Source organism: Mytilus galloprovincialis, chromosome 5 (assembly GCF_965363235.1).
Source record: "Mytilus galloprovincialis chromosome 5, xbMytGall1.hap1.1, whole genome shotgun sequence".
NCBI classification, from domain to species: Eukaryota; Metazoa; Mollusca; class Bivalvia; order Mytilida; family Mytilidae; genus Mytilus; species Mytilus galloprovincialis.
Genome location: NC_134842.1, coordinates 34069400 through 34132591, shown reverse-complemented (window position 1 = coordinate 34132591; position 63192 = coordinate 34069400). Strand labels below are relative to the sequence as shown.

The following is a 63192-nucleotide window of genomic DNA, read 5'->3' as shown; positions in this document are numbered from 1 at the left end:
GTAAATTGTTTTACATTTGTCATTTTGGGGCCTTTTATAGCTTATGCGGTATGGGCTTTGCTCATTGAAGAAGGCTGTACAGTGATCTATAGTTATTAATTTCTGTGTCATTTGGTCTCTTTATGAAAAATCATCTCATTGGCAAACACACCACATCTTTTTTATATGTATCAACCCTATAAACATACATCTGACAGACAAAGATTTGTATTAAGTGAAATATGCAATTGATGAAAGCAGTATACATGTTTTTAATTATTAAAAACAAATGTAAATTGTTATTTTTTTCTTGTTTAGGACGTCCACATCCAGATGGATGTACACTGGTTCATTCATAGTAAACAAACCATGCCCTGATATCGTCTGGTTCCTAAACGGAAGTCAGGGTTTAAGGATGCGCAAACACGTGAACAGCTAACCAGTCACGTTTCCGGTGCACTGGTTCACGATTTTTTAATGCAGTAATAGGAACCAGAATTACGAAACGTAAACACAAAAATACCGTTTAAAATTTTCTTAGTAAATCGATAAATATGAGGTCGGCGGAAATAATTTTTAAGGGCAAATGTGCGTTTATTTTTATTTGAATTAGCGAAAATTCGGGTCGGCGGATCCGTAAACCAACTTATTTAATAAAAACGGCCTTAGATCAAGTACTTCTGATTTGTAACAATTAGATTAATTAGATACAGATTAAATGAATTATAAGTCGTACATACTTTCTGAAAAACCAGGACTGACAAACCTGGATGGAAATACCCTTTTTTTAAAGGTAGTTACATGGTATACTGCCATCTTGGATTGTACAATCACAGTAAAAAACCGGTCAAGTTATTAGCCTATCAATCTTCAAATTTGGAGACAGATTTGCAATTTAAAGGATAGACTGTTAAATAATATTAAGAAAACTTGGTAATTTACTGTATAATACAAAATATTTAAACAAATATCATTTGTTTTGCTTTTAGAATATTTTTTTTCAAATGAGCCATTTAAGGGAAGATAACTCTTTTAGTAAAAAATTAATGTCTGTGTCATTTTGGTCTCTTGTGGACAGTTGTCTCATTGGCAATCATACCACGTCTTCTTTTTTATAAATTATGCAAATAAATGCAACACTCAAATACTAAGCAAAATTGACAACAACACTTAAAATTTCCTGCAAATGACCATCCTTAAATGTTGAATAATATGAATTATGATTGACAAACATACTTTAACCCATTTGTTTATTAATGTCAACAATCTGTATTTCTCTTGAAATCCATTGTAATCACCTTCTTGTCAATTTTTACTTTTATTTGTATAAAGATCTATAAAGTTGACAGCATACAGGAGTTTCTTAAGCAGCTTAAAATGGTAACATCAATTTCACAGCCTGCTATGAAGATGTCGTATCTTCACAAATACTTACAAAAAACAATTATGCCATCTCTACACAAACAGGAGGGTGCAATTAGGTGCTACAGAAAAGTGTTACAAATCCCTGCTCTGACTATGGAAGTTTTTAACAACCTTGACTGGGTATATTTATTGGCTACTGTGGATGTATTGTTAATCATGGGTAACCAAATTTTGTTGATTTCGTGGGTATAGGATAACCTCGAATTTAAATATTCAAATAAGAACATATGTTTTCTAGAGGATCGATCATTATTTGTAAAGAACAAAATCGTAGTTATCTGTCTGTTATTTTAATAAAAAAAAAGCTCTAAAAAGAAAAAAATCTGGAGATGTTGTATGTCGGCCAATGAGACAACTATACTCAAGAGACTTAATGATGTACATATAATCAACTATTCGTCTCCATTTGGCCTTCAACAATGAGCAAATTTCATACCACATAATAAACTTTGTTTGGTTTAATATTAATTTATAAGTACTGTCTTTTGGTATGTACTATTGTGCACATTTGTGTATAATGCACACCCCCCTTTATGGCTAAAGAATTAAGAGAAAAAAAGTCAATTTAGAACCAAAAGGAAAAGATATTTAATTATCTGTATTACTGTGGATTTCCCTTTATTTTTTTCAATGACAGTAAGATAATAGACATTCCGGAATAATATATTTGTTTAATCAAATTGTTATTCATAAGAACTTCAGGAAAACTGTTCAAGTTTAAAAGGTGGCCAGCTGAGCAGCAATCCTTAAAAAAAACTTCATAAAAAATCAAGTGATTGAGCAACAGTTACCCCACCAAACATTCCAGAGGGAGAACTCAGGTGATCCTGAATGTGAAACAGTTTCAGCTCTATACTGATGCACCTGTCTTTATACTAATCCCAATTAAATATTTGTTAATAATAATTAGTCATATTTGAGATAAGTATAAGACTTGAGATTAATTAAAATTTAACATTGAGAACCCTAATGATTGATGATTCCAAAGCTTCATTTAATGCATCAACCATCAATCAACTAGGAACCCCAAGCCCTCGAATATCAACACACCCATAGCCAGGGGGTTTGGATGACCCTCTAAAATACTATGACAGGCTATTCAAGATAGGACCAGGAACAACTTTGAACATCTGATCTTGAAGTCAATTATCTTAAAAAAATCCACGAAGAATAGTGTTACTTAGAGTTACATATCATTACTCAAATTATTCAACATAGAAATGGAAAATTCACAAAGGAAAATAATAGCTTTAACCCCATTCTTGTAAATTTTTGTTCTCAACTAACCATCTGTGTCAAGTAAATGGATAAAAGCACTGGCCATTTATATGTATTTGCTTAGCTAAAAACTAATAATTAAAGTTGTGAAAACTGTGCAATAAAATAAATCTGGGTTTAAAAAAGTATTTCAAGAAATCTGAAGTGAATTTTGTTTTTATCACTTATATAAACTTATATAATTTGTCTGATATACATTATCATATAAGCAGTGAATGCATGGAGCCTCTTGTTCTAATAAATTAAGAATACAAAGTTACTTAGAATCATCACCAATTTAAGACAATTTTATCAACCCCTACAAAATCTTAATTTTTAAACAAAATGTTTTAAAGAATTTAGTCCTGGATACTACTGAAATATTGTAAGTAAACTATAAATAGAATACATTTATTAACAGATGCATTCATGTGTAATATATTTGGGAATATGTTATGGCTTTAAATGTCATTATATAGGACATTGAAGGCAGATCTATGTTTGCTTCAGTTTGACATTAGATTGTGCTGCAGAAGTGTGAAAACAACATGACTATAGCTAACAGAAGAAAATTGCAGAATTGTGTATTATGATTTGCATTGATTATAGATATATATAGTTTAAAAGTACCATTAGTTTGCATGCAGGTATGTTACAATTACTGTGTTAATGAAAAACAATTCTACATAATACATTTATTTATTTCAGTCTTTGATAGTATTACATGTACAAGTTTCACAACATTTTTAACATATACTATTTACACTAAAAGGATAAAGGTTTAAATGTATTAGGTGTGAAAGCTGTCTTCAGAGAATAGAATGTAGTTGACAGTTCTTTTAATATTGTATTTTAGTATTACTCAAATGCATGAGGGTCTAGCTGTTTGGAGGTTATTCATTTTTTTTGCCATATATTTTCTATATTTTTTCTTTTATCTTCTTTAAGGTAAAACAATACAAAGATTTTGTCACTCCCAATCAGACAACTTTAAACTGATGTAATTCATTTCATCCTTCTTTATATTTCATAAATGAGGTACCAAAAGAAAGAAGAAAAATTAATCTTTCATATTGTGACAATTTCATTATGACATAATTATTACATAATTAATTATTATGTAATTAGTTGCTATATTGTGATGTCCACACTTGAATGAATTTATAGCTTCTTTGTTCTTCATAGCATCCCAAAATATTTTATATATTCTTGTACAACACAGCCTGACCTCCGAAACTGTGTCTCAGATTTCCAAAAACATCAATAGAACAAATTTTATACCCAATTGAATTAAGTGGTCTCTTATGAATTGATGTTGCAAACTTCATTGAAGATTTATGAGAGAATGAAATACAATAGGAAAAATCTGAGACACAGTTTTGGAGGTCAAACTGTGTTGTGCAAGAATCTATAAAATATTTTGGGATGCTATGAATAATAAAAGAAGCTAAATTCATTCAAGTATAGACATCACAATATGGCAACTAATTACATAACAATTAATGATGTAATAATTATGTCATAATGAAATTATCTCAATTTGAAAGATTAATCCTTCTTCTTTCTTTTGGTACCTCATTTATAAAATTTAAAGAAAGATGAGTGGAATTACATCAGTTTAAAGATGTCTGATTGGGGATGAAAAATCTTTGTATTGTGCTACCTTAATTATCTTTTATATATTTTTCAAGACATCATTGTAATTATTAACTTGTTATTTCTCATGATAATTAACATGCTTCATGTGCTTTAATCACAATTGTACTTCATAATTCTATTTCAAGAGACAACATTAAGTAAGAGCGATGGGTACTATAACGTGGACATTTGTAGTTGGTGCTGTTACCTTGGTGATGACATACATTGGAATAAGGCTGTACAGATATTTGAAATGGTTGAGATATGTCCATAAAACATTATCCAAATTACCAGGTCCAAAACCACACTGGTTATTTGGAAATATTTTCCAGGTAATTTATAAACAATTCAGCATATATATATCATACATATTGAAATTGCATCTCTTTAATTTGTCTTTTGTTATTAAAAAAAAGCGATAATAGCTATAAGTAGTAGCATGTTGCTTTGTAATCATGTAAGAAAATATACTTTTGTTAGCAGGCAGGAAACCAATATTGTTCATTATAGGGTTCATTATTGTAGGTATATGTCATTTAGGCAGCAAATCAGTCAGATAATTTAGAAAAAAGGGGGGGGGGTCATGGGTTTTAACCTTCTTTTAAAAACATTTGGATGTGCCCCTGCAATATAGTGTTACGAATTTACAGTTTAAGAAGGATAAAATATTTCTACAGTTGTATATTTTTCGAAACCTCTTTGAATTTTCCATTTGATCTCTTTATCATTGAAAACGGCATTAAAATCATCCCTTTATCCTTTGTTGCTATCAGACGCTTTACCTGTACAGTTGTTGCTAGGGTGCTCTCTTCGAGGTCCGCGTTCGAAGTATAAATAGTGGGTAGCTATTCAGTTCAAATCGTTTAGCCGACCGTGCAAGGGCTGTATAGCCAGTCAAGGTCGTTAAAAACTTCCATTTGTTGTTCAAATCGTCACTTGTACCAAAGACAGCAGACAGTGAACATCGGAAAGGTTGGAAAGGAAGTAGTTTATAGCAGGCAGTCGGTTAAGTTTAAGTGTAGTGTAGTGCTTGGAACCTGCGGACAGAATATAGAAAGGCTGAGACTGTTGGTTCGGTACAGATTGTCCAAACCGGGCTGGTGCTAAGGTTTTGCGTCTCACATCTTTCACTATTGCAGTGAGTGTTTGCTGACATACCATGCCTTAGTGCTGCCCTGTTGTTCAGACAGTTATAGACATGTTTATTTTATTAAGTTTCATAAGAAAGTTTTACAACAGTTTGAATAGTTTCCATACATTTGTTTTATTCAGGTTTCAGCCCGTTTGAGACATTTCGGTTCAGCCCGTTTTATACATTCAGGTTTCAGCCCGTTTGATAAATTTCGGTTCAGCCCCATTTTTAAACATTTAGGTTTCAGACAATAGTTCCAAACCGTCTGACACGTTTCAAACATTTAGGTTCCAGACCAGTTCCAAACATCTAGGTTTCAGACCAGTTCCAAACATTTAGGTTTCGGACAATAGTTCCAAATTGTCTGACCCGATCCAAACATTTAGGTTTCAGACCAGTTCCAAACATTTAGGTTTCAGACAATAGTTCCAAACTGTCTGACCAGTTTCATACATTTAGGTTTCAGACCCATTCCATACATTTAGGTTTCAAACCAGTTCCATACATTTAGGTTTCAGACTATAGTTTCAAACAGTTGGTTTAAACAGTATCGGACTGAAAGGGTTTTAAACAGTTTTAATTCAACAGGTTCGGGTTAGGTTGATAAGTGTTGAAATTTGTTTTATGTAGTATTTGTTTCATATTTGTTAGTGGTAGTGTAAACTTTTTATTGACTTTAGAACTTTTGAATTGCTTTTCAAATCCCAGGAAACTGGTACGAACCCGAGGATTAAAATATCTAAACGTCCCCGCCCGGTTACACGTTACAATAGTTATAATTAGAGTAAAATTTTGTTGGTCTCTTCTTGATTCCTTGCATTTTGGGTTGAGACACAATTCAATTTATAGAGTCAACTTTATTAATCATGTTTCATTTTTTGTGTTTTGCAGATAGGAAATTTTAGTGAATTCCATTATAAATGTCATGAAGAATTCATTGTGCAGAAAAAAGTGAAGATATATGTGTTTTGGTTGTCAACATTCTTTCCAACTGTGATGCTAGCACATCCAGATACAATCAAAGAAGTCATGAGGTCTAATTCACCAAAGCCTACTGTAGGACCAGGGTATCCATTCCTTGTACCATGGCTAGGTATAGATATTTCAGATCCTTTCAATAGTATTGTTTTTTCAAGTGTTCTGTACAGGTGGATTCATTATTATTCGTGGGTTACCATTTTTTGTGGATTTTATGGGTTTTGATAAACCACAAATTTACATGTTTTTAACAAATCACGAACTTTCTATAGGTTTAAATCCAGACTTTTACTTACCACTATATCAAATATGATTGTTACTAAAATACATTTTTTTTTTCAATCCAAGAAAATAAGTATCAGCTAAAATAAATAAATCTACAGTACCTTAAGGGGAAAAGGTGGTATGGGGTGACAAACTAATGAGATCGATATGAAAGAGGCTCTCGACAGGGAATTTTGAATATTTTTATTCTTTAATTTCTTTACATTTTTTGTTCTACTAAACATTCTTTCAAATATGTTTTGGTCTTTTCAATTGAATTTTCAATTTAGCATCTAATAATTTTTATTCAATATTTTCGGCCAAATTTTTCTCTATATCTTCAATTTTTCTCCCATTATTCTTGATTATAAAAACCACATATAGACCCTCATCTAACAATACAACGTTACATGTACAATTTTATGTAAAAATAATAAAGTTTGGTTATTATGAAATATGTTTAATGTGTTCAATTCAGGGGGAGATAATTTAAGGAAATATTAAAATAATGTGAATCAGTTTTATTTTTTAATAGTAATTTGCAATATATCAAGAAAACAAGAGCGTGGTAACCTCCATTTTCTAAAATAAATAAGTTTCATAAAATAATATTAATACCTTAGCTATATTAAATACATTTTTGTTTATGATTGTCTTGCATTAAAAACATATTTAATTATCTCCCCCTGAAATAAACATATTAGTTTTCTCCCCCTGCATTAAACATATTAATTATCTCCCCCTGAAATAAACATATTAGTTTTCTCCCCCTGCATTAAACATATTAATTATCTCCCCCTGCCTTAAACATATTAAATTAAATGATACATTCTTAGGTTAAATCAAAGATACTTGTGTCTATATAAATAAATCAATACATGTACTTGTTCATTCCTTAAGTTTAGCATAGAAATATTGAATTTCTAAGATAATATAATTGAATTCTTTGTAATTTCTTCACATCAAAATTTGACATCCTACGAAATGTAAAAGATATTGACAAATATACTTCAGATTTATATTATTTTGTAAAATGAAAGAATAGACTGGCATTGCAAATTTCAATAGAAATACTAAGGTGAAATTTTTACTAATAGTTTTGACATTGCAACAGGGAACAATGATTGTGTTGAGCAAAGACAATTTATGAAACTATCAGGACTTTCTTTATCTAATGTTCGTTTTAACAGAAGACTTAAGATTGACAGAATTCCTCAAGAAGCATTTATATCAGATATATAAAAATGAAATTGGAAATGGGGAATGTGTCAAAGAGACAACTACTGACCAAAAAGTAGAAAACAGCTCATAGCCATTAATGGATCTACAACAAAGTGAGAAAATCCAGCATGGGGAGACAAGCTTCAGCTTCAGAAAACATTCTTTTAAGAAAATGCATAAAGTATAAAGATAAATCTATTCTATTATCTTCATTGCTGTATTATTATCAGTGTAAAATGAAAAATTTGTACATTTCTTCTTTCATTAAGTCCTACAGATTGTTTTCATTTTTCATTCCTATTCCTTTTATAGGTCAAAGTCTTCTATTATCAAATGGAGCTAAATGGGAGAGAAATCGTCGATTGTTGACACCAGCATTCCACTTCAGTATATTGACGGGGTATTTCAAGATTTACAATGAAGTTACCGATGTATTAATGGTGAGTAAAACATTAATGCCTTTCTTCAATACTGTGGATTAATTATTCTTCGTTGGATACCACTTTTCGTTGGTTTCGTGGATACAGGTGAACCTAGAAATCAACTGTTAAATACATCTGTTTTAATAGGCTTTGTATACAGATATTGTCAAAACCACGAAATCAAGTTTTCAGCAATCCACGAAAATTGATACCCTAGAAAATAAATGAATCCACAGTATTCCATTATTAAATAGAAATAATGATTTAACCAATAAAAATAAAAAAGATGTGGTATAATTTTCCACATAGTCATCTATAAAAGGCCTTATTTAATGACAAATGTAAAACAATTCAAGTAAGATAACTAACAGCCTAATTGATGCAAATATATTGTCTAGTAAATGAATGATAAGCTTTTTATTAAAAGTAGTTTCAATTGAATCTCTGATACTTTATGGGAGTTTAAGTAAAGATTTGAGGAATTTTAGAAAATATTACTGTTGAGAAATAAACATAGGAGAAGCTGTTCCTATCTAGTTTTATCATGTTGATAAAGTACTACATTTGTAAATATAATAATATTTTCAAGGTACTATGATTATTCTTATTGAAATCAAACATGCTGAAGTATACAATCGAAAAACAAAAAGAAACAAATATAAAATCCTTACTGATTTGATCACATAGCTACCACACAATTCTTGTGAAAACATTTATTTTAGGATAAATTGGCAACTATGTGTGAAAAGAGAAAATACATAGATATATTCAAACCAGCTAGCATGGCTACATTAGACACTCTACTTCAGTGTGCCTTGGGATATAAGGGAGATGTACAACAAGTTGGGTATGTAAAATATTTTGTTAATAATTCTATAAAATTGTAGTACGTATATGATATTACTTTTCATCTTCAATTGATCAAAAATTGATAGAAAAAAAATATTCTTTTACAAAAGGTATAGGAAGATTGGTTATGAGTGCCAATGTGACAACTCTCCATCAAAGTCTCAATTTTTAAAAGTAAACTATATAGCTATTATATGTCAAAGTACGGTCTTCAACATGGAGCCTAGGCTCATACTGAACAACAAGCTATATAGTGCCCCAAAAATCATTTTAAACCATTCAAATAGGAAAACCAACAGTCTAAAAACGAGAAACAAGAAACACTTGTGTTTTTAACACACTAACAAACAACAATCACTGAACAACCACTGAACAACAGGCTTCTGACTTATGACAAGTGCATAAAAAGTTAGCAGGTTTAACGTAATAGTTGCTTCCTTATTTTCAGAGAACACCATCCATATGTAATAGCAGTGAATCGACTTGGTTTTCACATTCAGGAAAGATGTTTGTGAGTATTATCAATTAATATAACTATACAAAATTCTTTGGAAGATGTTGTCTTTTTTCTTTCTGAAAATATAGGGCAATATTTTATAATTTAATATTTCTATCAAGAAATTAAGAATGAAACAATAAAATAAAAAAAATTATTCCATATTGATAAAACTTTAGTAGGTTTTTCTATATGAATGGGATTTTGAATAAATAAGCATATTCACCTGCGGAAAAAGGATATTCACCGCGCATAACGTCGGGTGCTTTTACCTGCACTATTTTTGTAAAAAAAACGATTGATGTACAATTGGTTTTGATTCATAACTGCCATTACATACATTTCTCTCGGAATATGGAATAAAACAATTACTGTCTTTTGTTTCGGTAAATATGTGGTTTAATTGACTTTTGACCTTTGGCCTCAGTGAATATCAATTTTTCAAAAGTCAATAAAACTACACATTTACCTCATCAAAAGACAGTAATTGTATATTATTCAATGGAATCCAATTGTAATGAATATTTCATTGAGTATTTTTAAATTCTTTGATTTAATTACCATTAAAAACCTTGTATAAGACTTTGTGGTTTTGATTAACTGTTGTGAGTACAGATTGGGGAGGGAGTTCTTCACTCCTGTACTCCATCAACATAATAAATGAAAACAACGAATAAAAGAACTTTCATTGATAGAGACTTCGTTTTCTTTTAGGGCAAAGATATAATCAGTTTTTTGCATATTTTAAATGTACATATTTAACTTTATTGGATTTTTTTTCTGTAGATATATTCACCACTACCCAGAGTTCATATATAGATACCTGACAGCCAATGGCAGAGAATTCTTTAAACTTTGTGATTATGTTCATAAATTCTCAAAAGATATCATTTCTACAAGAAGAAAAGAACTGGTAGGTACTCTCATGGGGGATTTGGAGGATAAATATTAATGCAAATTTAAATTTTAACGAAGAATAAATGTTTTAAATTCTTGAATGTAGAATTTGGCAAAACCATGAAATTAAATATCCGCACAATACAAATTTCCCCAAATCCAAAAAATGATACCCAAGAAAATACACAAATCCACAGTATACTTTAAACTTATGTCTTTTATATTTCAAAATTACCACATCTAGGGTTGATTCAATTAATAGCATTTTCTGCAAATAAAAATTGATTTAAGTAAATCAATATTTATAAATTGTTCCTGGTCAATAAAAAAAATGTGTTCCACTTCTGGACAAAAATAAAATCATATATTTAAGGGGAGATAATTGATTTCACTCATAATTTTACACCAAACCCTGTCAGTCAACATATAACCAAAATATTATTATAAAAAATACATAAGAAATTTTGATTCTCAAAATTAGGTCATGAAAATTCTTAATAAAGTAAGTTGTGATATAATGAAACAATTTCTCTCAATTGTTGGTTCTTTAACTTGACAGTATTATAAATAAGCAAAGAAACTATTTTGACTATATTTTTTTTCTTTGATTATCAAGCAATGATAGAATTAAATTTAAATCTAATATATTTTATAAATGATCATCCAAGAATGAAAGTAAAGAAACAGAGAAGAAGAAACACTTGGATTTCCTTGATATATTAATAACAGCCAAAGATGACAATGGTGTCGGACTGACGGATGATGAAATCAGGGCAGAAGTCGATACCTTCCTTTTTGCTGGTAATTTTTTAACAAAAATGTTCTACCTAATACTGGATTCAGTATTGCCGGTAACCACCAATTGTTTGCCTATTAAACATATGTATATTAATATTCCCATATGCTGCCATCTTATCTATCTTAAGTTTTAAATTAAAGCAAACTTAACTTTTGATAGATTTGTGATTGTCATTTCTATTCTTCTCAAAGATTATTTCTGATTGAATATGATTACTAGTAGCTACGATATATCTTCCATTTCATGTTTAATCCTGTGCAAGGAATAGAGTTTGTCAGTATATATTATCTTATGTAATAAAATAAAACAAACAAGTAAAGAGAAACTGTTCACTTTGCCATTAACAAATATGATTTAAAGGAGAAGAGGGGTATACATTAATGATACAGAAACCCAACCAAAAAAATAACCGAAAGACATCTGAAGGGCAACAAAGTCTTCAACAACAAACAGATGTCTTAACAATATCATAGTCAACCTCAAAATCGTCCAGAGTCGATAAAACTTGTGATTTATTTTTAAGCATTTAATTATTTCTTTGTGTTTGATATCTAAATCCTTATAGAAGTAGAAGTTATAAAACTCAGATCTTAACTATATTTTGCATACCGCTTTATATGGAAGAGTTTATGTTCTAGGTCATGACACAACATCTTGTGTGCTTAGTTGGAGTATGTATTGTTTGGGTAAATTCAAAGCTATCCAGGACAAAGTTTATCAGGAAATTAAACAGGTCATTGGCAGCAAAAATACTGTTGACAGGTAAAATTGTATTTTATTTTTAGTTCTCTTTCTATAAAGTTGCATAAAAATACCTGTACCTTTGATTACAAAGCATGTCATTTTGTTCACAATTTGTAGCTTGAAAACAAGTTTTACATGGTGACTGAATTTATTTTTTTTATAATTTATTAGATATAGTATTAGAAAATTACATTTTTGCAAATGAATATAAAATTATGTCATTGTATAGTTATACACCTACTGTGGATTATTTATTTTTGAGCGTACCATTTTTCGTTGATTGAGGAAGACTTGTAATTTTGTGGATATTTGATTTCATGGTTTTACCAAAGTCTGAATATATTCTTATAGAAAAGTCATTTAAGGTACCTTCACTAAAATAAATTTGGCTCCTTTAATTTTCATAAAATTTTAACAAAGTATTTACTTTGACCCTCTAACAAAAATGTAAAAATTTCAAAAAATTTGAACCAACCGTTTTATCAGGAAAATTACACTGGTTATATAGCAGTTTGACCAACCCTTATTTTGATCATTGAGAAGCTTAATATTCCCTAAACAACACAAAGTAATTAAAACGTTTAGCTGATTTTACAGAGTTATTTCCCTGTAGTGTTAGGTACCACATTAATTCATCTTACAATGAAATATGGGATTTACAGGTTACCATGAAATCCACTAAAATTGGTATCAAATGAATAATAATGAATCCTCAGTATACAACTTATCAGTTAAAAAAAAATTTTTCATTGGAATTATTTTTGTAATAAAAGCTCTATTATCATAAACATTCTTTCTAAAATATTATTTTTAAGTCTACAGTTCTTTTATTTTATTTAGTGAAGATCTATCAAATTTGAGATACTTGACGTGTTTCTTAAAGGAAGTAATGAGATTACATTCGCCTGTATCCATAGTCAACAGAATGCTAGATCAACCTGTTGTTACCAATGGTGTAGAGATACCTGCTGGAATATTAATAGATCTGGGTATTTACCATGCTCAAAATCATCCTGATGTCTGGCAAAATCCTACAGTAGGTCTTACAATATACAGAACATATTTTTTTTAGCCTGCCCTGGTTTTCTTACTACCATGTAATCTCTTAGTTTGTAAAAACATCTTCCTTTTAATCTTTACATATAGTAGTGTAATTATTACAAATGTGTAAATTATAATTCCATGAGAGCATATCGTGAATTTTATATACATTTTTAAAAGAACATGTAAACTGCTTCATAATTTGAACATGATTTTTAGATGAGCAGAAATGATGTTCCTACATAAAGATTAAAATAAAAATGCTGGTGCAAATGTGAGAATAGCTGAGTCTTGTTTCTGTAAGGCTGTTCATTATATTTAATCACACTAATACAATTTGTTAATTTAAGTTGGTCCTTTTCTTATTGTTGTAATTAATGTGTATAAAAATTCAGATAATTTATTATGTGACAGTAATGATAGTAAATAATGAAAAACAAAAGGTTGTATTGTGATCACAGCTTTGTTTATTTTCATTTCTAGGAGTTTAGACCAGAGAGATTTGAGGGAGACAAACATCATGAAATGGATCCATATAGCTTTACTCCATTTTCAGCTGGACCAAGGTAAATATTTATCTGACCTTGATATGGGAGATAACTCATAACTGGTAATTACTTTATACCTTTTTCTTAAAACTTTTTTCTTTCGGGAACAAGTTAAATAAAAACTATTTCTGTAATAAACCATGAGATTTGAGGGAAAAACACTATTGGAAAGATCTGTATAATAAGACATGTTTTGAGAAAAGGTGCGGAGTTATAAATGAGTTGTCTCCTATATCAATGAGGATAATCTCCCATATTCACATCAGATCCTTGAACTTTTACTTTATTATTTGCTGGCTCCAGTAAGATATGTATCATCTCCAATATATACTGTGTAAACCCCTGACTTAGATCAAGTGAATCTAACCTTGATTTTAGCTCTTTCTTTCTCCAATATTAATCAGAGAAAGAAGAGCTTAAAACACAAGACTTACTTGCCATGAAATTCTAAACTAATAAAAAAATATTATAATTCCAATTTTTATCTTCAAAAACCATCATGAAAGTTTGCTAAAACTTCAGTTGATTCAAGTGAAATATGAGTTATCTCCCATGTAAAGCAGAGGTATTTGTGCAAAATACTCCTTATGTGACATCTCCTTATAGATGTGCTCCTATTTCTATGGTTAAAAGGTAAATATGAGTTAATTATTTAATAAACCAAAAAAGATATGAGGTATGCAGCTTTATGAGATGGATCCATATAGTTTGACCAAATATTTTTATTCAATAATGAGTTATCTCCCATATCAAGAATGGGATATATTGTGTTCTACACCAGGTTTTTTTTTTGTGACCAAGGTAAAATTCAATGCATTGGGATGTTGAGGAGAGAAATTTGAAAGCAATACCATGATGAAAATTTAAGAGCTTAGTCACACAATATAAAAAAAAAAAACAATCACACAAACTGTAGTCTGTACCCAAGTGAAATGTTCTTCCATTGGACTGAATATAAATTTCACATACTATAAATATTACATTTAATTGAGCACACACTTACCAGTACACCCTCATAAAGAATATACATGCAATATTTACCACTTATACTAAGCAAACATCAAATAAGCAATGCATTTCTCATCATTTCTTCTTGATTAATTTGGAAGATATAATTATATTTTATATATGACGATTTAATTAATATAATTTAACTTTTCAGAAACTGTATTGGAATGAATTTTGCACAGAATGAAGAAAAAGTGATGATTGCAAGAATAATCAAAAGGTATGATTAAATGTATTTTAACAGGTAGGCAAATAAAAACCTACCACTTTCAAAATTCAAACTTAGTTAAAATAGTTAGAAAACTGTATTTAAAGTATTTTAATGATTTTTGTTTGTTTGTTTCTGATATAGATAAGTGCTTAGTTATGCTTTGAGTCAAAATATAATATATACAAATAATTCATCATAGATACAAGAATTAAAGTTTTGTACGCCAATTCAAGTACGAAGTTGAAATAATTGATAGGTTACATTAATTTGTACCTTTTTTACATTACATAAAGTTTAATTGCCCAAAATAACGGATTAAGATAAATTCTGTAATGTGTAATTTTAGATCATGAATTATATAAGTATTTTTGTTTTTAACAGATTTGAAGTATCACTAGATCCAGATCATGTTGTTGAACCTTTCATGGAAGTTGTTTTGAGAGCAAAAACTGGTATCATGGTGAACTTCAAAGAAAGAGACTTGTGAAAGACTTTTCAAGATTTTTATTTCTGTAATGAGGGCTATTTTTCTAAAACAGAATTTATACAATATCTAATGAATATTATCATTTTTTGAAGCTATAGAATTACCACGACTTGAACATATTAATGCAAAAATCACATTATCAAGGATTAAAGAGAGATGTTTACCTAAAATTATTTCAAATAATGTTTTTAAAAAATCCATCAACAAGGGAGATAAGTCATGGAAAAAAGTGTTTTATAAATTAATATATAGATTTTAGAACAGAAGATACCATAAAAGAAGATTATTCATTCATTTTTAATGATATATACTATTTTTATGCGACCGCAAAAATTGAAAATGTTTTGGTCGTATATTGGAATTCATCAAAAAATGAATCATTGGGGTTCTTTGATATGCCGAATCTAACCGTGTATTTAGATTCCTAATATTTGGTCCTGTTTTCAAGTTAGTCTACATTAAGGTCCAAAGGGTCCAAAATTAAACTTAGTTTGATTTTAACAAAAATCAAATTCTTTGGGTTCTTTGATATGCTGAAATTAAACATGTACTTAGATTTTTGATTATGGGCCCAGTTTTCAAGTTGGTCCAAATCGGGGTCCCAAATTAAAATTTGTTAGATTTCAACAAAAATTGAATTCTAGGGATTCTTTGATATGTTGAATCTAACCATGTATTTAGATTTTTAATATTTGGGCCTGTTTATCAAATTGGTCCACATTGAGGTCTAAAGGGTCTAAAATTGAACATTATTTGATTTCATAAAAAATTGAATTCTTGGGCCTTCTTTTACTTTAGGAGTACCAAGCCATATAGAGCTATACTAAACTATCCCTAACCCCAAACCTTACCCTAACTGATTCCTAAACCTAGCACTAGCTCTAACCCTAAAACCTAACCCTAACCTAAAACATCTAACCTAACTATAACCATGAAAGAAGTCAATCTGTAAAGTTTAAGGACCCTTAAAGTAAAAGAAGGACAATTCTTGGGGTTCTATGATATGCTGAATCTAACCATGTATTTAGATTTTGGATATTGGACCATAATAGGTAAATGTCCAATTTAAAATTTTTAAGTTTTTGGGTTAAGTTTAAGCATGGAAGTATTATATTGACAGGAACTACTACGACCCGACTTCAAACGTTTCATCTGCGATGCCGCGCCCAATTTAATGACATGTTAATTAGCTTGAAACATGGCACGTTATTTACATACCAGCGTGTGGTGCCCTACAATATTGTCATTCTCGGTTGCTTTCGGGATAACGGAAATAAACGAAGAAATCAAAAGTTGTGATCAATTTTTAGGAAACAGCAATCGGCAAACCTCGGCAGATTCCGTTACCTAACTGTGCCGATTGAGTGATTGATGGATTAGTGCGAGTCATCATTAATTCTATAGAAAAACACATTGACAATGGAAATTTGTACCAAATTATTGAATAAATGCCTCATTTTTATTGATTTATTTTTTCGGTAGAAAGTGCACTATATGTAATATATATCGCAAGTTGTGATTATATAATAACTACTGTTTACTCCATTGAGTGGCACACATTTCCTGCATATTTAAGACGATTGTAAATGATCGTTCTGATAAAATCAAAACGGATCAAAGAGATTTTGAGTAAATGTAGGAATTATTAAGCTTCGTTCTAAATCCAGGGTAAGATCATTGGTTGGTATATATACGACTGTTCAGCTGAACCCCGATGCGTTGAAATACTTTTTAGTACTGCGACTCAAGGATTTGTATAGTGACATTATACATATACTTGTGCGACTGTTCAATAATATTTACCAGTATCATTTGGACGGTTTCATTTGGTCGGATAGTGCTAACATATTTTAGGGGACAGAAATGTATTATATAAATATCTATATAACGTAGTTAGATCTCTGTTTTCTTCTGCTGTATTTTGTTGATTGGTACTTGCTCGATTAATTTTCGTATTGTAAACTGGAAATTTCTACTTTCCAGGATTATCCAGTAACTTAACCATATATATTACTCTAAACTTCACAGTTTTAATATTTATCAAATATATTTAATGTTAACCGGCGGTAACCGGAACACACCTTAATCGCGATTTAAACTTCACCCACAAACTAATAAAATAATGTCACTCACTATTTCAAATCGTTGTAGAATAATTAATTCTGGGTCGATTTTCATTTTTTATGCATCAGTCGATTTGTTTAAATAAGTTGTTCACGAATAAAGGTCTACGGAGGCGATTGGAATAAGTAAAGGTGTTTTCCGACAGGTAATATTGTTAAGCTGTCTCGATTAAAACCACGTGATTGATAAGAAGTATCTCTGGTCAATTTATGACTGCGGCATCGCAGATAGTCACAAAAGAAATTAACGACAGCGTATTAATTAGACAGTTTCCATATCTTTTCTACAGGGCTACCCGGGTTATAAATAAATGCTAATTAATCGTTGTAGTTCCTGTCAATATAATACTTCCATGGTTTAAGTTTCTCAGACCACATTCATTCTGTGTCAGAAACCTATGTTGTGTCAACTATTTAATCACAATCCAAATTCAGAGCTGTATCAAGCTTAAATGTTGTGTCCATACTTGCCCAACTGTTCAGAGTTCGACCTCTGTGGTCGTATAAAGCTACGCCCTGCGGAGCATCTGGTTGTTTTTGTTGTGTGTATTCTCCAAGTTGTGTAGAAAGTTTCGAAATTGTTTTTATGATAGTTTGTTGCTTATCTGATACATGGATTATGCTGGTTATAATGTTTTACTCACATTCTACAATTAGAATGTGTTCTATTGGGAGGGATTTGATTTGTGCATGGAATTTGTTTGGTATAACATTTAAGGAGTTTTTTCTCCTGTTCAACAAACCTTGAAATTCTATGATTTTAACATAAATGTAAGTACATGTATCAACTCTAAATTTATGAAAAATCAACATATTTCATAAATATCTCAATTTATAGATATGTACAGCAGAATATATGAAAAATAATGGTTACTATATCTTAATATCTTCCAACACTTAACATGTTTTATATTACAGCAATAATAATTAATGTTTTTATTTTTCAATGCAAGTTTCCTGATTATTTTTTTTTTTAATTTGTTAATTTTATTAATTCACATTATCTAGTAAATGGACTTTTTATGTCACAGTCAATGCAAGTAATATTTATATCTTATTAATGCTATTTGAATATTAATGTTTATTGTTTATATTCATGTACATTTTTTTGTTTTTGAATGTTTTATTCTTATAATTGTTACTCACTCACTCAGCCCTTCCCTAGATCTTCCATCAATTTCTTCATTTTCCATCAACACTTGATGGACAATTGATGGAAATTTGATGGTACTTGATGGAATTCCATCCCAAACCAAAAATATCCATCAAAGGATGATGGAAATTAGAAATATTTTTTCCATCATCATTCTTTTGATGGAAAATTTGATGGAATCTTTAACCCCTGATGGAAAATTGGATGGCATTTTTACCCTTTGATGGAAAATTGGATGGCATTTTTACCCCTGATGGAAAATATGATGGCACTTATTCCATCTGATGGTAAATAGGATGGAAATAAAAGAATTTTGATGGAAATTGGACTTAAACATTTTCTTTGATGGAAAGAGGGATGGTATTTGGACTCTGTCATTTTTCTTGATGGAAAAAAACTTAGAAATTTTTCCATCACAGGTGTCAGGTGCCAATCTGTTTTCCTTTAACATTTGTGTACAGGATGTGACATCATAAATGAACACAGAGTTTGAGGCCCAATGAGGAGAGCACATGTTTTTATGCATTCTTCTCTAACTAAATATAACATAAAGATAAACTACAAACTATAAATACATATTTTTTATATAATTTATAGCAATTATTCAAGATTGAGATAATTAACAGTATTTATTAGGGGCACATTTCAAAGAAATCAAATTGTCACAAGACCCTACACAACCTCAACAAATCAACAAATTCAAATTTGAACATTCATGAACATGCAGACAAGAAGCAAAGATGTCTTCTGTCATTAACAAATTATGAATTTTACAATGGATTTAGATCAAAAGGTTCTTATTAATTCTATTGAATGGGATTGAATAGTGCAGATGTATTCTTCTGATGACATAATTGTCTCTTGGATTTAGGAAGATTAGTGTGTACACATGTTCTGGATTAAATCTTTTGGTAAGTACAATGTATTAGAATTTCCACCATTTTGAATATATGTGCATGCTCTTTTAGTTCAAAGTTAAGTGACATTTAAAATGTTTTATTAGCTTTTCAGAGTCAAGAGAAAAACACTAGACCATAGATTTATAGAAATTATTAATCAAGAAGATGTGGTATACATGGTATAATTGCCAGTGAGACAACTATCAACAAAAGACCAAATGACACAAAAAATGTGAATATACATATCATACAATTGTGTACGACAGGAATCATATTTTGTATCATTTTAAAACATTATTTTTTTTATAAAATTATTTAGTACTTAATTCCAATAAAATAATTTTGCTATAAAATTAGAGATCTGTGGTATGACTGACAATTATACATTTATATAATCCACAAATGACAAGTAACTAATAACTTTACTTTATGTCTTTACAATGTTAACTTATTCTAATTTAATCATGTTTATAATATGCTAGATTCTTTTATTTTTATTTTGCAGAATTTGCCATCAACTAATTCAACTTTAAGGACAGAGATTCCAATGGGACAGTACTGAACTAAAAGATACACACATGTAACTGGACTACCTATAGACGACAGAGAACAAATATTGTTTTATGACATCACAGAAAATGCCATATATGGAAAGATTTTCAAATTCCATCTGATGGTCAATTCTCCATCAAGTTTCCATGCATATTACATGTAATGGAAAATATTCCATCAGTTAAAATGTTCCATCAATTATCCATCAGATGGCAAAAATACCATCAATTATCCATCAGATGGAAATTATGCCATCAGTTTTCCACCATCATGAACACAAATTCCATCAAAAAATTTCCATCAACCATTTTCCATCATTGATGGAAAGTTGATGGAAAGCTGTTCCAATACTCCATCAAGATGATGGCATTTGTTCCATCACAAAATTCCATCATGTTTTGATGGAAAATCTAGGGAAGGGTGAGACTAGTTGTTGTGGTCTCAGTTTGGTGTAGTGTTTTATAAATTATATATTGTCAGTATGTTTGTCAGATTCTTTGTTGATTTATACATTCTGGTTAATGTTGTTGTGATACAGTCACATCGACCTAATTTAAAGTCGATTTATATTTTTTTTTAGGACATTTTTTGTGAAGTTACAGAATTATTACTCTTAAACTCTTTTTTATTAAACATTGAATGTACAAAATATATGAATCTCAATATCATAGTTAAATAAAAAAAGATCTGATAAACATACATGTGAAGTTCTTTTCATATGAAATTTCAATGTCATTAAAAAGGATACTTTTTTTACATATATATATATCTTATTTGCATAATTTAAGGAATGACTAATATTTATATGGAGTGACTATTTGTCAGGGCTATTTGTCCGGCCATTGTAATAAGCATGTCATATAATGTGCGTTTGGAAGTGCGTGTAATATTATCTTCAGTAGCACCAAGGGAGCACGTGTAATCTGATCACTGGTTTTCAATTTTAGGATCATGGCTGAAAACGGTGATATCAATATTTGTAATAAATTTTACAGTTTGCGGAATTTGACAATGGAACATGATATTATGAACTTCCAAGAATGATATAATCTTATAAAAGGACTCAAAAAAATTGAAATCACAAGGAAAATGGGAAATAAAAGATAACTGATCGGAGAACTAGTTTTACAAAATTATTCGACTCGCAACAGCTGTGTAAATGGTGGAAAAGATGTTAAAAGCAAGAGTAGTTGAGAAAGGTCTTTACAAGGGGGGGGATTGAGGCTACAAACTTGAAGTGGGGATGTTGGAAATAGGATTATAAAAAGTGGGGTAATGAATACACGGGACAACAAAGATGTGATCAGGAGAAAAAAAAAGAAGTGAAATTTGGGAAAAAGAGCACACCGTGTCACCCCGACCCCCCATGTGAATAGAATAAAAAAACAGTGTTTTTACTTTTTTTTTTTGGGGGGGGGGGGATTATAGAAAAATCTCTCACCTCTCACTCAAAATATGGATAACTTTATGTCAAGGGTTCTATAATTCTTTTTGACAGCTACAGACATAATAATTTTGTACCTTTTTCAGCTAGACAAAATCCTTTACGTTAACTTAAAATGCACGATTCAAGCACTACTAAGTTTGTTTTACAAGTAATTTCTACTCTCTTCTTATATAAAAAAAATGGGATATATATAATTTTTTTCTAATTATTCTTTATCCACATTGGATTATATACTAGTATGAAGAAAACAACAATTTCACTGATTACCAGTAACAAGATTAGGCCCTAACACTAAAGATTACAAACATGTGCTACCCATCTGGTGCTGCTGAAGATAATATTACACACACACACAAATAATATAGTGACATGCGCATTGTATTGGCCGGACAAATAGCAACTGCCTATTTTTTATGTTATTTCGAATAGACTGACAAAATATTACAGTTATTTCTTAATATAATTTAATTCTAAATTCCATTTTAAACCGGCGCAAATCATGAAAAAACGTTGATGACGTCATGGTCACACGACAAAATTGTGTCTATAATAAGATAAACAAAACGATGTCAGCCAATCAGAAGATGTGTTACATCCAAAATTATTAGTTTATAATGGTCAGAGAAAACTACTATTGTCAAAATTACTGAAATAATAAAATGCATGAAAATATTACAAGAGTAAAAATTCTTACTTAGTTGTGATTGTTTAAGTGATTTTTTCAATTTTGTTGAATATTGTAACATTATGTAAGTTTAAGAGAAAATAATAAAATTTGTAAAAAGTTATCATCATAAATTCTAAGCTAATATAATACCCTTAGATATCTAGTTTCTTGTGTCCATGATCATCTAGGAATTTGATGAAAGTCAGATCTCTGGTTCTCCCTGTGCAACTTTTCACATCTGCATGAATACATATATATAGATATAAGAAGATGTGGTATAAGTGCCAATGAGACGATTCACAATTTATAAAAGTAAACCATTATAGGTCAAAGTACGGTCGTCAACACAAAGCCTTGGCTAGCACTGAACAGCAAGCTATAAAGGGCCCCAAAAATGACTATTGTAAACCATTCAAACTTGAAAACCAACGGTCCAATCTTTATTAAAAAAAAATGAGAAACACTTATGAACCTTATAAAACAAATGACAACTGCTAAACATCCGATTCCTGATTGTTTACAAATTTTTGCCATTAAGTTTGTTCTAGTTTAATAGGTATGGTTTACAATTCTATGTTTTAATTGCTTCTTCTTGTGTTATTCCTCTTCTTATACAGTGTAATGGAAATAATAGTACTGTTGATCTTTAAAAGATTTATCTGGTACCAACGTTACAATGTCAATAAGAAATATCAAGAATAAAGTAATGAACAAGCAAAAGCCCAGAAAATTTAGACCTAAGGGAAAGACTTTCACTTTTGTCTCAGTCCTTGACAATGGTTGTTGGTGTCAGAGGATAATATTAACTTAAACCTTGTCTGTAATGTTCATATTTTGAATTTTTTTGCCCCATTTATGGGCATTATGTTTTCAGGTCTGTACGTCCGTTAGTTCGTCCCTCTGTCTGTTTGTCCGTTTGTCTGTCCCCCTTCAGGTTAAAGTTTTTGGTTGAGGTAGTTTTTGATGAAGTTGAAGTCCAATCAACTTGAAACTTAATACACATGTCCTTGATGATATGATCTTTATAATTTTGATGCCCAATTAGAGATTTTCCCCAATTTAGGGATGACATCAAAAGTTCAATGTAGGATAAAAAACCTAATTCACATAGTTTTTTCACTGACCCCCACCCCTCCTCTTAACTTAATTTGGGAAAAATTGATTTACCAATAGGGATATATGTAAAAATCGATTTTAGATATACAAAACTTGCAGAATTTTAACCCCACCCCCCATTCTATTTGATTTAAGTTTTTTATCCTACATCGATCTTTTGATGTAGTCCCTTACACAATCCACTGAACATAGAAAATGATAGTGTGGATGGGGCATCCGTGTACTGAGGACACATTTTTGTTTCCTGTGTTTTGATTCTTCATTTGTACCTGTTAATAGATCAAATGGATAAAAATCAGTTAAAAAGTCAGGAAAAATGTTTTTATGCTGTCTGTGCAGGGATTTGGTTTGTAGCAAACAACAATTTTTGTTCTATGGAAAACAAGCTCATCACAGCACTTCAATAAATTATATATACACCAAAAATCAAGACTAGCAAATCAAAACCAGCAGCTGTATTGTGTTCAATATTAACTAGAGGCTCTCAAGAGCCTGTGTTGCTCACCTGTGTTTACTGATGCTTTGTAAATCATGTGAAATCAAAACATAATTAACAGTATTAGATATTAAATATTATCAGATAATATAATGATATCTAAGGTAATAACCAAAAACTGCAAAATTTCCTTAAAATAACAAATTCAGGGACAGCAACCCAACAGCTGGATGTTGGATTTGTCTGAAAATTTGTTGGCAGATAGATCTTAATTTGATGAACATATAAACCCAATGTCAGATTTGCACTAAATGTATTAGTTTCAGAGATATAGCCAAAAACTGCATTTTACCCTATGTTCATTTTTTGGCCATGTCGGCCATCTTGGTTGACAGGCAGGATCATCAGAAAATTTTTTGTAAACTAGATACCCTAGTGATGATTGTGGCCAATATTGGTTAAATTTGGTTAAGGAGTTTCAGAGGAGAAGATTTGTGTAAAAGTTAACAGACGACAACGATCGTCGACGGACACCAAGTGCTTTGGGCCAGGTGAGCTAAAAATAAAAACTAATATTTGATCATTTTATTTATATGAAAAACATAAACATTAACCAAAAATATCACAAAGGATCACTCAATCTAAGTCAAACTTAACATAATTAAATTGCAACATATAAATTAAGTCATGTAGAGAAACTTTTAAAATCTTCGTTTTTTACTTGATGTAAATGTCATTCTGTTACCACTAGGTGGAGCAGTTACTCTTTCTTCAAGTTCTGATACTTGTTCTCGCAATAGACGAACCTCTCTTTCATACTCATTTTTCATGTGTTGTAATTTCATTCTGAATATTTCCTGATTTGTTGATAAACCATGTGCTGTTGTACTTGGTATTTTTTGCCGTAGTTTTGCCAATTTACTCTCATATTCCATTGATACTCTAACAATCTCAGCTTCAGATTCCCTATTTGATGCTTGTAATTTTTCTTTCAGTTCTTTTACCTCTAAATTCTTTTTTCTTAAGGTAATTTCATAACTCTCTTTCTCATTTTCTAATAAAATTTTCATTGAATTTCTAACTTCTTCTTTCTGTTTTTCATTGTCAATCTCTTTTTCCTCTAAAATTCTATTATGTTGTCTTTCTTTCTCATTCATTTTTAAATTTGAATCTTCAATATCAGTTTTTAGCCTTTCTAAATTTGTTTTAATTTTCCTGTTTTCTTCCTCGACGTCACAAATCCTATGTAAACTTTTATGTGTAGAATCCAGAACAGTTTGTAAATGGTCAATTTGATTCTCAAGCTCTTCATTTTTTGACGTAATTTTTTGTTTATCTTGAGAAAGTGCATTGACATCCTCCACTAGTTTTGATTTTTCCTTCATTAAACTTTCGGTAAAATTTTGCCAGTGATCAAAAGATTTCTGAAATTCGTCTAAATCATTACTACTGGCAATTTTTCTTTTCACGGGCGCTGTCCAAGATTCAGCTGATTGTATTTTTTCCATTCTATCTGAAAAAGAAAATTATGTAGAAATTTTAATTGCCAGCTCATATAAAAGAAAGGCTAAAGATACCATCTGTACATTCAAACTCATAAGTCATAAATACAAATAACTGACAATACTATGGCAATTAAAAAAGAAAAAGACCAAAAGACATTTCACAAAACACAACATAGAAATGTTAAGGGCATATGATACAGTTTTGATCCCGTATTTACAGTTTGATGAAAATTTCCATAAAGGCTATTTTTTGCCTGATTAAATCAAATATGTAATAAAAATATACCTTCATGTGCTACTTTTTGAGTTAAATGAGGTTGAAATTTTGTATATTTGCTCAAAATTCGGATTTGTGGCCGTATTTTTCCTTTCGAAGAAAGCTATAACTTTTTTGTTTTGAAAGATAAACACAAATTATTTTTTGTTAAATAACTTGTAATTTCTGTTCTTAGTATCCTAAACATTTACGCATATTTTATTCAGAAATAATTCATATTTTTCAAATGGTCATGAATTGAGAAAAAAATGTAATTTAAAAAATTGCACTATTTACAGTTTTATAAAATTTGGTCCACATAATCTTCCTGCAAAATGACACAAAATGTTGTTTTAAAAAATAGGGGTCCATGCACTCGTTTTCAAATTAAATCAGTTTGAATGATAAAAATCAATCGAAAAATGCATCTTTTCCCGATATGTCACAGTTTAAAGTCGTGAAAATAATATTTTACGTTAGCAACGTCATTACCTCCCCTGAAACTGTATCGTATGCCCTTAAGGTTGAGCAAGGCCAACCCAACCAAACCATATAAACAATGATTATGATCATGTTAATCTGTTTCTCTAATTCTTAAAAGATTTATCCTTTTCCCAATTCAATCAAAGTGTTTGATTCCTTTGATCTCATTGCAGTCTTCACGCCGAGTGGCAGCCCAGGCAGCCCAGGCTGGTAAAATTGCTCTCGGGCCTGTAAAAATCACACCTACATGCCAACAGAATCTAACTAAAAATTTTCAAAAATTGAGCTCTGGGCCTGTAGATTTAGCAGTTCAGTGTGAAGAATGACATGGTCAGTAATTCATTGGTCAAAATTCTATTATCCTCTGAATTTCATTCGGAATTTCCTATTGAGACGCCATGCCTAATGACTTCGCATAGAATTAACACATTTTTTTGCAGATCATTCAAAAAGAATGTCTGCAAATTGTTTAAAATTCATCCAAGAAACAGATTCCACCACTAAATTATTTGCAATACAATACAAATATCCACTCTCAACAGATAAATTCTAATCTTTCGTCCCTCTTTTATAATAAAATTAAGTCATCAGTATTTAATGGAATAATTCTATTAAGAATTGACTAGCATTTAGTCATGTTGACATATTTGAAGATCTTATTCGCAATTAAAATATTGGTAAAAATTGTCATTAAAGGGCAATAACTCTAATGAGGAGTCAACAGAAGATTTTCGTTACTAATTTTTTTGCAGATCTTGTCTTGTTTATCATTTTTGCTATTAAAAGTTCTGTCTTTTATTGCATGAGTTAGTCCCCTTTCATGACAATGTTAACTATTTATTTTGCATATTATTTGATAAATAGAAACTTTTAAATGCAAAAATGATCAAGAAAATATATGTAAGTAGGTCAGCAAAGATGCCTGTGTAGCATACCTGTTTCTTTAATAATGACCATTTTATAGTAAAAGTCATCATGAAAGGGGAAATTAAATCTGAATTACTCTAACAATTCAGTCATGTTGACATATTTGAAGATCTTATCTTTAATATTATGACAATGGTAAAAAAAAAATATTTAAGGGCAATAACACTGAATGAGAAGTCATTTAACAGGAGATTCAAGATTTACTCCACTTGACCAGAGACATATATACACAGTGTATATATGTCTCTGACTTGACTAACATGCAGATCTTGTCTTGCTTATAAATTTATCTGTTTAAAGTTTCTTACCTTTTAATGTATGAGTTCTCTTCAACTTTGTACTTGTTTGGCTTTATAAATATTTTGATTTGAGCGTCACCCATGAGTCTTAAGTAGACGAAATGCATGTCTGGCGTACTAAATTATAATCCTGGTACCTTTGATAACTAATTAGTCCCCTTGCATGACAATGTTAACTATTTATTTGGTGTTTTGGTTATTAACAGTATTATATTTATTATTATAATTTTTTAAATGCAAAAATAATCAAGAAAATGTCAGCGTATATTTTTTTAAAGATAAATTTGTTCTAAAAGAATGTTTGCTTGAAATAGCGCAGGTGTCTTCCGCCATCTTTGAATTAATTGTAAATAAGCAGAACAAAATTGGGTTGTAAAAATAGATCTTTAATGAAATGTGCAAATTTTGAGAAAAGAATTTCGTTTATTTGTTAGACTTTCAGGGATTTTATTATCTTTGATGTGGACTAGTACTTTTCAATTTAATCCATGAAAACCTTATAAAAGAAATCCTACATTCATGATTCAGGCAGTACTTGTCAATACCATAGCCATAGGAGCTAGGGTAACAGTCCTGGACCTGGGTATCACCTTCATTGGAAAATTTGGTATGACCTATAGCTTAAAAGAAGCCTGGTGACCTGGCCATGCTTTTAATCATGTATTTAATTAAGTAATGATATAAACTTCATTTTTGCAAATAAATAAAAAATTCTGAGGATTTAAATCTACAGCCCCTCCCCCTTCCGTAAATTTTGTTTTGTGTGTCTCATACCCGTAGCCAGGGGGGGGTTCGGGGGGTTCGGACGAACCCCCCCTTGAAATCAAGTAAGCACTGTTAAAGTCAACGTTTTGTTCAAATTGTGACTGTTAAAGTCGAGTTCATGAGTCCAACGAACCCCCCCTTGGAAATTCCTGGCTACGGGCCTGTGTCTATCTTTAATTCTTGCATAATGGTTAGATATGCATTTACCTATCAATAATTGGCAGCACTTGATTATATTAGTTCCTTCAGTTCATTTACAGTGCAAGCCTTGTTATAATTTCTGAATGCAGACGATTTTTCTGAGCAGACATAAAATACTATCATCAACTGCAAGCGCTATTTCTACATTGATTATTTAAAACTCTTGTGTAACCATGAATCGGGATTTTCCCAGTGTTGTAATTGCTAAAAATAACTTCTTGATGCATTGATTGGTCAGTTAATCCACGCCTACACTGCGGTAAAACCGGAAACCTGTGAAAAAAGTGTTAACTGGTCAGAACAAAGTCAAAGAAGTTCAACCTCGAAAAGGTAAACAATTCAGTTAACGTTTGAAGTATTTGTAATTATTGTCTTGAATGTCTGACATATTGTCATGGCATGATACACTCTGTCACTGCAAAATGAACCGAAAGTAACAGAGCACTTAATTGCTAGTCCAAATAATTATGACGTTTTGGAAGGCTATTTTTTTATGCTTTGACGCATGCTGTAATAGCCTTTCAAGACGTCATAATTATTTGGACTAGGTACTTGCATAATTGCAATTTTGTGTCGCAGACGCAGTATAATTTTTCATGCAATTACACGTACACTATATATATATATATATATACATTATATATGTGAACTCAAAATAAAAGGTATTGTCGAATTTCCTTTTTTGTCAGCCTCAATAGACTCTAAATAAACAAGAAAGTGTCCATAGTGCACAGATGCCCCACTCACACTGTCATTTTCTATGTTCAGTGGGCCATGAAGTTGGGATCAAAACTGTAATTTGGCATTGAAATAACAAAGATCATATCATAGGGAACATTTGTACAAGTTTCAAGTTGATTAGACTTCAACTTCTTCAAATACTACCTTGACCAGAAACTTTAACCTGAAGCACCGGGACAGACCGATTGACCGATGGATGAACGGACCAGAAAACATAATGTCCATCTGCTATCATAGGTGGGGAATAATAAGATGTGGTATGATTACCAGTGAGACAACTCTCCACAAGAGACCAAATGACACAGAAATTAACAGCTAAAAATCACTGCATAGCCGTTAACATGTTTAACAATGAGCATGCAAAGCCCATACTGCATAATTACATTTGTAGCTATTTAAGGTACCTACATGTATTTAATGACAAATGTAAAAACAATTCAAACTAGAAATTAAACAGCTTAATTATAAACGTACACAATAATAAATGTAAAAGAAATTATAAGTTATATGGTTCGCTACTGCCCCCTACAGATCCATAGGGGGTTAGTAAATCCATAGAGGGTGAGGCCGGAGGAAGTCGGTACTTAACCCTATAACAAATTTATTGCATACTGGACTTTTTCCGCCACGTTTTGTTCAAAAATAAACAATGAAACACAACAACATTAATAGACGAAGTCACCATTGAATTGTCATGAACCCCCTATCAAATTTACTAACCCCCTACAGTCTCATAGGGGGTCACTATGTGACGGCGTCAAACCAATCACAACGTGATAACTTATCTGCTGTGCGATAATATGAAATATGTAACACAACAACAAATTACAACAACTGAATTACAGGCTGACACTGCATACATACAAGAGGGAGGATAGGATGGGTCCTGATTCCAAAATCCCGAGCTTAAAAACACAAAATCCCGAGGTCCCGAATTTAAATAAAGTAAATCCCGACGTCCCGAAATTCGAAGAAAAAAAATTCCCAGATCTCGAAAGGGTCAGTCCCGAAATCCCGAGCTTAAAAACACTAGATCCCGAAGTCCCGATAAAGGTCCTATCCCGCCTCATACAAGAAGAAGAAGATATTTTTATTCCAATTACGGGACCCAAAGAGCATAAACATTACAACATTAATAATTTTCATGATACAATAAAAACAATTATATATAATAAAAAAGAAGATTAATGAGAACTATTCAAGTTCTTAAAAAAATATGTAGATAAATATGATAAAGAATCTAGTATAATATGTGTTTTTACTTTTAAAAATCCTAATGCATTTTTAAAATGCAAGTGTGTTCGATATAGATAACAAACAAGCAGCCCAAAAGGTATGTATAATACACAATAAATTGGATCAATTAAACATACAATAACAAGTCAAAAAGAGAGCGGATGTTAAGCATGTTAATATAAAAAAAGAAGATGTGGTATGATTGCCAATGAGACAACTATCCACAACAGACCAAAATGACAGACATTAACAACTATAGGTCACTGTAGGGCCTTCAACAATGAGCAAAGCCCATACCTGGGACTTTAAACAGGTCAGGAATAACCATTAATTGGTGGATGATTACCTGAATTCAGGAAACCATTCATTAGTATCTATCAATTAAACTAGTATCTCAATTGTTTGTAAAACAATTGAAAGGTCTTTCCTGTAAAAGTGATGTTTTCGTATTGTACTTTGTACGACCTTTCGTTTGATATACGACAAACACATCTTCTGAAACTTTTCGCTTTTTACACTTAATGACCTCATCCGTCTACATTTTTGAGATCGGAATTATGATATATGGAACAGAGTAGATGAGCTTTCGTTTGATATGCGACAACACCATGTTCTTGAAAGTTTGATTTTTGCACTTAATAACCCTATCCAACTAATTTTTGGAGGTCGGGAATTTGATATTTCAAATGTACACATCATGACCTTTCATTTGATATACAACAACCCTATCGTAAAAGAAAATTGATGTTTTGCACTCAATGACCCCACCCAACCAATTTTTTGGGGATGTCAATTGAAATTTGAAATGTACGCTTTATGTTCTTTCATTTGATATGCGACAACCTTAACATCTGAGAAATTTGAATGTTTGCACTAAATGACCCCACCCGTCCCCCTGGGATGAAAAGGGGGTTTAACATTTTCGTTTTTAAGTAGAGTTTATTGAGACCTTCAATTTGATATATCAGATGACCCCATTTGACAAAGTGCAAATAATGATGCAATATCAACTATATAAATAGAAGTTATGAAACTTACAAAGTCAATGCAAAACTTGAAAATTTCAAATTAAATTTTTGGCGTTATTTTCCATGGAATGTTTTTGGTATTTGGGCAAACATATAACTATATTAACCTCTTTAATTTCTTAAACATTTTTAGTGGTAAGCTCTTGTTGATTCAGAAATACATGCTTCCGCTCGCAAAACTTCAAACTGCATTATCTCTAAAACGACAATAGATATCTCAAATCTGTTCAATGATAAATGATATACAGTAGAAAGACAACATTATAGAAAAAGAATTGGGACAATTTCGAAGTTCACCAAGGTCACAATTAATTATCAAATATATGATGCAATACTAAACTTAAGAACCGGAAGTCGTAGAGACATGGGACTAGCACCATTCAACTCAGGACCACTTAACCTTTCAACTTTCACAAGGTCAAGGTCATTGTATACTGTGAAGGTCAAGGTGAAATTTCATCATGACCTGACATTGACCTCAAATTGAAGGTCTTGAATTACTGATCATCTTTGCACTTTATAGTAGGTTGATATCTGTTACATTTAAAAAGATATACACACAATACTATACTTTTAACAATCATCCCGTTGTAACTTTTGAACAGACGGTCGGACATTATTGGGCTTATTGTATAAAATGTAGAGCTCGTCGAGAAGAACATTTTATACGCTGTATGTATGCAGCAAAGTCTTATCGTTTTCCTAATATGTAAGCTTGAAATTGCAGCGTAATTTTTTTTTGCACTCGGTGACCTTTGACCTTGGGTGCATATTAAAGGTCATAAGAATTTAAGATTATTGGTGAAGGTTACAAGTCTCTATGACTTCCGGTTCTCGAATATAAATTTTTGAAAAAATATTTTTAATTTTTAAAGGGAAATAACTCCTTATAAGGGTTAATAACAAATTAATTGTTTATGTTTATAAACATTGCCATTTGTTCTATTACATGCTGTTATTTTCAATTAAATTCTATCTCTAATACTTTTTGCATAAAATGCAAATAAAAGAAATTGCTTCAAGGGGATATAACTCTCAAAGTAGATGATGAAATCCTAGGCAGCCTCATATGGTAATACATCATGATTAGATCTACCTATTGTCCAAATAAAGTCATGATATCTTTTAACACATTTTGGGGGGACCATGTTGAAAAAAATCAATAAAAGGGAGATAACTTCTTAAGGGGAAGGTGAAATTCTACAAAAGTTCATCTGGTAAAAGTTCATGTTGAGGTCTATCGATGGTTTAATTTTGGTATTGATAACTCCAATAGAAGCGGTAGGAGGGCGAGCCAAACAAATGCTGGAAGAAAAAGAAAAAAAAACATTAGAAAAACAATAAGGTCTTTCCCATGTAGGGGAAAGACCTTAAATAGAGAATGAAAATGGGGAATGTGTCAAAGAGACAACAACCTGACCATAGAGCAGACAACAGCTGAAGGCCACCAATGGATCTTCAATGCAGCAAGAAACTCCTGCACCAGGAGGCATCCTTCAGCTGGCCCCTAATCAAATATGTAGACTAGTTCAGTGATAATGGGTGTCGTACATGTACTAAACTCTGAATTTTACACAAGAAACTTAAATTAAAAATCATACAAGACTTACAAAGGCCAGAGGCTCCTGACTTGGGACAGGGGAAATTAAACATGTGGCAGGGTAAAACATGTTTTTATTTGAGAATTACATTTCCACAAAACGCAGCACAGGAAGTCAGACCTAATTTGATGTCACCAATTAGAACTCATCAAAGCTTAAGATGATGCTCTAAAATATCTTTAAAAACATTTTGTGATAAAAACTGCATTAAACTTCGATTGGTCTATCTCATTATAGTATATACATGTATCAAATAATCCACCAATGAATGGTACATTCTGACTTGCCTTAGTTTTTATACGACCGTATAAATCTAATTGAAAATTTTTTGGTTGTATATTGGTATCACGTCGTCGTCGTCCGAATACTTTTAGTTTTCGCACTCTAACTTTAGTAAAGTGAATAGAAATCGATGAAATTTTGACACAAGGTTTATGACTACAAAAGGAAGGTTGGGATTGATTTTGGGAGTTTTGGTCCCAACATTTTAGGAATTAGGGGCCAAAAAGGGCCCAAATAAGCATTTTCTTTGTTTTCGCACTATAACTTTAGTTCAAGTGAATAGAAATCTATGAAATTTTGACACAAGGTTTATGACCACAAAAGGAAGGTTGGGTCTGATTTTGGGAGCTTTGGTTCCAACAGTTTAGGAATTAGGGGCCAAAAAAGGGCCCAAATAAGCATTATTCTTGGTTTTCGCACAATAACTTTAGAATGTTTAGTATAAGTAAATAGAAATCAGTGAAATTTAAACACAAGGTTTATGACCACAAAAGGAAGGTTGGGATTGATTTTGGGAGTTGAGGTCCCAACAGTTTAGGAATTAGGGGCCAAAAAGGGGCCCAAATAAGCATTATTCTTGTTTTTCGCACCATAACTTAAGTATAAGTAAATAGAAATCTATGAAATTTAAACACAAGGTTTATGACCATAAAAGGAAGGTTGGGTTTGATTTTGGGAGTTTTGATCCCAACAGTTTAGGAATAAGGGGCCCAAAGGGTCCAAAATTGAACTTTGTTTGATTTCATCAAAAATTGAATAATTGGGGTTCTTTGATATGCTAAATCTAACTGTGTCTGTAGATTCTTAATTATTGGTCCCGTTTTCAAATTGGTCTACATTAAGGTCCAAAGGGTCCAAAATTAAACTTAGTTTGATTTTAACAAAAATTGAATCCTTGGGGTTCTTTGATATGTTGAATCTAAAAAATGTACTTAGATTTTTGATTATTGGCCCAGTTTTCAAGTTGGTCCAAATCGGGGTCCAAAATTAAACTTTGTTTGATTTCATCAAAAATTGAATAATTGGGGTTCTTTGATATGCCAAATCTAACTGTGTATGTAGATTCTTAATTTTTGGTCCCGTTTTCAAATTGGTCTACATTAAAGTCCAAAGGGTCCAAAATTAAACTAAATTTGATTTTAACAAAAATTGAATTTTTGGGCTTTTTTGATATGCTGAATCTAAACATGTACTTAGATTTTTGTTTATGCGCCCAGTTTTCAAGTTGGTTCAAATCAGGATCCAAAATTACTATATTAAGTATTGTGCAATAGCAAGAAATTTTCAATTGCACAGTATTCAGCAATAGCAAGAAATCTTCAATTGCACAGTTTTGTGCAATAGCAAGAAATTTTCAATTGCTCAGTATTGCGCAATAGCAAGAAATCTTCAATTACACAGTATTGTGCAATAGCAAATATTTTCAATTGCACAGTATTGCGCAATAGCCAGAAATATCTAATTGCACAATATTGTGCAATAGCAAGAAATTTTCAATTGATTGGAGTTATCTTTCTTTGTCCAGAATAGTAGTTGAGTCAACTAAATTCATTGTTTTATACAATATACAATGTATATTCACTTTTACTACCAACTGATAAATTAAAACAATCTTTACCATTCAGTGATAACAAGCACCTTTTGTTACATTTTAATATTTTATGATGTATTTAAATGAGTAGTTATTTTTGCAAACTCCATTAGAAATTTGAATTGAGATCAGTTTTGGAAAAAGGGAAAGGGGGATGTAAAAAAAAAATGGGGGGGGGGAGGGTTAAATTTTTCTCATTTCAGATTTCATAAATAAAAAGAAAATTTCTTCAAACATTTTTTTGAGAGGATTAATATTCAACAGCATAGTGAGTTGCTCAAAGGCCAAAAAAATATTTTAAGTTCATTAGACCACATTCATTCTGTGTCAGAAACCTATGCTGTGTCAACTATTTTATCACAATCCAAATTTAGAGCTGAATCCAGCTTAAATGTTGTGTCCATACTTGCCCCAACTGGGGTTCAACCTCTGCGGTCGTATATAGCTGCGCCCTGCGGAGATTTTTGGTTGGCTTATAACTTAAAAACCAAAGCATTTAGAGCAAATCTGACATTGGGTAAATTTGTTTATCAAGTCAAGATCTATCTGCCCTGAAATTTTCAGAAGAATCGGACAACCAGTTATTGGGTTGCTGCCCCTAAATTGACAATTTTAAGGAAATTTTACTGTTTTTGGTTATTATCTTGAATATTATTATAGATAGAGATAAACTGTAAACTGCAATAATGTTCAGCAAAGTAAGATTTACAAAAAGGTCAACATGACCAAAATGGTCAGTTGACCCCTTTAGGAGTTATTGCCCTTTATAGTCAATTTTTAACCATTTTTCGTAAATCTTAGTTATCTTTTACAAAAGATATTCTTCTCTATAACTACTGGGCCAAATTAATCCAAACTTGGCCAAAATCATCATTGGGGTATCTAGTTTAAAAAATGTGTGGCGTGACCCTGCCAACCAACCAAAATGGCCGCCATGGCTAAAAATAGAACATAGGGGTAAAATGTAGATTTTGGCTTATATCTCTGAAACCAAAGTATTTAGAGCATATCTGACAAGAGATAAATTGTTTATCAGGTAAAGATCTATCTGCCCTGAAATTTCAGACAAAACAGACACCCTGTTGTTGGGTTGCTGCCCCAGAATTAGTAATTTTAAGGAAATTTTGCAGTTTTTGGTTATTATCTTGAATATTATAACAGATAGAGATAAACTGTAAACAGCAATAATGTTCAGCAAAGTAAGATCTACAAATAAGTCAACATGACCAAAATTGTGAAGTTACCCCTTAAGGAGTTATTGTCCTTTATAGTCATTTTTTAACAATTTTCATAAGTTTTTATACAACCGCAAAATTTGAAAAATTTTTCGTCGTATATTGCTATCACGTTGGCGTCGTCGTCGTCGTCCGAATACTTTTAGTTTTCGCACTCTAACTTTAGTAAAAGTGAATGGAAATCTATGAAATTTTAACACAAGGTTTATGACCACAAAAGGAAGGTTGGTATTGATTTTGGCAGTTTTGGTCCCATCATTTTAGGAATTAGGGGCCAAAAAGGGCCCAAATAAGCATTTTCTTGGTTTTCGCACTATAACTTTAGTTTAAGTTAATAGAAATCTATGAAATTTTGACACAAGGTTTATGACCACAAAAGAACGGTTGGGATTGATTTTGGGAGTTTTGGTTTCAACAGTTTAGGAATTAGGGGCCAAAAAAGGGCCCAAATAAGCATTATTCTTGGTTTTCGCACAATAACTTTAGTTTAAGTAAATAGAAATCAATGAAATTTAAACACAATGTTAATGACTACAAAAGGAAGGTTGGTATTGATTTTGGGAGTTAATGTCCCAACAGTTTAGGAATTAGGGGCCAAAAAGGGACCCAAATAAGCATTTTTCTTGGTTTTCGCACCATAACGTTAGTATAAGTAAATAGAAATCTATGAAATTTAAACACAAGGTTTATGACCATAAAAGGAAGGTTGGTATTGATTTTGGGAGGTTTGGTCCCAACAGAATAAGGGGCCCAAAGGGTCCAAAATTAAACTTTGTTTGATTTCATCAAAATTGAATAATTGGGGTTCTTTGATATGCCGAATCTAACTGTCATGACTGTGTATGTAGATTCTTAACTTTTGGTCCCGTTTTCAAATTGGTCTACATTAAGGTCCAAAGGGTCCAAAATTAAACTTAGTTTGATTTTGACAAAAAATGAATCAGTTAAGTTCTTTGATATGCTGAATCTAAAAATGTACTTAGATTCTTGATTATTGGCCCAGTTTTCAAGTTGGTCCAAATCGGGGTCCAAAATTAAACTTTGTTTGATTTCATCAAAAATTGAATAAATGGGGTTCTTTGATATACCAAATCTAACTGTGTATGTAGATTCTTCATTTTTGGTCCTGTTTTCAAATTGGTCTACACTAAAGTCCAAAGGGTCCAAAATTAAACTTAGTCTGATTTTAACAAAAATTGAAATCTTGGGGTTCTTTGATATGCTGAATCCAAAAATGTACTTAGATTTTTTATTATGGGCCCAGTTTTCAAGTTGGTCCAAATCAGGATCTAAAATTATTATATTAAGTATTGTGCAATAGCAAGTCTTTTCAATTGCACAGTATTGCGCAATGGCAAGAAATATCTAATTGCACAATATTGTGAAATAGCAAATTTTTTTTTAATTAGAGTTATCTTTCTTTGTCCAGAATAGTAAGCAAGAAATATCTAATTGCAAAATATTGTGCAATAGCAAGATTTTTTTTTAATTGGAGTTATCTTTCTTTGTCCAGAATCAACTTAAATCTTTGTTATATACAATATACAATGTATATTCACTTTTTACTACCAACTGATAAATTAAAATAATCTTTACCATTCAGTGATAACAAGCAGTTTTTTTACATCTTAATATTTTATGATGTTTTTAAATGAGTAGTTATTGTTGCAAACTCCATTAGAAATTTTAATTGAGATTAGTTTTGGAATAAGGGAAAGGGGGATGTGATTAAAAAAATTGGGTTCAATTTTTCTCATTTGAAATTTCATAAATAAAAAAGAAAATTTCTTCAAACATTTTTTTGAGAGGATTAATATTCAACAGCATAGTGAATTGCTCTAAGAGAAAACAAAAATTTTAAGTTCATTAGAACACATTCATTCTGTGTCAGAAACCTATGCTATGTCAACTATTTAATCACAATCCAAATTTAGAGCTGAATCCAGCTTGAATGTTGTGTCCATACTTGCCCCAACCGTTCAGGGTTCAACCTCTGCGGTCGTATAAAGCTACGCCTTTTATGATGTATTTAAATGAGTAGTTATTGTTGCAAACTCCATTAGGAATTTGAATTGAGATCAGTTTTGGAAAAAGGGAAAGGGGGATGTAAAAAAAAATGAGGGGGGGGGTTAAATTTTTCTCATTTCAGATTTCATAAATAATAAGAAAATTTCTTCAAACATTTTTTTGAGAGGATTAATATTCAACAGCATAGTGAGTTGCTCAAAGGCCAAAAAAATATTTTAAGTTCATTAGACCACATTCATTCTCTGTCAGAAACCTATGCTGTGTCAACTATTTTATCACAATCCAAATTTAGAGCTGAATCCAGCTTAAATGTTGTGTCCATACTTGCCCCAACTGGGGTTCAACCTCTGCGGTCGTATATCTTTCTTTGTCCAGAATCAACTTAAATCTTTGTTATATACAATATACAATGTATATTCACTTTTACTACCAACTGATAAATTAAAATAATCTTTACCATTCAGTGATAACAAGCAGTTTTTTTACATCTTAATATTTTATGATGTATTTAAATGAGTAGTTATTGTTGCAAACTCCATTAGAAATTTTAATTGAGATTAGTTTTGGAATAAGGGAAAGGGGGATGTGATTAAAAAAATTGGGTTCAATTTTTCTCATTTGAAATTTCATAAATAAAAAAGAAAATTTCTTCAAACATTTTTTTGAGAGGATTAATATTCAACAGCATAGTGAATTGCTCTAAGAGAAAACAAAAATTTTAAGTTCATTAGAACACATTCATTCTGTGTCAGAAACCTATGCTATGTCAACTATTTAATCACAATCCAAATTTAGAGCTGAATCCAGCTTGAATGTTGTGTCCATACTTGCCCCAACCGTTCAGGGTTCAACCTCTGCGGTCGTATAAAGCTACGCCCTGCGGAGCATCTGGTTGTAAATTTTTGTAAATTTTGTAGAATATATTTTCCACTGTAATTACTGGGCCAAGTTCATTATAGATAGAGATAACTGTAGCAAGAAGAATGTTCAGTAAAGTAAGATCTACAAACACATCATGATCACCAAAACACAATTTTGTCATGAATTTATCTGTGTCCATTGTTTAATATGCACATAGACCAAGGTGAGCGACACAGGCTCTTGAGAGCCTCTAGTTTGATATGCTGAATCTAAACATGTACTTGATTTTTTATTATGGGCCCAGTTTTCAAGTTGGTACAAATCAGGATCCAAAATTATTATATTAAGTATTGTGCAATAGCAAGAAATTTTCAATTGCACAGTATTCAGCAATAGCAAGAAATCTTCAATTGCACAGTATTGTGCAATAGCAAGAAATTTTTAATTGCACAGTATTGCGCAATAGCAAGAAATCTTCAATTGCACAGTATGGTGCAATAGCAAATATTTTCAATTGCACAGTATTGTGCAATAGCAAGAAATATCTAATTGCACAATATTTTGCAATAGCAAGAAATTTTCAATTGGAGTTATCTTTCTTTGTCCAGAATAGTAGTTGAATCAACTTAAATCATTGTTTTATACAATATACAATGTATATTCACTTTTACTACCAACTGATATATTAAAACAATCTTTACCATTCAGTGATAACAAGCACTTTATTTTACATTTTAATATTTTATGATGTATTTAAATGAGTAGTTATTGTTGCAAACTCCATTAGAAATTTGAATTGAGATCAGTTTTGGAAAAAGGGAAAGGGGGATGTGAAAAAAAGGGGGGGTTAAATTTTTCTCATTCCAGATGTCATAAATAAAAAGAAAATTTCTTCAAACATTTTTTTGAGAGGATTAATATTCAACAGCATAGTGAATTGCTCAAAGGCAAAAAAAATATTTTAAGTTCATTAGACCACATTCATTCTGTGTCAGAAACCTATGCTGTGTCAACTATTTAATCACAATCCAAATTTAGAGCTGAATCCAGCTTGAATGTTGTGTCCATACTTGCCCCAACCGTTCCGTGAGGGTTCAACCTCTGCGGTCGTATAAAGCTGCGCCCTGTGGAGCATCTGGTTATTAAATGTAGTTATTCCTGTTTTAAATGTGAGTTCCCCGGTCATAGCTACACCATGTACCAGACATGGGGTAATTGAAATATGTAATTGTAATTGACTGTAATTAATTACAATTTATCATGTAATTGAATGTAATGTGTAATTGAGCATTTTTTCAATTACATGTAATTGAATGTAATTAATTACATAGCCAAAATTGCCTGTAATTGACAATTACTTTTCAATTACAAGTCAATTACATTTGAAATTTTGGATCAAAAGATTAAATCTTGTGTTTTCTCAAAAAATTATTAAAAGCAATAATCTTAACAAATGTTGTAAGCTGACAAAGAAAAGCCTTCACAGTATACTTTCTGTATTAGCACAACCATGGTAGATTCTTCATTTTGTATTGAATGATAAAAAAAATGTAGACACATGCCATAATTTTAAAAGAAACCACTAGGAAGTCACTGTCTCGACCTTAATTAGTAGATTTAGATAGATATTTTAAGACATTGATTTAACATAATTAACTTTATTCAAGGACTTAAATAACCAATAAATATAACCTCTGGCTATTTGTTTTATTACAAACTATATAATGACTGTTTTTATAACAGTTATGTTAAACAGATATAAGGCTAATTAGAGAGAGATAAATATACCCCTAGGGCCTATAGGTACATGTTTAAATTCTTGAAGGGATAATGCATATGACAAAATATCACTTGCAAAATTTGTTCACTATATATATGAATGTTGAAAGAAAACATTTTATCAGATTTAAAAATGAGCTCCAAGAGTGTACTGGAACATTTTACTGTTCCTGATGACTTCCAAAATGGAAATACTTTCAAAGGAAAATGTATGCATTGTGGCACCCTCATTAGTGGAAGTTATAAAGTTACATCCAACTTTGTTACACATATGAAGGTAATACTATATAAGAATTTTAAAAATTAATAAATTCATAATGCTTCTTTTTCATTTCTAATCAGATTTCATTTATCTTATATCCTCTAATAGCTTACATTTAAATTTGGAAAATATTTTGTTTATTAAATTAATTAGTTGTGATTAAAACTAAAGTTTATTTTTGTTTTAAGAAGTCAGATTTCTAAATCACTTATTTAAGATAAATAATTTGAATAAGCTGGGATAAAAATGAAAATCATTTCAAAAAATAAAAAATAGTGCTCTTTTTTTGTATCATTTACAATCAAATAAATTTAAATAAATGTAAAATTTCAATAGGTAAATTAAAACAATTTAATATTTTCAAGATATTAAATAAGGCCTTTTGTAATTTTCAGAGAAAACACAGAGATTTGTACATTCTGCATTCTGAGAATAAAGAAATTCAACCAACATTGACACAATGCATAAAAAAAAGTGTAAAATATTCACCGTCTGATCCAAAACAGTTAGAAATGACAAATGCTCTTATAATGTTCATAGCTGGGGATCTTTTACCACTCTCTATTGTCGAAAGTGAAGAATTTAAAAACTTGATGGAAAAAGCTGACACTAAGTATCAAGTGCCTAGCAGAAAGCATTTATCTTCGAAACTTCTACATGAAAAATCGGTTGAAATAAAAAATAACCTTGTAAATACTCTTAAAAGAGCTGAAAGTGTGTGTTTAACCATTGATCTCTGGTCTAGTAGACAAATGAGAGGATTTTTGGGAATCACAGGCCACTTTATTTTGGACTGGGCTACATTTATCCGACTGCTTACCCAAACATTCAAGATGCTTTGCACACACCTTACAATTGGTTGTTAAGGATGGCCTGAAAGATTGTTCACCCCACCTTAAAACTGTTATTACAAAGGCATCAAATATTGTCAGTTTTGTTAGGAAATCTATTATTGCTTCAGAAATCCTTGAAGATTATAAAAGATTGCAAGCTGCTAATGCTACAAGATGGAATTCACAACTGCATATGATTTGCTCAGTTTTGAATGTGCCAGAATTAGAATTGGACAAAATAGACTGTAAAACTAAGCTTTCATCCTATGAGAGAAAACTGCTTTCTGAATTATGTACTATACTTGAACCTTTTGACAAAGCTACAGTCCTTGTCCAAGGTGAAAAAACTGTAACTGCTAGCTTGCCAATTCCTGTAACACTTGGATTAAAACACCAGTTAAAACTTATATCAGTTGACTATAATTGTAAAATGATAAAATCATTGAAATCTTCTGTTGAAGAAAGATTGTTTCAGTTTGTAGAGGATGAAGCATATATTCTTGCTAGCTTTTTAGACCCAAGATTTAAGACCAGATGGTGTGAAACTGAACAGATTGATCAGTGTTTAGCTGTTGTTAAGGACAAACTTAGTCAAGTCCCTACATCATCTGAGCCCCCTTGTGATCAAAATTCTCCCCCATGTAAGCGAGCAAAAAATGATGATCTTTTCAGTTTCATGCCAGCCCCATCAGTGGAAAGAAAAAGAAACCCTTCAGGGATTTCTGTAAGTTCAGAAATGGATGATTACTTGTCAGATAATTGTATTGATATGTCAAAAGACCCTCTTTTGTATTGGCATAGTAACTGTCAACGTTTACCACGTCTAGCTAAGTTAGCAGTGCAATATTTAGCTATTCCAGCCACATCTGCACCAGTTGAACGCTTATTTAGCACTGCTGGAAAAACATTTAGGCCGGAAAGGTGCAGACTGGCTGATGGAACATTTGAAAAGCTGATGATGGTCAAATGTAATGGGAAAATGCTTAAATAAGTTATATGACACAATACAAAAATGTATATACTAGTTGAACACTGTCTAATTGTTATAACTATAGAGCAATGTATAATACTTATGTACATATCATAGAATAAATGCATGTTTTCAATGTTTTATCTTAAATTTCCTTTCAAATGTAATTGAAGTAATTAATTACATTTGCCAAGTAATTGGAATGTAATTAATTACATTGGTAAAAAAAGTCAAATGTAATGTGTAATTTAATTGAAGATTTTGTAATTGTAATTGAATGTAATTAATTACTTTCAAATGTAATTGACCCCATGTCTGCCATGTACAGGTGTATGTTACGTTTTAAAACAAAACAAATAATTTAAAGAAAGATTTTCTGTCAAATTTTCATTTTAGAAAATTATCATTTTATCCCTAGTCAAGGGTTTTTCTGTTGCCTCCAACTTGACTAACTGTCAGTGTGGCACTTAAATTGGTCATCTGAAGGCTCATGATTTGCCCATGTGACAACTCTCCACCAGAGACCAAATGATGTAAAGTTAAAAGCTATAAGTCACTGTACGGCCTTCGACAATGACCCTTATGATCATCATGAATAGCTCATGTTGCTATATATATACTGAAGATAAACTGTCCTGAGATGAATGTAAAATCGTGAATCTGCAATAATGCTTAAGGCTCTGAAGTCTGTCATTTTAATTTATAAAGAAATGTGGATAGCCTAATCATTTATTAATTATCTGGTACTTCAGCAAGAAGATAAATTATGGTAGCACAATACAAAGATTTTTTCACCCCCAATCAGACATGTCAGACTTACTATAAACTGATCATGCTGATGTAATGTATATAGATCATCCAGCTTTGAATTGTATAATTGAGCTCCCAAAAGAAAGAATAAAGATTAATCTTTCAAATGGTGATAAATTATTATGTAATAAGTTGCTACAGTCGTGATGTCCACGCTTGAATGGAATTATCTTCTTTATTATTCATAGCAACCCAAAATATTTTTTAGATTTTTATACAACACAGTTTGTTACCTCCAAAAACGTGTTTCAGATTTTCCTTATTGTATTTCATTCTCTCATAAACCTTCCATGAAGTTTGCAAACTCATAAAAGAATAAATTTCATTGGGTGTAAATTTGTTTTTGAAAATCTGAGACATGTTTGAAGATAACTGGCCAAGGAACAACATGTGTGAAAATCGGGCATACAGGTGGACCTATCTAGGAGCTAAATTCATTTAAAACTACATTTTCATGTCAAAAATGAATGTGTCACAATGAATAAATAAGAATTTTCCTATTTGTACCCCATTAACTTCAATATAATTCACACATGTACCATGGGGATGCTTCAGAATTGGCCTTGAATCATAAATTAATTAGTTTTGACCTTGCAGTAAGAAAGCAATTTCCATTTCAGAAATTCTAATTATGATAAAGAAAATGCACACCCTATGCATCCAAAATCAGATCTGGTGGTTTAAGTTTAATCATATTTATATTCCTTCTCAAAGAAACAAAAAAGGGATTGTAATGTAAATGTTGTTTATCTTTTATGTCAACTGAATACAAAAGGAATAGTACAAAATGTTTACATTATAAAAATATTAATTTTGATATGGATAAAATTTTGCTGTAAACACTATTTAAGTTTTGAATTTTATCTCAGTACTTGTAAAACCCAACAAAAATCATCCATATGCATAATATCAATTCAATTTATACAACAGTATAACTTGTCATAACCAGCACACATGAGAAATCCAATTGACGTAAATAGGTAAGCTGGTTGTGAAATCCCCATTTCTAATTTTAGACTTTACTGTGTATTGCACCACTCAGTGCTGACTAAGGTCAGATATTTGTTTGAGCCAGCATTTTTATTACCCATAAATTGGAGAACTTTTATGTGAGTAAATTATTTAGGAAAATGTTTAGATGGTAGCTGTACACATTTTTCTACTGTTTGAGGTTAATAATGTAGCCTGACTTAGTATTTAGCTATAGCATTTGACCTACATTTACATGGAGTATTAATCTGCAGGAACAATTTAATAAGTTACCAACTAAAAGTAAATTTTTTGTAAGGTTAGTTACTTATTTTAACTAATTGTAGTCTTAAGAAAATTGGGAAAAAAATTTAGATATGTCATATGATAAAAATTATTTTGTTTTATAGTGAATTTTAAAATTTTTGATGTACAATTAAAATTAAGATATAATTCTGTGAAAAAAATTCTGTTACAACTTAACAAGACAAACATTACTAATTTTCACAAGCTGATTAATTACTGAAGATGACCTACTCATCATCCAAAGTACAAAACAATTAAGCCTGTAGACGGATTTTTTTTTTTTACACATTTGTATAAATACAAGGACATGATTTTACCCAATGAAATAATGGCAAATAAAGATAGCACAAGGAATCAATTTAATATGAAAGGAAATATAGCCTGGACTATTATGAATTTTCCTGGGCCAAATGCAACTTTTAACATGTTTTATCAGATATTAAAAGGTACACAGTTATCTAAACATAATTGTTTATAATACATGTGTATGTCAAATTCTAATCATTAAAATCAATATGTATATATTATCCTAGTAAATAACTTGAATGCTTGGTTGGGTATATATTGATTAACTTGGGAAGGTTAAAGTGTACTTATTGTGAATATTATGTTTGGCTTGTATCCAACCAACCAATCCATTCATTAGCGTCAGCATTTTTTCAGGTAGGTTCTTGACATATTTTATATTATCATGTATATATATGCCTTATTTTTTCACACATTTTTATCAAATTAGGCAAAAGATATATGATGCATTTATTTGTTTCCCTGTATTCTAAACAGTAAAATTTAAAGTGAGGTTCAAAATGTAGGACAAAAATTAATGCTGAATTAAGGAATAACAATTGTTAGGTATATTTCACAATTTTTCTTTTGCTTTTAGAATTTATGATTTCTTAAAGATATGTTATAGGTTTGATAAGGTATAATAGATAGTTAATCTAGCATATCTAGATCATATGATTGCCAATGAAACAACTCCCACCCTTCATCTGTCATCTTCATTTTATGTTAATGTAATGTTATAAGTCACCCCAGGGCCTGAGGGTATATTAGGTCATTTGGTCCAAATATATTGTATTGGATAGATCTGCAGATTGCAAGCCTGTCAGTTGTTATCTCTCTCAGACTTATGTAGAAAGACACTGTCCATCTTGAGCCGACAGTGCGAGGGCTGAAGAGCCAGTCAAGGTCGTTAAACACTTCCATTTCTTGTCCATCTTAGCATTGGTACATGTATCTTGGAAATTAAACTTTTATATTGTCTTTCCTAAATGCTATACCTGCATAAACTTTCATTACAATGATACATTTTTGTAATAAGACATCTATAATTTGTATACCCCACCTAGGGGCAGTATGTTTTTTGCTTTGTGTGTCCATTTGTCCGTTTGTCAGTCTGTCTGAGTAGAGGCATCTGTGTAACTACATGTATGGATACATTCTTGTTTTATTTATTTGATGGTTAGTTTGCACAGAAACACACTTAAATGCAGAATAAAAAATGTCTGAAATTAATAAATTCTGCTAACATCTGACAAGTCACAGTTGACCAGTGTTCTCTTTAAATGTACACACAACAGTCCACCAGTGTTGTCCCATCAAAGCTAAACCTAGCATTTTCTGAATGGTGTCACATACATGTATATATATGACAAAATATAAAACATAAAGTTAACCAGGGTAAAACCATTAATTAACAAAGTTATTTAAATTATAGATAATATTGTTATACATCCACCATCATCATGTCCGCACCAAGGAGATCAGCAGATGAACCTATCTACAGAATACCACCATATTACTATCTACATGTATTGGACCAAAATCTTAACATCACAAGACTAGAGATAGGTCCACAGACCTTCATTAGACAAGACAATGAAAGGTAAGGACTTTTTCTATAGAGTGCTTCCACGTAACAAAAGGACCACCTACATATCTTGGACATATGTTTGATCGGAACCTTGAAAATACAGAACTAGAAAAAGTTCCATAGACCTTTCTTTTTAATGTAAGGCCATGTGTAATCACTACTAGTGTTCATTATATACAATGAACATTTCTTGATATTATTCTGCCATTTTTAATCACAAAATGAAGAAATTGTTTATAGTTAATGAAAATTATATTTGAAGTTTTTTTTTACATGTTTAAATAAACTCATCATAGATACAATAAATTATTATTCTTACATTTCTCTAAGCTATTATTGTAATCCAAAGGGAAAAGCTACTGTAAAACGTGTATCATATGTGCAATTTTACTTACAGAGTTGTATATGGACCAGAGCGTATGATCACTGTCCCCCCAAGGCATTATTGTATTATTGAAAACCCAGTACTGAAAGACAAAGAATGTAAAGTTGTCTTTGACGAAAGTGGACAGGCCAAACTTGTACATGCTGACCAGGAGATAAGATTGGCACAGGATCCTTTCCCACTGTACCCTGGGGAAATACTAAAACAAGTATGATGTACCATTATGCTACACTTTGTTTTCATGTATTACCGTATGGCACTTATTTTCGCAGGGTGTAAATTTTTGCTTATTTTCTTGGATAGAACAAAATTGTCCAAATAAATTCCTCCTATATAAAAGTTAACATGCAAATGTATTGATAAAATGGTTGAATCCACCATAACAATCACCACCAAAATATTTCGTATATCTTATTCAATGAAAATCGCAAAATCTGGCATAATTGCTCCATTGCAAGGGATTTTGTAAGCATTTATCTGCTAGTCAGATGATAACATCTGCTTTTGAAATATTCACAGATATAGTTTGAATGAGATCTGAGAAAATTGACTTTTTTGAAACTTAAATAGTCTTGGTTTCGTTACATATGCATGAGAAAATCATCCAGGATGAAGAAAACAAAATTTGTAAAATTGAAATTGAAAAGGAAGTAATCATATGTTTACAAGGTCTTGTTTCTATCATTGTCTATCCAGTACAGGTAACATTTAAGATTTGTTATTAAATCAACATTGATCAGTAGAGTGACAAGGAAGTAAGATGTCTTAGATGTTATACTTGATATCACACACCTTTAAATGTCGTTCTCCAAATTATAATGACTTGTTTGATAGTTAAACTAGTATCTTCAAGGTTAACAATGTATGATTTAAATTTTCATTTTTTGATATTCATAATATTAGGCCTAGCTTATTATGACGTGAAAAGTGTTAGCAGCAAATTTTATTATCTCCCTTATTGTTTATAGGTTGTAACTCCCTTAAAAGTGGTAGCAGCCAACTCAGCTCTTCGGCTCAGAGCTATTCTAGACTTTGAAGATGATGATGAAGAAAAGAGAACAGCTGGGGATGAGTGGCTATTTGAAGGACCAGGAACATATATCCCAAGGAAAGAGGTTGTTATTGAGGAGACTGTCAGGGCCACAGTCATTAGACCGAACCAGGCCATTAGACTGAGGGCCAGGAAGGAGACTATTGATAGACAAGGTGTTGCTAGGGTGACTGGTGAGGAATGGCTGGTGAAGAAGACTGGAGCTTACCTCCCAGGAGCCTATGAAGAAGTTGTGGATGTTGTCAATGCCTATGTTCTAACAGATAAGGTAAAGAAGCTGTATAAGACCAACAAAATATTTTTGTGGAGACATGAAAATAAAAAAAGTAATATTTACAGTGAAATGATTCATGGACATTATTGTATCACCACAAAATTTAGGTAGATTTTGAATTTAGAAAAAAATAGATGGCAATTGATATTTGTTTAGGAAAGAATCTAGGATACCTTAAGAAAGGTTACTATCTATAATACATGTTATTGAGAGGAGAAAAATATATAGAATAAAGAGTAAATCATACAAAAAATATACAGTACTCCTTTAATTGATGATTCTTAAATATGTTTGGTGGAAATATGTATATTAAAGTTATTAAATATTTTCTTTCACATCTTGCAGAAAGCCCTTCATATGAGGTCCTTGAGAACATTTAAAGACGACTTTGGTGTAACCAGAAAGAACGGAGAGGAATGGTTGATCAAAATGACAGACACAGAAACACACATACCTAATGTGTATGAAGAGGTATGTATTGCACTGGTGTGAAATACCAGATAATGAGGTAGCCATTGTTCTATGTGATCAATGCTTTCTCACTGTACATGTCCTTACCAGTGAATGAAATGTTTTCCATTACTGTAAACCAGCTGATAAAAGGGAACAATTTATACTATTTAGTAACCAAATTATGGGGAAAAGTGTCAAACTTACGCAAAGCTTAAAAGAATTATAAATTGTACAAAATTGTCTGAAAAGGACTAATCCTTAAAAATAATCTCTTAAAAAATTTGGTAACATTTTTCCTTGTTTTAATTTGTAAAACCTCAGTTGATTGCACAGGGATCATTTTTGATAACCATGATTGAAATGATTTACCTTGATTTTTAATAAGGAATATTTATTTATGGCTGTCCAGCTTCTGACTTTAAAGAAGGTGACTTTATTTTATTTCAGGTAGTTGGAGTAGTGAATATTACCACATTAACCAGCAGACAATACTGTATAATCCTTGACCCTTCAGATGAGCATGGCAGACCACAACTTGGTAGAAAGAAATTAGTCAAGGTATGGGGAAAAATTGTTTCATGGGAATTTACCCCTTTATTTATTCTATTATCATGATTATAATACAATATTCAATGTCAATTTTTACTTTACTGTGGGAACTGTGAAAGTAATGCAAACTTGGTGTGTACTTCAAAATAAGATACATTTAAAATTCTACATAACTTTTTGGTTGGAATTTGATGTTTCTTTTTGATAAAGAAGATTTGATAGCAAAAGGTTCATATTTTCTTTATTAGGGGACAATTGCTTCCCTTTATGATGCAGAAAGATACATTTGGTAGTAGTATTACTAATTTCAATGTATTTTTGGTAGGGTGAGTGTTCCTTCTTTTTGTTACCTGGAGAACGATTTGAGAGAGGAATCCAGAATGTCTATGTACTTGGAGAAGATGAAGGTGTTATACTCAGAGCTACAGAATCATTCAAAGATACAGATGCTGTAAGTATCCCACATATATTTAATAAAAAGTATGGGAAAAGTGATAATGAGATTTGTGTGTTTTGAGTATAGGCCTCTAGGGTAGCTGGCAGATATCTGTCTGGATCTTGCATCTATAACATAGATTACAGTTGTGTCTGCAAAACTAACAGGGTATAAGTCATGTGTGTATGATACAGTTTGTCAGTTACTTGTAGATAGATGGGTGGTTTTATCAGGTCACTGCATTTCCATCAATAAAACATAAATTTCCTAAAAAGCATGACTATGATGACTACAAAATACCAAAACAAAGAAAAAAATCAGAAAAGAGACTGAATTTCATGATTATTTCAAAAAACAAGCCTTGACATTAAAATTAGCTTGATTTTAACAAAAATTGAATTCTTGGGGTTCTTTGATATGCTGAATCTAAACATGTATTATGGGCCCAGTTTTCAAGTTGGTCCAAATCAGGGTCCAAAATTATTATATTAAGTATTGTGCAATAGCAAAAAAATTTCAATTGCACAGTATTGTGCAATAGCAAGAAATTTTCAATTACACAGTTTTGCGCAATAACAAGAAATATTCAATTGCACAATATTGTCCCGTTTTCAAATTGAAACCTCAAATTAAAAAAAAATATACATATGTTTTTATAACTAAATGGATAGTTTTCATTATATAACTTATGCACATATACTTTTTTCTGAAGAAAATTCTTTAATTTGTCCACATTTAGAAGAAGTTTACTTTTTTTTTAATTGCTTGCTTCCAGGAAGCAATTTGCAGACATATTTTCCGTATGCATAGTGACCTTAGCGTGACCCTCCTCATAAAAATTCCGGTGATCGCTATTCGCTTGGATTTGTCATTAAAATAAACAATTATCTGATTGTACATGTTAAACACAAGCTCAATACCCATGCTTTTTTGTTGTTTGTTTAGTATAAGGTGACAATCGGTTAACTTCGAGCCAGCCATATTTGTTAAATCTTAACAGACAGAGAGAGAAAAAATTGACGATTCTACAATATATTTGCGTCAAAAATGATAAAATCGTGCACAGAAGACTAAGTTTATGATATATACATGCATTGGTTCAAGAATTGGATAAACATTATTTTTCACTAGTCACTCGTTTCATGACTTTAAGGTCCAAATGGTCAAAAATTAAACTTTGTTTGATTTCAACAAAAATTGAATATATGGGGTTCTTCAATATGCTAAAACTAACCATGTATTTAGATTTTTAATATTTGCGCCCAGTTATCAAATTGGTCCACATTGAGGTCTAAAGGGTCTAAAATTGAACATAAATTGTTTTTATCTAAAATTGAATTCTTGTGGTTTTATGATATGCTGAATCTAACCATGTATTAAGATTTTGGATATTGGATCATAATAGGTAAATGTCCAATTTAAAATTTTTAACTTTTTAAGTTTAAGTTCTTAGACCACATTCATTCTGTGTCAGAAACCTATGTTGTGTCAACTATTTAATCACAATCTAAATTCAGAGCTGTATGAAGCTTAAATGTTGTGTCCATACTTGCCCCAACTGTTCAGGGTTCAACCTCTGCGGTCGTATAAAGCTGTGCCCTGCAGAGCATCTGGTTTATAGAAGTGTTTAAATTCAGTACACTATGCAGTGAACATATATTTTTCAAAGTTATGTCAAAAGATTAGATTGTTTTGTTGTATAACATTTATTTACTCTGCATGTTAATATTTTGTTGTATACCATAATATTAAAAGTCTGCTTATGTTAATTCTGCCTGTCTCTCTTTGACTAATTTGCCATTTCAGGATCTAAGGGACTCTAAGGTATTTTAAGCTGTTCAAACACCTAAGTAAAGTTTACATTACACCTTTGGTTGGAAATCCATTATTTTCTGGAAAAACAAATTGCATTTTTGGCATTTTTAATTTGTTTTTACCCAAAATGCATTACTGGTAGATTCTGAAATGGTAAAATGTCAAATAACATTAAAGTGTAAAGCAGAGAAGAGAAAAGGTGAATATTACCTTTTTGTTTATTTCAGCCTGATGAAAAAGTAAGTCAGCAAGTGCACTTAATGCTTTCAGTGCTTTGATCTAACTGTGATTCTTGTCATACACATTAGATATAAGTAATGTGCTAGCTGCTTCAGAATAGGAAGTGCTTCCTTTGATTATCTAGTGTTTTCAATGTGTGTTTGTCCTTTAATCCCTGTTTTGCTAATGTGTTTTACTAATGTGTTTTGCTAATGCCTTAAATTGTCCAGTGTTTTTTCTCATCATTAAAGGGAATCATGAAAACAAACCATGCTTTTTATATGAAACTAGATCGATTAATTAAAGACAATGAAAAAAGAACAAATTATTTATAGTTCAATAAACAAAGACATTTAACTTTTTCAAAACATAATTTAGTTGTTAATTTGTAGATTTCCTGAATGATATGTAATTCAGCTGTTTGCATTGCAAAGTGCTACAATTTGTATAAATGTACTAAATAATAACAAAAGATTTCTTATAATGTGTGCTTCAATAACATAAGTATGCTTTATATTAGGTTCATATTTCAACATCAATTCCATTGGGAGATTCCTATACTGTTTATACAAAAGTAAGTCACAGTGACTTCGCTTTGTAAATAGATATTTAAAAATTCAGTGTTGTTTGAATATATTATTTCAATAATCTTTTGTTCAAGTTTTCAAAAGAAATTTTAAAATCAAGGATTTGAATAAGTTATTTTCAAGAACTTCTTGATACATAATAAATATTAATAAGCTTAATTTTCAAGAACAAATTCTTGATACAAAATAAATCAGTTATTTTCATGCTGTCATCTAATATTCATATCTCATTAGCCTTTTATTGTTCCCAATATCTATGTAATACTTGCCACTGGACAATAAGAAGCAATACTCTATTATTCATTGGATGCCAACTTTCATGGGTTTTGTGGGTACAGGTGAACTACAAATTCAAATGTTCAACACATTACAAATTTTTTAATGACTTCAAAAGCACAGATTGGCAATACCAAGAAATAAAATATCCACTTTAATGCAAATTATCCTCCATCAACGAAAATTGATCATTATGTATCCCTTAAAATAAAGGAATAATAAATAACTTATTAGCCTCAAATTGATTTAATTAGAGATGCTCATTCTTGATATTTTCAAAGCTGTCTATTAATAAGTTTGCTTGGTATTCATGCCATATCTGCTTGAACATAATAGTATTTTCATTTTTTACATTTTCAAGACTTACATGTTTGAGATTTCTATTCATTCAAATTTCAAAACACATTTCATCAAACTCCTTTACTAATAGATACCTGTTTTCTGTGTACTTAATCTGGCTTTAAAGATGATTTATTTCGAGTTTACAACATATAGCCTTAATGTAGCTTCAAAGGGGTTCTATCTCTGCATGAGCAATAAAATATTTTTCATGAAGTACAAGTTCAGTCCTTTGACAAAGTTTTTCTCAGTGCATTTACCATGCTTATTGACTTAAGTTTTTGCACTAACAAGTTTTTCATTTCAACTTTATACTTTTATGGCTGCTTTTTAATGTAGAACTGTTGGTAGTTTTATAAATACTATCAGTTTAAGTCTTCAGAAGTCATTTCTTTTCATACTAGCACATAAAAAGATAGTCAAAACAAGATTTACAAAATCAAGATTCTGTTGGGAAAGATTTTTTGTGACAACAAAGTTATTTATTATCAAACTTTTTATTTAAGGATGTTGAAAGGAAACCAGGAGATAAATGGATGATCAGGGGACCAGCAGAATATGTACCACCTGTAGAGGTCGAGGTCATCATGAAGAGAACTGCAATCCCATTGGACGAAAATGAGGGAATCTATGTCAGAGATATTAAAACTGGAAAGGTTGGTGTTACACATATATATATATATACTAACATTAAAACTTGAAATCAACAATAACAAATTCATTTTTTTTTTAAATTCAAAAGAAAGATAAAAAATCTTTTTTAAATGGAATATTTAGCAAAATGAAGTTATTTTTTGAAGTGAGGATTTTTTCATGAATTTTGTTAAACAAAAAACAACCTATTTTGTAACTGAACAATTCCGAGAATTTTGTGTATGTTATGAAACACCGGGGATCTCTATTTTGACCAAAAATTATAAATTAAGATTTGATGTATTGTTATGTTTTTAAAATACACTGGGTACTGTATATCATTATTGAGAGAACACACAAACCATTTAAATAGTAACATCTCCCATCATCCATCAACGTTTGATATTGTCTTTACACTAGTGAAGTTTTGACTAAGATTAACATTATACATATTATAGGTCAGAGCTGTAACTGGAGAAACCTATATGTTAAACCAAGATGAGGAATTATGGGCCAAAGAACTTCCTCCTGCAGTTGAGACCCTTCTTGCCCAAGGAAAAGACCCTATGGCAGACAGGAGTGATAGGTCCAAATCAAGTGATTCATCCAAACCACGCGACAAGACTCGTGTTGTCACATTCAGAGTTCCACACAATGCTGCAGTACAGATTTATGATTATAAAGAAAAGAAAGCCAGGTAAATAGTTTTTCATACTCAGTGTATACATTCCCATATCCAACAGGCCATGAGCAGAATCAGGCTAGTCATTTGATTCATAACAATCTATGAATATTGATTGAGTAGAAAGTACACATTGTAAACCAACTTCTTCAGGGCTTTAGTGGCCTAATGGTCTAAGAGGTTCATATACAATCATCACAATCTTTCGATTTAAGGTTGCGAGTTCAAACTCAGCGGGTTCCAAGTATGTTAGACATCAATCTTAATCAACAAGAAATGCCAGTTTTCCTGCTGAATATCAATGGTTCTTTATGGTTACTCCTGCTTTCTCAATTAATTAAATCTGACCACTATGGTATGGCAAATTTTGCTGAAACTGGAATCAAATATCTAGAAAGAAACAAACAAAGTTCTTTATGTAAATCTTTGATAATTGTTGATTGATTCAGACAATTTTGGCAAAATTTGTATTTTATTGAAAACTTAAAATTCACAAATTTAATCAATACCCTTGAAATCCTAGAAAATTAGACCCCGTTCACACTAGGACATTTTTATCGATTTAAACTAGACCGGTTCACTTTAGATCGGTTTAAGGGCTAATGTGAACGCATTGAATCGATCTTCAATCGGTCTAAACTAAAACACCAAAAGAGGTAATTTAGTTTGAATCGATCTAAAGTAAACCGATCTTACTTTAGATGTGAACGCAGAGATCGGTTTAAACTAGTACGATTGAATCGAAAATAACGTATGCGCATGTATAGCGGCAAAACTATCACATAGGTTCGTTGTTTAACCCATAGTTCTCTGTTAAAAGACCTTTAAAACAAACTGTAAACATGTTGTCTTCGCCATAGCATAGATTTTCGAAATCTGTGTCTTCTTTTCTTATGTTGATTTTTTTTACTTTGCAGGAACCGCAGTATTTCCGGCGTCGTGTTGTAACTTCGTTTCTACAGTTATTTTTTTCAAAATTAAAGAAAACTGCAATAACACCAGTATCAAAATTTTAAATTGTGATTCAAGAGAAACAATAACTTTATCCAATTTTTTTTTCCAAGTGTGTGTATCAGTGTATCAGCACATGCATTTGATAAATCAGTTCTATTTATAACATTTATAATACACAGTGTTTACAGTTTTACGGGCAAAAAGGTTAGATTGATTGCGTTTTTAATTGTAGTGTGAACGCAGTGGTTCATATTAGACCGATAGAGATCGATATGATTAAAGATAATGTGAACGCTAACTGGTTTTATTTAGATCGATTCAAATTAGATCGATAAAAAAAATGCTAATGTGAACAGGGTCTAAGTATCAAACAATTGATGATGATTGCACAGAAGTTAGTTACATAGAAATAATACCACTTGTAATTTTCTTTCCTTTATAGAGTTGTGTTTGGTCCAGAATTAGTTATGTTGGGTCCAGATGAACAATTCACACAGCTTAGTCTCTCTGGAGGTAAACCAAAGAAACAAAATGTTATCAAATCATTGTGTTTACTTCTTGGACCTGATTTCTGTACTGACATTATCACCGTAGAAACAGCCGATCACGCTAGATTGTCACTTCAGCTGTCATACAACTGGCACTTTGATATTAAAAATAAAGAAGATAAGACTGAGGCATCTAAGATTTTCAGTGTACCTGATTTTGTTGGGGATGCCTGCAAGGCCATTGCCTCCCGGATTAGAGGAGCCGTGGCTCAAGTACAGTTTGATGATTTCCACAAGGTATGATTAATAATCTGTACAAGTGTAGATCTTAATAGACACAGGTATTACCACTGAAATTCTTTTATAGGTCAAACTCATAAAATTATTGTTCTATTCATAAATATTACGCATATAAAAATTGTTTTAGCTATTGAGAAAATATTCATAAATATTGCGCAAATAAAAGTAAATGTGTGGTATGATTGGCAATTTGAGTAATCTCCACCAGAGACAAAATGGCATAGAATTTAACCTTGCATTTTAATTTTATGAACAAATAAACATGAGCTAAAAATTGTCTTTCAAAATTATACTAAAGAACTATTTTCCAAACTTTTCTCAAAATCCAGGGGTGGTGCTAAAAACTCAAGAGCGTAAGAGAACCACTCTTGAATATCCTTTGGTGTTCCATGAGGCATATTGATAGATGGGAAACTTCATGTTTATATCACTGCATAATGTAATTTTTTCTCATCAGAGCAAGGAGGGGCATATAGAGGGAGGGTATCTGAACGTGAAATAAAATTGCCATTTCAAGATGAACGAACAATTACAAGTTTCCTGCTCGTTGATCTTATTACCAATTTCACGAAACACTGAAGAACGAACCTTTTTCACAGCTGCACGTGAAATAAAAATGGCAAAACACTTTGCATGAAAATAACCCTTTACCACCCTCGGCAAGGAGTGAATCAATCCTATCAAATGAAGAAAAAATATATTATGCCATAAAAAACAAAAATTTTGATCACAATTAATCAGTACAAACTGAAAATTATCTACTGTGGACAGAAAAATTCAGAATTAAGAAATTTGCACATTTATGTTACAGAATTCTGCAAGGATCATCAGATCTTCTGTGTTTGGTTTTGATGACAAAGACAAAGTACGTGAAGTTTTCAAATTCCCACAAAACAACTTGGTATTCACCAGTATTGATATCCAATCTGTTGAGCCTGTAGATCAGAGAACAAGAGATGCCTTACAGAAATCTGTACAACTGGCCATTGAAATCACAACAAACTCACAGGAAGCTGCTGCAAGGTAGATAACTCTATGGAAACTTATACTGGTATCTTAAAAACACACAATTATTGTACAGGAGACTACTGCAAAGTAGTCATTAAAACACAGTTCAATTCAAGATGACTGTAGAATATTTATAAAATTGGAGATGCGGTATGATTGCCAATGAGACAACTCTCCACCAGAGACCAAATTACATAAAAGTTAACAAATTAAGGTCACCGTATGGCCTTCAACAATGAGCAAAACCAATACTGCATAGTAAGCTATAAAGTGAATTCTGAGTTTGAGTACGAAAATTATACTCTAAATTTTTATAACCGCCTGGCCTGACGGTTGACTATAAGCTAGTGAGCTTATACAGATATTGACTTACCATGTTCTAGAAAAATGCAATATATAATTATATCACAGCAATGTATGTTTATATCACAGCAATATATATTTATATCACAGCAATGTATATTTGCCCAAATTATGTTTGAAAATTTCCTGCTAAATGTTTAAATTTTTTATTCAAAACATGATTCATGAACAGTTGCAAAAAGTTGGTTACTAAATTTGTTTCAACTTACATACCATAATGAATAGAATGGGTCCTGCTCCCTATTGTTGGGAACCTGTACATGATTTGCATGGTTGTTCAGAAACAAAAGAATTATATTCTTATCATGCTTGGAAGCTATATGCAGAACACAAATGAATGAATGTAAATGGAGAATTTTATCAATCTATATTTTTTTTCAGGCATGAAGCAGAAAGATTAGAACAGGAAGCTAAAGGAAGATTAGAGAGACAAAAGATATCAGATGAAGCAGAAGCTGAGAAATCTAGGAAACAATTGTTAGAATTACAGGCAAACAGTGCTGCAGTAGAGAGTACTGGTCAGGCTAAAGCAGAGGCACAGTCCCGAGCTGAAGCTGCCAGGATTGAGGGCGAGGCAGCTGTAGACCAAGCCAAACTGAAATCACAGGCCATGAAGATTGAAGCAGTAAGTAGAATAATGTGTTGCCCTGTCAGAATCAAAGGGTATGCACCCAGTGATTTAAGGATGTTCATTACTCTATTTCAAATTCTAATGCAACAATGTTTGTAACGTTCATTTTGATTGGATAACGTCACTTATTTACATGGCATCAATTGACAATTGATGCTATGGGACGTACGCGCAAGCGCAGACGGCATATGACATATTTTGAATACAGGTTTTAACGTTGTTTTCTGTCAGTTTCATTAGAATGGAGATAACAATATTGTATTTTAAGCTCCGATGGCATCAATTGGGGATTTGATGGTCGCAAATACCCGTTTACTGTCTCTGCTAACGCGTCGCCAGTAAACTTAATTTGCGACCATCAAATCCCCAATTGATGCCATCGGAGCTTAAAATACAATACAGTTATATCCTAAATAACCAGCTTTTTAAAAGAATATTATAAATTGACAGTATATAAATAATGAAACTAAAAAAGCAGAAAAAAATGAATGGCCCGTGTGCTTGTTTTCTAGATATAAGCCATTGAAAATTTGGCGGGAATTAATTCTCTCTAGATTTTTCATACACTTAACATTTGCACCTTTTTTCTTTCAAAAACGAATAAAAAATAACAAGGATTTTGTAAGATTTTCATATATGACATTTTAAACTATTTGTAATCAAATTATGAAAAGAAAAGTAGAGGTAAGGGCAAAATTTTTAATGGCCTTACATGGATAAAACCAGAGGATTCCGAATATCTTGCAAAAAATCAAAAACAAGAAGAGCGAACATCCTTAAACATATACATACTGCGGATCAGTTATTATTCCTGGGATACCAATTATTGTGTATTTCCTGGGTACAAGTAAACCACAAATTTAAATGTTCAACAAACTACAAATCTCCTATTGCTTGTCTGGACTTTCTCAATCCATGGATATTTGTATCCATTAGCCATGAAAAGAAAAGAATCCACAGTATCTGTTATAATATAAAAAATAAGGAGATGTTGTAAGATTGTCAATGGCGTAACTTTCAAGCTGAGACCAATGGATAAGAATGTAAACAACTACAGAGAACAGTATGCTCTTCAACAATGAACAAAACACATACCTTGTAGAAAGTTTTAAAAGTATATTTTAATAAAACAACAACTAGGAATAAAGTTATTAGGAAGCAGTTGAAAGTAATTAATGAAAATTGTCTTACAAATTGAATACTTTATTTTTCTAATCCAAATGTCAAGGTACATGTTTACTCTTGATAATGCAAAAGTTGAGGGCATATTTTCAATTTCTTTGTTGACTTTGTAGGAATCTGAATTAGAAAGACTTACACAGGCGAGAGAGGCAGAACTTAAATATGTGAGGGAGCAGAATGATATGGAACTTTCAAAATCAAAAGAAATGTCTACTATCGAGACAACAAAATTCAAGAACATGGTGGATGCTATTGGAGCAAATACATTGGCAACAATGGCTTCGGCTGGACCAGACCAACAGGTCCGTATGTTGCAGTCCCTGGGCCTGAAATCCACCTTAATCACGGACGGTAGCACACCAATTAATCTGTTTAATACGGCTAATGGATTAATTGGAGGTATGATGCCAGCAAAGAGGAACAGGAGGTCTGAAGAGGAAGATGATGATTAGACTTTAGTGTTAAACTGTGACGTAACACCAAAATAAAGTTTGAACTATGACCTTTAGTAACCATACTGACTGATGTAATCCGTGGTGAAACATTTATGTTTATTTTTTGTTGTACACATATCGTTAGAATTTATTTCATTATCTTCTTCCGTATTTTGTTGAATATAATTTTGTTTCTTTTTGTTATTTTTTTTTATTTGAATGGACAAAATGTTTGAGTGATAAGTAAAGATGTGAGAGTACTAGTGATACTTTGGGATTTTAGTGAAAGAGGTGTGAAAATATTATTCTGATAAAAGTAATGGACCAAGTATGTGATAAAAATTTATAGTGCTCTCCTATTTTCATTGTATAGTTTTATATCATTTTCATATCCAAATTATTATTAGAAAGTAATCTTGATCTTTATTAGTTTTGATTATTTAATAACTTTTATATACTGTTAAAAACATAAAAAAGGACACAAAATTTTTGTGCAATAATCATTGTCTTACTCCTGTGGTGAATAAGTCATATATGTCTGTTATTTATATTATTTACTGTTTACATACAGCCACTTTTATATTGACTTATTGTAAGCACCTAATACAATCATAACTGTAAATATCGTGATTATATATCGTTATAAATCATGTAATGTATGGTTAGTTGTAGTGGATTTAAAAAAAAGGTATTAAAATACTTTTAACAGAAAAGTTAATAAAAAATTTAAATATAATCACCTTCTTATTTCACATGTTTCAGTACTATTTGTTTTCTATTAGTGAGCAAGAAAAACTACAATATTTAGAAATATCAAGATATTAAACTTAACAAAAATTCACTAACCACATACTTTAAAAGAAATTAAAGTAATAAAATCTTTTGAACAAAGACTGAACACAACAGAACATCAAACAGGCTATTTATTTTGACTTCACACTGGCATAAGATTAAATATTAAGATAGTTTTTTTTTCTGGGTACCAAAACCCTGGACATGACATACCTCATAAATAAAAGAAACAACACACAAAATACATGCTACACACTAATTTGGATGACTGCAAAGTATCATGTGAAGCCCGACAGTTTGCTGGTAGTCAGATTATACTCCAAGTTGAAGTATGAAAAAGCTGACTGACTTCAACCAGTACAAATCACTGACCTCTACAATAGCAGTATACTGTGTTAATTTATTGTATAGATAAAAAAGAAGATGTGGTATGACTGCCAATGAGACAGAAATTAACAACTATAGGTCACCGAACAATGAGCAAAGCCCTTACAGCATAGTCCGCTACAAAAGGCCACAAAATGACTAATGTAAAACAATTCAAACAAGAAAACTAACGGCCAAATTAATGTACAAAATAATTAACTAAAAACAAATATGTAACATAGACCATTATTTGAAGAATTTTGACAGGAAACTTACTACTCAATTTCAGTTGATTATCATAGACATTCAATGTAACTTCTAAATGCTATTATAGTATCTGTACCTGGGCATTATTATCAGCCCCTGTATCTTGCTAGTATTACCAGGTATTTAGGTATAAAGGCTATTTTAGTTCCTTGCAATTATTACAAGGTATTTAAATGATACCACAGCCCCTGTACATAGCTTATATTATCAGGTATATTTAAAGGCTTTCACAGTCCCTGTTCCTAACTATATAGACATTTGGTTTCTGAGATCTATAATACAGCTGTGTTTTGAGAGTTCTGGGCTTTTACTGAAGTATGCTTTAAAAAGGAGGAGGGTTGAGATAAAAAAAAATATGTCAGGAACCTTGTCTGGTTTTGTTGCATGTCATACCTTGATGTTTTTCGCTATTTGGAGAATTGATTGTTAATGACATATCTTTTGATTGGCTGTCGTATTTTTCCTGGTAAGGCCGTGTCTGTTTTTTTCTTTGTTTTGCGTCAACTGATTCTGAGAAAACCTACCAGACAGCAAGGAAAAAAAACACACACAAAGAAAATAACACAAGAGTCTGCTTAAGTTCTGGACTGATTAACAGTGACTTTAGATCAATACTGTCATATCTAAGTGAAAGAGCAAACATGACAAACAGGAAATTTAGCAATGTACAAACTTGATATGACTATATTCTGAGAAATGGCCTTGGTATTTCAAACATTTCCCATTTATACTGAAGCCTTTGAGAAGAGACATGTTTTGATCTGAGATGTGTCATGTTGTATTAAAACCTATGTATAATCAATAATTCCCTGTATCAAATCAATAATGCTTTAAGCATGAATTATCTCCCATTTGCAGAGTTATCTTCCTATAATTGGAATACTTTATGTAAACTTTTTGGCAATATATTAATATTTTGTTCTGCATACTTTTTTTTCAGAAAATAAACTAATGAAATTATGTTTTATATCTTGTGGAATTAAAAATGTACATACTAATTTATCCTATCTTATCAGACAGTAGATATCATTTAAAGAAATTTATTAGAAATATTTGCAAAAACTACTATTTTTCATTTAAAAAAGTATAAAAATTTATTTCAATTATAAAATAAGATAACTGTGCAAATGGGAGGTAACTCTTGCTTGAAGCAAGTAAGGAACGCCTACTGTAAGACCTGTACCAAGGAAGAACCATTACAGTGAAATTGGTTGATCTTTTCAATATCAAATTTAGTGAATCTTAATATTAAATAAAAGCTCTGATACATTCAAATGTTTTATTAATTGAAAACAATTCTTAAAACAAAATTTAAAACAAATAAATCAAACTTGTCAGTCAGCTCAAAGCTTACATATGCACCAAACATTTTAACAGCATCTATAGCCTTGAGAGATGTATTCATTTCAATTTTTTCCCCGTTTGAGCTAGATGAAACATAACATTTTATCAGAGTTTTATCCCCTATGGTGATAGGTTCATTGAATCTTGTATTTAACGTGTCTCTTATGCTGGCTACGTAATGGCTCTCTAGGATCTGAGAAAAAGTTTCTGTGCCGGCGAGCGGAAAGGCATATGGAGCCAGAACGATCCTTTTATCTTTGAAAAGTGAAACACAAACGATCTCGCTCGCCGGCACATTTATAGGTGGCACGGTAGTATTTCCTGGCCCATAAGGGATAATGATAGCCTTTTTAGAATTTTCACCACTTTCTAACACTGCAAAAAATTCTACATTCACAGTTAACTGAAGTACTTTCATTTTACTATTCAGAAATGAATTTGAATATGTATCATGACCGTTTACTTTTTTTGCTATTTTTAAAAACCTAAGGCCACTAGTACTTTTAGGTATTTTATGGTGCAGTGAATACAAAATTTAAAAAAATTCTCAAAAATTCATTTTCATCTGTATGTAAAATTATTTCATATTTTTCTACACCTGATTCATCCCTCAGTTTGGGAAAGTATGTTCAGTTGATACTGTATTTTTTGTCCAATCACACTGTTTAGATACATTTACCTAAGTAGGGTACACAAAAGAGCAACCTAAATTCTGGAATGCAAATACTACC

The 63192-nt window shown here is 31.3% G+C and overlaps 4 protein-coding genes across 10 annotated transcripts; 3 read left to right on the top strand and 1 right to left on the bottom strand.

The window, feature by feature from the left end:
* Nucleotides 1-3102: 3102 nt before the first annotated feature.
* Nucleotides 3103-22358, top strand: LOC143075674 (cytochrome P450 4B1-like). 2 transcript variants are annotated; one of them, XR_012978383.1, is made up of 14 exons: nucleotides 3103-3308; nucleotides 4446-4631; nucleotides 6323-6524; nucleotides 8207-8334; nucleotides 9039-9163; nucleotides 9614-9676; nucleotides 10448-10574; nucleotides 11227-11359; nucleotides 11996-12119; nucleotides 12942-13137; nucleotides 13626-13708; nucleotides 14853-14918; nucleotides 15291-19583; nucleotides 20077-22358. XR_012978383.1 is itself a non-coding variant. In XM_076251202.1 (13 exons), exons 2-13 carry the CDS (start codon nucleotides 4467-4469, stop codon nucleotides 15394-15396), a joined length of 1518 nt encoding a protein of 505 aa, XP_076107317.1. In that variant the 5' UTR covers nucleotides 3103-3308; nucleotides 4446-4466; the 3' UTR covers nucleotides 15397-22358. The 2 variants fall into 2 exon arrangements, 1 of the variants encoding a protein (XP_076107317.1); XM_076251202.1 differs by having other exon boundaries at nucleotides 15291-22358.
* Nucleotides 22359-24364: 2006 nt separating this feature from the next.
* Nucleotides 24365-28368, bottom strand: LOC143075673 (coiled-coil domain-containing protein 152-like). Its single transcript, XM_076251200.1, has 2 exons — nucleotides 28232-28368; nucleotides 24365-25302 (listed from the first exon to the last, which is right to left on the bottom strand). The coding sequence occupies exon 2, from the start codon at nucleotides 25295-25297 to the stop codon at nucleotides 24491-24493; it is 807 nt and encodes a 268-aa protein (XP_076107315.1). The 5' UTR covers nucleotides 25298-25302; nucleotides 28232-28368; the 3' UTR covers nucleotides 24365-24490.
* Nucleotides 28369-28445: 77 nt separating this feature from the next.
* LOC143075671 (major vault protein-like) lies at nucleotides 28446-59728 on the top strand. Of its 6 annotated transcripts, none has more exons than XM_076251194.1 (14): nucleotides 28446-28555; nucleotides 46478-46645; nucleotides 47031-47226; nucleotides 47987-48337; nucleotides 48689-48814; nucleotides 49244-49354; nucleotides 49671-49796; nucleotides 51824-51835; nucleotides 53524-53673; nucleotides 54109-54347; nucleotides 55729-56071; nucleotides 56886-57097; nucleotides 57827-58070; nucleotides 59372-59728. In XM_076251194.1, the coding sequence occupies exons 2-14, from the start codon at nucleotides 46506-46508 to the stop codon at nucleotides 59708-59710; spliced, it is 2589 nt and encodes an 862-aa protein (XP_076107309.1). In that variant the 5' UTR covers nucleotides 28446-28555; nucleotides 46478-46505; the 3' UTR covers nucleotides 59711-59728. The 6 variants fall into 6 exon arrangements, with proteins under 6 accessions (XP_076107309.1, XP_076107314.1, XP_076107311.1 ...); XM_076251196.1 differs by lacking the exon at nucleotides 28446-28555 and adding an exon at nucleotides 44499-44591; XM_076251198.1 differs by lacking the exon at nucleotides 28446-28555 and adding an exon at nucleotides 44608-44765.
* LOC143077055 (zinc finger BED domain-containing protein 4-like) lies at nucleotides 40423-42693 on the top strand. Its single transcript, XM_076252942.1, has 3 exons — nucleotides 40423-40884; nucleotides 41265-41727; nucleotides 41831-42693. The coding sequence occupies exons 1-3, from the start codon at nucleotides 40708-40710 to the stop codon at nucleotides 42691-42693; spliced, it is 1503 nt and encodes a 500-aa protein (XP_076109057.1). The 5' UTR covers nucleotides 40423-40707.
* Nucleotides 59729-63192: the final 3464 nt, after the last annotated feature.

What these genes read in the sequence shown, in the direction of transcription:
- LOC143075674 (XM_076251202.1), top strand. Translation starts at nt 4,467, where the DNA reads ATGGGTACTATAACGTGGACATTTGTAGTTGGTGCTGTTACCTTGGTG. An exon ending in CTACAAGAAGAAAAGAACTG is followed by an intron (nt 10,575 to 11,226) that starts GTAGGTACTCTC and finishes TGATCATCCAAG; the next exon opens with AATGAAAGTAAAGAAACAGA. An exon ending in CGATACCTTCCTTTTTGCTG is followed by an intron (nt 11,360 to 11,995) that starts GTAATTTTTTAA and finishes TTTATGTTCTAG; the next exon opens with GTCATGACACAACATCTTGT.
- LOC143075673 (XM_076251200.1), bottom strand. Translation starts at nt 25,297, where the DNA reads ATGGAAAAAATACAATCAGCTGAATCTTGGACAGCGCCCGTGAAAAGA.
- LOC143077055 (XM_076252942.1), top strand. Translation starts at nt 40,708, where the DNA reads ATGTTGAAAGAAAACATTTTATCAGATTTAAAAATGAGCTCCAAGAGT. An exon ending in ACTTTGTTACACATATGAAG is followed by an intron (nt 40,885 to 41,264) that starts GTAATACTATAT and finishes TGTAATTTTCAG; the next exon opens with AGAAAACACAGAGATTTGTA. An exon ending in TTGCACACACCTTACAATTG is followed by an intron (nt 41,728 to 41,830) that starts GTTGTTAAGGAT and finishes TTATTGCTTCAG; the next exon opens with AAATCCTTGAAGATTATAAA.
- LOC143075671 (XM_076251194.1), top strand. Translation starts at nt 46,506, where the DNA reads ATGTCCGCACCAAGGAGATCAGCAGATGAACCTATCTACAGAATACCA. An exon ending in ATTAGACAAGACAATGAAAG is followed by an intron (nt 46,646 to 47,030) that starts GTAAGGACTTTT and finishes TTTTACTTACAG; the next exon opens with AGTTGTATATGGACCAGAGC. An exon ending in CTGGGGAAATACTAAAACAA is followed by an intron (nt 47,227 to 47,986) that starts GTATGATGTACC and finishes TATTGTTTATAG; the next exon opens with GTTGTAACTCCCTTAAAAGT.